This window comes from Capra hircus, chromosome 23 (genome assembly GCF_001704415.2).
Source record: "Capra hircus breed San Clemente chromosome 23, ASM170441v1, whole genome shotgun sequence".
In the NCBI taxonomy this organism is placed as follows: domain Eukaryota; kingdom Metazoa; phylum Chordata; class Mammalia; order Artiodactyla; family Bovidae; genus Capra; species Capra hircus.
In genome coordinates, this window is record NC_030830.1 from 34,116,283 (window position 1) to 34,188,371 (window position 72,089).

The following is a 72,089-nucleotide window of genomic DNA, read 5'->3' on the forward strand; positions in this document are numbered from 1 at the left end:
CCATCCTGACAAGTCCTGCCTGGTAGGGATGTGGCCAAGGATGCCTTTGTGCATCTGGAGGTCAGGGAGAGGGTGTGGAGGGGCAGGTTTTAGTGGTGGGGGCCTAGAGCTCTAATTCAGAGGTTCTCTAACCTGGCTGTACATTAGAATTGTATGGCTGACTTTAAAAAATGCCAACGCTTGGGCTCCTCCCCCAATCAATGAGTAAGAGGGTACCCGGGTCAGGGCCCAGGCATCAGAGCTTTTTAAAAGGCCCCAGGTGATTGTAACAGGCCACCAGGACAGTGTCACTGTCCAGATGTAGGATGGAGATAGGTTTGTTTGCCTTGCTCAGAAATGGAATACAGGCAACCCTGTAGGAAGGTGCCCCTCCCTCACTGATCTTAGATTCCTTAAAGGAATGTCTCCTAACATCAGGGAGAGGGAGAAGAGAGTTGCCAAAATGTTCCTTTGTCATTATTTTTTCCTTTGCTCATTGTTCCTCCTCTGCCCTGGCAGTGCCTCTTCTCGCTTTACCTGAGGCACCCTGGGGCCCCGGAGCAGCTGTGCTGACAGCTGGCAGGAAATTTCTCAGTCTCTGGAGACTACAGAGGAGACAAGGCTGATGGAACCTCTGTCCCTGATTAATTACCAGGTATCAGGAGGCCCCTCTCCACCCAGAGGTGGCTCCTAGGCCTCACTCAGTGTACAAACAACTTTTTCCTTCAGGCCACATGTCCTGCCTTGTGCCCAAGACCCTCAGACCAGTGGCTGGCAGACAGCATGTCTGTAAGACTGACTAATATCCTGCATTTGGTTTTTAGTCAACAGACAAGTCCTGGTTCTCCCACTTGTTAGACTCTGCCACCCTGGGGTAACGTCTCTTTTCTCCTTCTGCAGTAGCTTCCCTGGGCGATTTGCCTTCTCTCATCACTCTGAACGTGTTCCCAGGATGCAGACTCATTTTACTAGCAGCCTACAGTGAATGTGCTGCAAGAACCGTTGTGGAGTGAATTTGAAAGCCAAGGGGGAGTTTTGTCTGCATTTGTTGTCGGGGTGCAAATGGCAGCGTCTCAGCACCTGGGGCCTCCGCTAGAGTTCAGTCACTTCTCCCGCCTGTGCCAGGGAGGAGGGAGGCTTTAGTTCTGAGGCACTGCCACTGATTCTGGGCAGAATCCAAAGAAATCCGAGAAACTTCTTTCTCGGTTTGGATTTCCAGATTCTGAATGGTCTTTATCTCTGCATCCATCCATTTGCTCATTCATTCAGCATGTACACTGAGTGTCTACCCCCTGTGTACCCGCCCAGTGCTATGAGCTGGGCCTGCAGAGGCGAGTGGGTTGGATACTCAAGGAGTTTGCAGTTGAGCCAGAGCTATGACACGGCAAAACTAGCACAAACGACCTGTGTGCAGTTTGGTTATCTTACGTCTTGAATGGAAGTCAGCCCTAATGGAAACCAGACCAGTGGTTTTTCAAACTGGGTTCTTTGGAGTCTCTGTAGTCATTGTAGAAGACGAGGGGCTACAGAGTCAGTGGGCTCTGGTCCTCCTCTCCCTCTTCAACTCTGATGGGTTCTCTTTTATCTACTTTATATACGAGAGTTTTGTGTAAGGTCTATGATGGTTAAGGTTACGTGTTAGATTGGCTGGACCAAACACCTGATACTTGGTCAGATGTTCTGCCTGTTTCTGTGAGGGCATTTTTTTGGAGGAGATTAATAAGTAAATTAGTAGGCTTTGAGTAAGGCAAATTGTCCTCTGTAGCATGGGTGAGCCTCATCCAGTCAGTTCAGTTCAATTCAGTTCATTTCAGTCACTCAGTTGTGTCCGACTCTTTGCGACCCCATGAATCGCAGCACGCCAGGCTTCCCTGTCCATCACCAACTCCTGGAGTTCACTCAGACTCACGTCCATTGACTCGGTGATGCCATCCAGCCATCTCATCCTCTGTCGTCCCCTTCTCCTCCTGCCCCCAATCCCTCCCAGCATCAGAGTCTTTTCCAGTGAGTCAACACTTCACATCAGGTGGCCAAAGTATTGGAGTTTCAGCTTTACCATCAGTCTTTCCAAAGAACACCCAGGACTGATCTCCTTTAGGATGGACTGGTTGGATCTCCTTGCAGTTCAAGGGGCTCTCAAGAGTCTTCTCCAACACCACAGTTCAAAAGCATCAATTCTTTGGTGCTCAGCTTTCTTCACAGTCCAACTCTCACATCCATACACGACCACAGGAAAAACCATAGCCTTGACTAGATGGACCTTTGTTGACAAAGTAATGTCTCTGCTTTTGAATATGCTTTCTAGGTTGGTCATAACTTTCCTTCCAAGGAGTAAGTGTCTTTTAATTTCATGGCTGCAATCACCATCTGCAGTGACTTTGGAGCCCCCCAAAGTAAAATCTGACACTGTTTCCACTGTTTCTCCATCTATTTCCCATGAAGTGATGGGACCAGATGCCATGATCTTCATTTTCTGAATGTTGAGCTTTAAGCCAACTTTTTCACTCTCCTCTTTCACTTTCCTCAAGAGGCTTTTGAGTTCCTCTTCACTTTCTGCCATAAAGGTGGTATCATCTGCATATCTGAGGTTATTGATATTTCTCCCAGCAATCTTGATTCCAGCTTGTGCTTCTTCCAGTCCAGCGTTTCTCATGATGTACTCTGCATATAAGTTAAATAAGGAGGGTGACAATATACAGCCTTGACGTACTCCTTTTCCTATTTGGAACCAGTCTGTTGTTCCATGTCCAGTTCTAACTGTTGCTTCCTGACCTGCATACAGGTTTCTCAAGAGGCAGGTCAGGTGGTCTGGTATTCCCATCTCTTTCAGAATTTTCCACAGTTTATTGTGATCCACACAGTCAAAGGCTTTGGCATAGTCAATAAAGCAGAAAGAGATGTTTTTCTGGAACTCTCTTGCTTTTTCCATGATCCAATGGGTGTTGGCAATTTGATCTCTGGTTCCTCTGCCTTTTCTAAAACCAGCTTGAACATCTGGAAGTTTGTGGTTCACTTATTGCTGAAGCCTGGCTTGGAGAATTTTGAGCATTACTTTACTAGTGTGTGAGATGAGTGCAATTGTGCAGTAGTTTGAGCATTCTTTGGCATTGCCTTTCTTTGGGATTGGAATGAAAACTGACCTTTTCCAGTCCTGTGGCCACTGCTGAGTTTTCCAAATTTGCTGGCATATTGAGTGCACAACATCATCTTCTGGGATTTGAAACAGCTCAACTGGAATTCCATCTCCTCACTAGCTTTGTTTGCAGTGATGCTGTCTAAGGCCCACTTGACTTCACATTCCAGGATGTCTGACTCTAGGTGAGTGATCATACCATCATAATTATCTGGGTTGTGAAGATCTGTTTTGTACAGTTCTTCTGTGTATTCTTGCCACCTCTTCTTTATATGTTCTGCTTCTGTTAGGTCAATACCATTTCTGTCCTTTATCGAGCCCATCTTTGCATGAAATGTTCCCTTAGTATCTCTAATTTTCTTAAAGAGATCTCTAGTCTTTCCCATTCTGTTGTTTTCCTCTATTTCTTTGCATTGATCTCTGAGGAAGGCTTTCTTATCTCTCCTTGCTATTCTTTGGAACTCTGCATTCAGATGCTTATAGCTTTCCTTTTCTCCTTTGCTTTTTGCTTCTCTTCTTTTCATAGCTATTTGTAAGGCCTCCCAGACAGCCATTTTGCTTTTTTGCATTTCTTTTGCATGGGGATGGTCTTGATCCCTGTCTCCTGTACAATGTCACAAACCTCATTCCATAGTTCATCAGGCAGTCTGTCTATCAGATCTAGGCCCTTAAATCTATTTCTCACTTCCACTGTATAATCATAAGGAATTTGATTTAGGTCATACCTGAATGGTCTAGTGGTTTTCCCTGCTTTCTTCAATTTAAGTCTGAATTTGGCAATAAGGGGTTCATGATCTGAGCCACAGTCAGCTCCCGGTCTTGTTTTTGCTGACTGTATAGAGCTTCTCCATCTTTGGCTGCAAAGAATATAATCAATTTGATTTTGGTGTTGACCATCTGGTGATATCCATGTGTAGAGTCTTCTCTTGTGTTGTTGGGAGAGGGTGTTTGCTATGACCAGTGTGTTCTCTTGGCAAAACTCTATTAGCCTTTGCCCTGCTTTATTCTGTACTCCAAGGCCAAATTTGCCTGTTACCCCAGGTGTTTCTTGACTTCCTACTTTTGCATTCCAGTCCCCTATAATGAAAAGGACATCTTTTTTGGGTGTTAGTTCTAAAAGGTAATGTAGGTCTTCATAGAACCATTCAACTTCAGCTTCTTCAGCATTACTGGTTGGGACATAGGCTTGGATAACTGTGATATTGAATGGTTTGCCTTGGAAACGAACAGAGATCATTCTGTTTTTGAGATTGCATCCAAGTACTGCATTTTGGACTCTTTTGTTGACCATGGTGGCTACTCCACTTCTTCTAAGGGATTCCTGCCCACAGTAGTAGATATAATGGTCATCTGAGTTAAATTCACCCATTCCAGTCCATTTTGGTTTGCTGATTCCTAGAATGTTGATGTTCACTCTTGCCATCTCCTGTTTGACCACTTCCAATTTGCCTTGATTCATGGACCTAACATTCCAGGTTCCTATGCAATATTGCTCTTTATAGCATCGGACCTTGCTTCTATCACCAGTCACATCCACAGCTGGGTATTGTTTTTGCTTTGGCTCCATCCCTTCATTCTTTCTGGAGTTATTTCTCCACTGATCTCCAGTAGCATATTGGACACCTACCGACCTGGGGAGTTCCTCTTTCAGTATCTTATCATTTTGCCTTTTCATACTGTTCGTGGGGTTCTCAAGGCAAGAATACTGAAGTGGTTTGCCATTCCCTTCTCCAGTGGATCACATTCTGTCAGACCTCTCCACCATGACCCGCCCATCTTGGGGGGCCTGGCATGTCATGGCTTAGTTTCATTGAGTTAGACAAGGCTGTGGTCCGTGTGAGTAGATTGACTAGTAGTCTGTGATTTGGTTTCAGTGTGTCTGTCCTCTGATGCCCTCTCGCAACACCTACCGTCTTACTTGGGTTTCTCTTACTTTGGACGTGGGGTATCTCTTCACGGCTGCTCCAGCAAAGTGCAGCTGCTGCTCCTTACCTTGAACGAGGGGTATCTCCTCACGGTCGCCCCTCATAACCTTGAATGTGGAGTAGCTCCTCTCGGCCCTCCTGCACCCTCCTCAGCCCTCCTGACTCATCCAGTCAGTTGAAGGCAAAGTTGATCTTCCCTGAACACCAGAGTGGGAAGGAATTCAGCCAGTAGAAGGCCTTTAGACTGAAACTTAATCTCCATCCTGAGGGCCTACCCTGCAGATGTTGAAAATGCCAACTTCCATAATCATGTGAGCCAATTCCTTAAAACAAATCTTTCTTTCTCTCTCTTTCTTCCTCTACTTTGTGATGCCAGCTATCCTTGCCTGGCTGTAACCCACTGCCCTGCCTCAGTTCTGGCCTTCTCCCTGGTTCAAGGTGTCTGCCTGGTTTGGGGCTTGGTAGTCTGGGTTGTGACCTAATAGCTACTGCAATTTAAATGTCCAGCGATTTACTATTTTCAAAGTGTGTTGCAAACATTATCTCATTTAAGCTTTACAATACCTTTTTACAGATGACGATGCTGAGGTTAGGATGCCTTCAATGGCTCGCCCAAGGTCGTTGTACTCTTTACAATGGGTAAAGAGCAGACACAGGAGTTAAATGTCTGCACTCAAAACCCCAGGTACTTCCCTCTATACCATGCTGTCAGCCATTTAGTCTGTTACACCAGAGAACACTAGGCATTTAATATTTTTCCAGCAACAGGGAACTGGAGACTGGAGTGGAGTCATTCAGACTTGTTCCCTGATTTCCAGAGCGAGCAGGTGGAAGACCCTTGCGGTGGTGAAAGGTGACCTCAGGCGAACTGCAGCAGCTGCTTGTCAAGCCGGCACTCTCTGGAGTTGGCCGCATTTTCTGGCTCTCACTGGTAGAATGTCCGTGATTCATGGCAATGTGGGGACTTTACGAGCCTGTGATAAAACAGTAATCATCAGCTGTGAGGTTGACACGAGATTATGGAGCGGTGCAGTTGAATTGAGTTACTACACTTTCCTGGGGGTTGTTCATGTGACGGCGGTGTTGATCTAAGAGGTGTCTGTGGGCGTAGGGCTCGGGATGGACTCTCGCCAAGATGCCTTTCCCGGGATGGGGTGCAGGTAGGCCAGGGCTGACCGGCTCCTCCCTCTGACCCTCTGACTCTGCGCTTGTGGCTTCAGGAGCCCTGTGTGTTGTTGTGTGTGATTGTGCAGAGAGGGAGCCTCGAGGGCAGAACGTTGAGTAGCTGTACTCCTCCATTCGCGGAGATGCTGCCTTCCTCTCCCAGGCCACATCCAGCGTGTTGGCAAATCCTTCAAGCTGCTCCCAGACTCGGTGGGTCACTTCTTAGCAGCCACTCTGCCATCGCTGATCAGGGGCGCTTCATCGCTCTTTGCTTTATCACCTCCCAGTCCTCTCCACTTACTCCTCACCCACAGTCTATTCTCTACACATTAGCGGGAGGGATCCTATTAAAATTTAAATCTCTTTTCTGCTCAAAATCCTGCCATGGCCCCCCATTTCCCTCAGCGGGAAAGCCAGAGTCATCACAGCAGCCTGTGGGGACCTGCGTGAGAAGGTGCTCACCACCTCCTAACCCTCCCCTCCCAGGGCTCGTCCCTTCCACTCTCTGCCCTGAAATCAGCAGTCTCCTTGCCATCCTCAAACATATCAAGCCCACTCCCATCCCCAGGGCTTTGCACAGTCTGTTCCCCTTGCTTGAGAGCTCTTCCCCCAGGTTTCCACATGGCTTGTCCCACACCACTGTACTCCATGGGGCTGACCCTGTCTACTTCATTTAAAATTGAGATCCCCTCTCTGTTCCACCCCATCTCCCTTAGACTGTCGAAATTTCTCTTTTCCCATGGTAGTTTTCAGCCTCTAACCCACTAGAAAATGTATTTAGTATAATGTATTAATTATTGTCTATCTCCCTCCAAGAAAGCAGGGATCATTCTTACTTGACTACTGATATATATCAAGTGTACAGTAGGTGCTCGATTAATGTTTGTGGAGTGAATAAACAGGGGCTGCGTTTTTCTTGTCAGATCAGGGACTCTTCAAGGGCTGCAACTGTATTTTCTCCTTTAGACTGGAGACCCACCCCGCCCCCCGCCCCCCAAGGCAGACACAGTGCCTTCACCACGCAGGAGCCTCTTACTCCATTATACTTACTTTTCTTGACTCTGCCCTGGATCTAAGACTTTGCAAACCACAGTCAGAGAGTGGGGTAAAGGGAGGCAAAGCTCCCTGCAGGCCTGGGGTGTGAAGGTCCAGCCATGAACACTGCGTCTCTGGTCCCTTCTCCTGTTGAGACGATGCTCCCCACCAGCCTGTGGGCCCAAAGTGCTAGGGGTGTGGCTCCTGAGTCCCTCACCTCTTGAGGGACCTCTCTTGACCTCCAGGTGGGCCAGTTCCAAAGCCTGGAGCCTGCTTAGTTTCTTTCCTCTGGTTTTATGTAGTCCTATGGAGCATCCAGCACATTCTCAGGGAAGTCTTCCACCCCAGCCAGTGGCTGGGGACTGCAGTTGCTGTCCACACCGTCCACCCTGCCCTACTTCCTCCCCAGCCTTGCCTGGGTCCTTCCTTCCCGTCTGTTCATCAAAAGGTCATTGCCTCCCGGAGCCAATTCCCAAATATTGCCTGAAAATCACTTGATTTGGGAATTGATATCCCTCAGCTGCCTTGTCCTTGCCAGTCCGTGGTGTCAAACCCATCAGAACCCAAGGAGGCCACTTGGCGTGGTGGAAGAAGAACACTGAAGGGGTGACTGTGGAAATGCGTCTCCCAGATGTCTGACTATGATACTCATGCTTGACCCACAGCTCCTGCCTGAAACCACTGGCTCCCAGCCAGTGTCTGAGCATGGCAAACCCGCTCCAGAGAGGGGGACCCTCTGATGGGCCACTTTGGCTCAAGGACTCCGGCAGTCTGGCTGGATCCTTTCCTAGCCTGAGAGACTCCCACACAGCCTTCTCTCCTGGCCACTCTGCTTCCCTCCCGGATCAGACCTGTACCCGGGTTGGGTCTGGCAGCTCTCCCAGCCTTCCCCAGCACCCTCTGCATGCTTCCCCTCACAGGTACTGCCCTTTTTTAATCACGTGCACATCTAGTCCCATCTTGTAGTCTGCTTCTTGGAGGACCCAGTCTAACACTCTTGCCTTGGGGCCTGGCAGACCTGGCCTCAAATATTGACTTCTCAGGGCTGGAGCTTCTGCACTGATAAATTGAAGCAAATGCCCATGCTGTTGCCCCAGCGCCTCCCACTAATGGGTGTTTTAGAGGAGCTCTTCCACTCAATGGCTTCTTTTTTTTTTTTTTTAATCCTAAAAAGGGAAATTGCTTGCTTAATTTAATTTGTTTAATATTCCTGTTAAAAAATGAGGTTCAATTAAGATACCCAGGAAAACCATAATGTTCATTTAACAGAAGAATGGAATTTGACTTCCATGACTGCATTTTTTTTCTTTTTTCTGTTTTTTTTTTTAAACACAAATCCAGCTAAATGAATTACTGAGCTTTATTAGATGCTTTAATTATAGGTTGTTCATGAAAATATTACTGAAATTAAACTCAAGTGTGTTCACCTAGGAAAAAGCTTTATATGTTGCTTTAAAATAACCAGATTTCCAGACTTAATCGATAATGGTCAGTTGAAAAACAGCTGAGAAATTAGCTCCTTAGTTGTGATAGAGAAACAGGCTCTCTATATAAGGCTGGTCTCTCTGAGGCTTGTGGGGAGTAAATGCCAACCTTGTAAGACAAAGGCTTCACATATGTGGACCAAATTGTATGCATACATGGGCAGGCCCTGCCCAGAGGCCCAAACCTCCAGGGTGAGTGAACCCTGCCAACATCTCCAAAAACCCTCCATGCATAAGGGCACAAATGCAATCTCAACACATTTGTTCTGTAAACATTTGTCCCGACTTCTAGATTATCTAAGTGAAAATTCAGAATCTCTCCAGGCACTTATGCATCCTAACCTTCCTGCCTCTCCTCTCCTTGAAGACACGTTGACATACCACATATGCAAGAGCTGGCTTTGATGAGGCCATCCAGGCCCTTACAGGACTTTCCTCCGTGTTCAGGAATGCTCACTTCCCAAGGGATTGGTGAGCGTTTGCTCCAGAACCTTTTCCTTCCTGCTTCTCTCTGGGAGCCCCTTTCAAAGTGGCAACTCATACAGCCCAACAGCTATTTAGAAACAAAGGTTTGACTCCAAGATGAGGCATCTTGGGGGATGAATTAAGCACCATACACAACGGGGTCTCCCCTCTGAAGCCAGCTTGACTCACTCACTATGAACTGGTGTCTCTTCCACTCTAACTAGCCACTCTAACTCTGCCCTCTGTCCCTTTCTGTCCTTTCAAATTGGGCCTCAAGTACGACTTGTTAACTTCTAAGGAAATCTACCTTGGGTGGGGTTGCCTGGGTGGCTGTTACAGAAGATGCTTATAGTAGGAAGTTTTCAAGCCAGCAGGTCTGGAGTTCCTGTGCCCCTACTTACTGTCTGACCTTGAGAAGGTAATTAACCTCTCTGGACCCTAGTGTCCTTAGCTCTAAAGTGGGGATGATAATAACTCTCCATTTCTCTGAGTCTCTCATCTCATAAATCTGCCCTGCACTTTTCTTTCCTAAAACTATTCTTCCTTGACCCAACACTCTGTCCTCTTTCTTTCCTTTCCCTCTTTTCCCTAAAGGCTTAATCCGCCTTCTTGTGCCCATGCCCTCACTTCCCACTCCCTCCTCGTCAGCCAGTGTTCTAGTAACAAGCAACAAAACACACTCTAGATAGTTTAAGCTGAAAAGAAATAAATGAAGGAGTCCTGTGGATCTTCCAGAAGCTTGGGGAAGGTTAGGGAAGACCTGGATGCTGAACATGGGGAGCAGTGCCCACAGTCCAGCATTGTCTATGCTGGAGTCTCTGCTAGCCCCAGGTGCTATGCCCCAAAGATTGACCCCCAAAGACATCCTCAGCTAAAAATGGATTCCACATGGCCTCTGTTTCCACCCCTCATTCCCTCCTCCATCCAGCGGCTCTCTGGTCTGGCTGATGCTAGAGCCCACATCAAGGGCGGTACCCCAGCTGCAAGGGAGGCTGGGAAAGAGAGGCTTCTGACTTGCACCTGAGAAGCTGACCATGCATAGGAAGAGCGCTCAGAGGATGCTGGCATCAAGACAAGCATTCTGCATATGTTCCCCCACTGGAGGCCCTCGGGTCTCCTCCATTGCTCCCCTGAAGAGCTCTGCGGAGGTTCCAAGCTGGGCATCTCCTCTCTGCCCATCCATGTCTACTGCCCACCCTCTGCCAGAGGCTGACCTGGAGGACCTGCATCACACTGCTGCCTCACTCACCTACAGTTGGGTTTTCCTAATAGGGAGCCTCGGTTGGAGATGGGAAGGGGAAGTGAGGTCAGGGATTATCTTCCCTGCTCCCTACCTGCGGGGTCTCAGCAGGTTTGCTTTGTCCCTCTGCCCACTTCACAAGCCTGTCAGACAGCGCTCTCCTCTCAGTTCTCCCTGTCTCCAGGCTTGTTAACCTCCCCTTCTTCTTGGTTCCTCTGCTCAGGGCGGTGACCACTCATGCTATTTGCTGTTATCCCACCCAGGGCACTACATCCTCCTCGAGGCTCTCCCGACATCATGGCCACTGGTCTCGAAACCCTTTATTAAATCCTCCTGAAGTTTCCAAACTTAAGAGTGCCATCTCGCTCCTGCCAAGACCCTGAAAGAGTGCCACAGTAATCTCCATTTTGCCAGGGCCAGTGGACCCCTTCCTGTCTTGATCTTTGACCTCTTGGCTGCCTTTGACATTGGGGCAACTTCTTCCTCGATAGCCTCTGACCCCTTGGATTTCAACTTTCTGGCTGTGTCTGTTTAGTTTCCCTCTGGGTGTCTCCTCTTCCGTCTACCTCCAGAGCATGGCTGTTCCTCAGGGATTCTGTTTATGGATTTTCCCTCTTTCCTCTTGACTTGTTCTCCATAGCTGAGATCATCCACCTCTCCCTCCCTTTTTTTAACCTCATCTCTTTACATCTCCCGATGTCATACCTCCAGCCTTTTGCCTGAGTTTGATTCCAGGTACCTACTGGAAGCACCCATCTGGGTGTCACTTTAAGTATCATCAACTCAACAAAAGCAGAAGTGATTCATCACCCCCTCTCACTAGTACCCACTTTTCTCCCTGTGTTCCAAGTCTTAGTTGAAGGCAACACCACCTGTTCAGTCACCCAAGTCAGCAGCCGGCAGGCTCTTCCTTCTTGCTCCCTGGGATTTTCCATGTCTTTCCCTTCTTAAGTGTTTCTTGAGCCAGTCCTCTCTTCCCCAACCCTACTATTCGTGCCATGATCTGAGACCTCATCATATCTCGGGTGATAGATAGTAGCTTCCTTCCCAGCCTCTTAGGTTTCGATCTTGACCAGTGAAAGCCACTGCCCCCCTTTTAGCCAAGGTTATGTTTCTAAAATGTGAACGAACTATGTTAGATTCTGCTGGAAGCCCTTCAGTCTTCTGTGGGATTGAACCCAAGCTCCTTTGCCAGGCCCACAAAACTTTCCATGGCTTCATCCCTGCCTACCTCTTCAACCTCAGCTCCTGCCTCACTCCCTGTCTCTGTGGCCATGCTCTTAATAAATTGATTGACTTATACTTTCAAACACAAAATGTCCTGTTCCACGTGTCCGTGACCTTGCTATGTGATGGTCTCCTACCCAGAGAGCTGTTCCCCCTTTTAATCATTTCCTTAGCCTTCAAGTCTGTGTCCTTTCCTCCCGGGCTGATGTTTTAAGTGTGGGGATCATGCATTCCATCTTTGCATTTATCATTCATATTGATTTTTTTTTCCTTTGTGTCTTATCACTCCCACTAGACTATAATCTTCCTAATGGCAAGGATTGTCCCTTAATCATTTCTAGCACTTTGTGTCTGGCACATAAATGTGTATTGATCTGAATTGAGTAGAAAGTATTGGATCAGCTGGGTGGCAGAGTCTCTGAAAGCCCTGATATCCTGAAGTTTTGGGGGATAGGGTCTACAAGGAGACCTTTCTGTTTATACTTAAAGGTGGATTTCCTGGAGGGCGTCCTGGGAAACATACAAGCCCAAAGCCCCTCCCTTCTGATGGAGAACTCTTAGGGCTGTGGACGGCAGCAAACACTTCTTAAAAAAGAATCAAGTTCTTACCACTGGCCTGGAAATTCTCTCCAGCCAGAGTTAGAACCACTGGCACTGCCCATTTTCTTGTACTCTGCCTTTCCAGGAATGCTCTGGATCTTAGTTCTTCTCCTTTGAAATTTTACATGTTTTCCAGCTGGAGGAGGCCATCAAGCATTAAGACCCAGAGGGTTTAGGAGTCAGACCGGCCCAGCTTGAAATCGTCTTACCAGCGTTGTGACCTTGGCGGTTCATTGAGTCCCTGAACTGTTTCCTCATCTCTCAGATGGGGGAGATAATTATAATACCCAGATCATGGGGTGGTTGTTAGGATTAGTTGAGACTAAGTGAGAAGGACGTCATGCACTTAGCTCACTGCCTGGCGCAGAGGCTCTCACGTAGGCTTCATCCAAATCTTGCCTCCTCTGAGAAATCGCCGGTGACTCAGAACCAGCCCACAATAGTTTTCCTCCTCTGAAGCGTGTGATGAGTCCCAAACACTCATCCTGGCATTTAACCATTCACCACTTCTGAGTATTCATCACCCCCCGACGTGCAAACCAAGTCTATCTGTGTTGTCTGTCTTCTCTCCCCCAGTAGGTTTTAAGCCACCGGAGGACAAAGATCATGAAGAAAATAGACACCCCTAGAGAAACTTTGGGTTCAGTTCCCAACCACCACAATAAAGCGTATATTGCAATAAAGCGAGTCATGCCAATTTTTTGGTTTCCCAATGTATATCAAAGTTATGATTATACTATACCATAGTCTATTGAGTGTGCAATAACATCATGTCTAAAAAAACGATGTACAGACCTTAATTTAAAAACACTTCATTGCTAAAAAATTTTAACCTTCATCTGACAATGCAGGGTTGCTACGGATATTCAATTTGTACAAAACAGAACATCAGCTAGAGCTTAACAAATTGAAGTACAATAAAACGAGGTTTGCCTGTACTTTATTGAGACAGTGCATGTACTAAGACATTGCATGTCCCTTTCTCTCCTTTAATCAAACATCTTTAAGTGCCCACTCAAGGCTGCAGTGGGGAGGGCTGCTTATTGAGGACATCTGAGTGTCTTGAACTGGGTGGGGGAGGGAGGTGTAGAGGGGAGGAGGAGGGACACCCTAGAGAGTCCATTTGTGGGAATGTTAATTCATCCTCTTTTGTTAACACTGGGTACACAGGGTGGCCTCCTACTCCTGGCATCTGAAATGTAATGCCCTCATAGAGCCCAGCTCCCAGAGAGGAGGTGCCAGCAGCTAACAATTTATCCCAGAATGCTGCTGAGAGAACACTGGCAGTTTAATGAGTCGGGATCCAGGGAGCTAAAGAGAGCTAAGTCCCCACTGGAGAAAAACAGGACCTGGGGTGACCTCCACCAACATCTGTCTGTGTGTGTTTCTGCCATACTAGGTCCCAACTTGAGCTAGATGGGGACACGGAATAAGCCTCCCTCACTGGAACAGGCGTTCCCCCACCTCTGCCTGGGCTGGTAAAATCTGAGCCCCAAGGAAGGCCTCTGTCTGTTCCAACAGGAGAGGTGGGAGGGGAGGTCAACGCTTGCCCATGTGGCCATGTGGACTTGTTCTCCTGCTGTCCCTGGGCCAGAGACAGAGCCCTCCTGTTCTTCCTGAGGCCCCTTTCTGGTTTGGACCCAGGGGGACAGGGTGGAACTTGGAAACTCAGCCTCCCCCACACCCACCCATAGCTTAGGCGGTGGGTCATCACAGCCCCCACTTTCCCTGATAGTCACAGCTGCGTTTGTCACGCTGGTGGCGGACAGAGCCTCCCACGCACCTTAACTGGATGTGAAAAGTTAATTCAGGTATAAACGTGAAGGCTTAATGAGAGGAGAGCTCTGCAGATTAATTATGCCTCTTTCTTTTTTTTTTTTTTTTTTTTTTTTGCCAAGGCAACAGCACGCTCCCCTGCAGCCAGCCACCATTGCCCGTTGGCCCTAGCTACTCTCCCGTGCCTTCCTTGGGAGAAGGCCAGCATGTGTCCTCCATGCTTAAGTGGTGACAGTGACTGAGGACTGGGGCAGAATAAGTGGGTATTAATTATGGTGTTTGGGAGATGGAAACTGCAGGGTAGATGTACATGGAGGTGGGCATGAACTGTACTCTTGCAGTCAAATTATCAGGCCCCTCCCCCTAGCTCTGCAAACCTTCCAGCCTTCTTTGGCTTTCTTTGACCTCACCTGTGTGCCGAGTGGATTTAAAGAGCTCTAATCCTATCCTCAAGATGCTGAAGGGACTTTGGGACTTGTTAATATCACCATTGGCTTCTATGATGGCTCAGAGGTCAAGAATCCACCTGCCAACGCAGGAGACGTGGGTTGGATCCCTGGGTCAGATCTCTGGGTCAGGAAGCTCCCCTGGAGAAGGAAACGGCCACCCACTCCAGTATTCTTGCCTGGGAAATCCCATGAACAGAGGAGCCGGGCAGGCTATAGTCCATGGGGTTGCTAAACAGTCAGACTTGGATGAATGTAAACAAGAACACAGTATCTTCGTCATCATTACCATTCGTTTACTGAGCATATCCTATGGCAAGGCGCTGTACCAAGCACACGATGGATTCTTTAATTTCATCTTGTTAGTAATCCTAGTAATGGGTGTTCTCGTCCCCATCCCCATTTTACAGATGGGGAATTAGAGGTCTAAAGAAATATAAGTAAACTGTCCATGGCTACACCACTAGATATCAGCAAAATGGGCTTTGATTATATTCCTTCTGATTCTGAGCTGTTAGGCGGCCCAGTCTATTAGCTTCCTTTAGAGAGGCACCAACCTAGAGATGGAAATAGCCAGCCTCACATCTTAGGCAGGAGTGCGTCATTCTGCAGACGGCATGTGATGCTTGGAAGTTCTAAGCAGGAAGATTGCAGCGGGCTGGGGTGGGCAGCAGGCATGTCCTGCTTTGAGGTAGTTTATTAAAAATCTTGAAGCTGGCTTCCTTCTTTCCCCACCTCCAGGATGGGCAAGGTTTCCCTCTCACCTTCTCCACCATGAGCCCATCCAAGGAATCCACATTTCTTCTGTGACAGAAGAAGGTGGCCCAGCCAGTTCCCAGGACCTGCAGAAGGAGTCCGCAACCAATAGGCTCTTTCCCACCCAGGTGGGGCGCCCCATCACAGGTGGCAAGCCTGTCATGCCAAGACTGAGCAGAAATGACCTCCAGGCCCTCTGGCCCCCTCCCAGAGCAGGTAGAACAGAGAGAAGGCCTACAAATCTGACTGGCTCTGCAGGTTGTGTCTGAGGTACCGAGCTTCTCTATCTGTTACAACAGGAATTCTGCAGGGGCTGTCAAATCAAGGGACTGTTCTCCCCGAAACTGCAATGTGTGCTCCACTTTCATCCACAGAGCATCCGGGGATGGCGACTGCTGGCCAGACATCGCATGGAAGTTTCGAGGGCAGCTACCACCATCACCAAAGGGACCTTTCCAACTGGAGAACCACAGACTGCACGGGGAGGTGTGTGAGGAGGGCAGCTGGTGGGGGGCAGGGGCCCAGAGATGTTCAGAGACAAACTCAAGGTCACAGAGTAAGTCAGCAGAAGCAACACCCCAAATCTGCATTTCTGGGCTCCCAGGGCAGGCCTTGCTCCACAGAGTTCCTGCTCACCTCTGCCCTTGGCCTCCCTGGGTGTGACTGCAGCGCAAAGAGCCCTGAGCAGGACGGAGGGGCAGAGGGACTACTCTGAGGTGGTGAATGTGTCCTGTGCTGGCCACTGAGGTTTGCCACCTGCTCGTTAGGTGCCGGGCACTAGGGGAAGTGAATGCTCCCTTTTAATCCACAGGACCATTTCGTGGGCAGATGACTGACATTATCTCCATTTTAGAGATGTGGAAAGTGAGGCTTCAAAGGATGGGTTGACTTGCTTAAAAGCACCTAGCTAGTAAGCGGCGGCGAAGGCAATGACACCCCACTCCAGTACTCTTGTCTGGAAAATCCCATGGATGGAGGAGCCTGGTAGGCTGCAGTCCATGGGGTTGCAAAGAGTCAGACACGACCGAGCGACTTCACTTTCACTTTTCACTTTCATGCATTGGAGAAGGAAATGGCAACCCACTCCAGTGTTCTTGCCTGGAGAATCCCAGGGACTGGGGAGCCTGGTGGGCTGCCGTCTATGGGGTGGCACAGAGTCAGACACAACTGAAGCGACTTAGCAGCAGCAGCAGCAGTACATGGCAGGACCTACAACTGGGAGTGTGATGAGCAGAGGGCACCTGTGGGAAGAGGTGGCTCCAGCTTCATCTGAAAATATTTCTGGGGCAGCTACCATGTTCCAGGAGCTTTCCATGTAGCTCAGTGGAAAAGAAGTTGCCTGCTAATGCAGGAGATGTGGGTTCGATCCCTGGGTTGGGAAGGTCCCCTGGAGTAGGAAATGGCAACCCACTCCAGTATTCTTGCCTGGAAAATTCCACGGACAGAGGAGTCTGGCGGGCTATAGTCCTAGGTGTCATGAACAGCTGGACATGACTGAGCACACGCACCACCACTGTGTGCCAGGCAGCCCACCGATGCACCAGGGGCACAGCGGTGAGCAAGACAGACGGGATCGCAGCCTCACGGAACCCACAGTTAATGAAGCGGGTGAGTGTGCCGCATGCATTTTGTCTAGCTCCAGGTTCCCACGGCGCTGTCTGGTTTTGCACTCGGCTGCAAGACAGCCCGGCCTGAGGCATTACTGGAATCAGCAACACAAGACCTCACTCCAGACCAAGGGAACCTGGCCTCTGGGAAGAAGTCTGGGTGGCTCTGTGTTCCACAAACTCTCCGGATGATCGTATCTGACCTCAGGTGGAGGACCACCACTGGACAGCAAGCATGACTACACTTGAGCAAAGCCAGTCAAGAACATGTGTCTTAAAGGAAGGAACTGTGGGAGTGTGGTGGCCACCAAGAGTCCACCTTTGGAAGGGCAGGGCCCCTTGGGGCGGAGGAGTGTAGGGCAGAAAGGACTGGCGGGGAGACCCCAGACACACGTCCTCAAAGCTGACCCAGATGACAACAGCAGTACCTGAACGTAGATTAATATGAATGATGTCAAGGTTCCTGGCTGTCATCTGCCTGGGAAGATTTTATTTATTTATTCCAATTTCTAAAGAGGGGCCTTTTGCTAGAGTGCCTTGAGATTTAGGCGTAAAATTTAAAGCACTAATTAAAATACATAAAACATGGCATGGAGCAATTAGAGTGGCAGGAAGAGGCATAGAGAAGCCTCATCAGTCCTGAGTGCTTGCGAGTGGGAAGAGCCCAATTTCCTAGGTAGTCAGTGCCTTGCCCCAGACGCTGAAGGTCAGGAGTGAAGGGGTTATGGGTGAAGAGAGATCAAGAGATGAGAAAGATTTCTGGATGCCTTTCCAGGCCCCTGAGACCAGCTGGCGCTACCTGAAGAGAGGTTCCAAGCTCTTCACCTGTGTCTTTGTGATAAAAGCCCCCTGCTTAAGCTAACTCGGTGGGTTTCTGATCCTTACAGTGAGTTTCTCTTTAAAATACTTGCCCCTACTTCCCTGTCAAGTTTTTAGGATCAAATCAGATCATGTATTTGAAAGGGCTGAGTGACCTGGAAGGAACTGTAGCAATTAGGAAATATCTGGAAAACAGTTCTAAGCTTAAATATAATCAATGGATTGCTGCAAGGAGAACTCAGAGGCAGGAGGACTTACTGTGGGGAGAGTTTAATTAAGGGAGCTCTACAGAGGCAGTGGTTATGCACAGAGATCTGTGGAAGTCGTGTGATACAGATGGCAAGAGAGAGAAGGAAGACCTCCAGGCAGGGGAAACAGCATAAGCAGCCGTGTGAAGAACTGTGGGGTCAGGGGATGGCAAGCGGGCTACTGGGGCTGCCTTCTAGCAGGGGTTGATTGGGGAATTCCAGTGAGTGGATGCTTTCTGTATATACTGGGCACTAGGAAGTGGGAGACCTGGGTTCAATCCCTGGGTTGGGAAGATCCCCTGGAGGAGGCATGGCAACCCACTCCAGTATTCTTGCCTGGAGAATCCCCATGGACAGAGGAGCCCGGCAGCCTGCAGTTGATGGGGTTACAAAGAGCTGGACACGACTGAGCAACTGAGCAAAGCACACAGGAGGACTTTGGAGGTTAAAGCAAAAGGAACCTGATGGATTGGTGGAGGCGGGAAGGGAAATATTAATTAAGAAGTCAGTGTAGTTTCAGGGAGGGCTTCCCAGGTGGCTTCCTGGCCTGGGAAGATCCCCTGGAGAAGGAAATGGCACCCCACTCCGTTATTCTTGCTTGGGAAATTCCAAGGACAGAGGAGCCTGGAGGGCTACCGTCCATGGGGTCGCACAAGAGTCGAGCATGACTTAGCACTCTGTCATTCCAGGGAGTCTGGAAAAGCATTCTGAAAGAGAGATTCCATGAATGAGGAGAGGCAAAATTAGGTCACCGGCTGGAAGTGGGGCACTCGCTCATTCGTTCAACAAGCTCTGGTGAGTGCCTACTGTGCCGACATGTTCCAAGCAGACGTGGTTCGGGGAAGTGAAACAGGTGTGGCTCCTGCCCTCCCGCAGCCTGCAGTCTGGTTAGGGGGACGGACATTAATGCAGCAATGATGCTGATCATTAAGTGATTGCGAGTGGTGAGAAGAACCTGCCGCAGGGCTTGCCCAAATCGGGGAAAGGATGGAGGTGCATTAGGCAAGGCGTCCCAGAGGAAGTGAGTCTTTCCCTAAGATGCAAAGTTGGAGTAGTTTTCTAAGTGAAGAGTAAGTTGAGACACCCTCCAGGTTGTGAGAACAGAGGCCTAGAAGTGGCTGGAACACAGAGAGAGCTAGGGCTGGGGGCTGCCTTCGTGAGGGAAGGGTCTGGGAAGGTGGTGGGGCCTTCAGGGATTTGCTGCCAAAAATGGCAGAAGGGAGGAGGTAGGACTCAAGGGGGAACGGATGCTTAATGCAGACGCTGTTGCAATAATCTAAATGGGGAAAAGCCCCCAAAATGGTTTTATCTTTGAAGGAGGATGGGAAATAAAGAAAGAAATAAAGAAGGAGGATGGGAAATAAAGAAAGAAAGCATTTTTAAGCTACCACAGGCCAGATAGTTAGGTCATTTTCCTTATCTTCACAAGAGCCCCATGATCTAAGACTCATTTCCCAGATGAGAAAGCTGAGGTTTGGGACAGGTAGGGGCTTACCTGAGATCACACAGACATGGGGTGGCAGAGCTAAATTGGTCCCAGGACTTTAGGGTAGATCCTCCCATGCTATCTTGTACTTCATGTGTAGGCTTCCTGGGAAGTGAATTTGGGAGAAGAAAATAAAATTGGGCGTTGACTCTGAGTTTCTAATCATGGAACGTGCAAAGTGTTAGTCATTCAGTTGTGTCTGACTCTTGGCGACCCCAAGGACTGTAGCCTGCCAGCTCCTCTGACCATGGAATTCTCCAGGCAAGCTACTGGAGTGGGTAGCCATTCCTTTCTCCAGGGGATCTTCCCAACCCAGGGATCAAACTGGCGTCTCCTGCATTGCACACAGATTCTTTACCATCTGAGCCACCAGGGAAGTCCCTCTAATCATGGGGACACCAACTAAAGAGATCAGCTTTGGAGACAGGTTGAAATCTAGACTGCCAGAGAGGATGAGGGGTCCGGGCTAGATATGAAGGTGAGAAGGCACCCTTGCAGACCCCCAGGCGCATGCTGCTGCTGCTGCTAAGTTGCTTCAGTCGTGTCCGACTCTGTGTGACCCCAGAGATGGCAGCCCACCAGGCTCCCCCGTCCCTGGGATTCTCCAGGCAAGAACACTGGAGTGGGTTGCCATTGCCTTCTCCGCCAGGCACATGGGTCTCCCATTAACATGGATCTCTGGGGGCCTTCTCCCTCACTTCTCTTCCCTTCCCCATGGACATGCTTATCTGACTGGTCCACCTTTTGCTGATCTTCTAATTAACAAAAGAGCCAATTGTTTGATTTTTTTTTCCAAATTCATATTTTAGGAAAGGAAGCAAGATGATTTTGCATAGGTTTGTCTGATTGCTGGATTAATAGGCACCTTCCAACTTCTTAATCCTTATTTAATTTCTAGATCAACCTGGTTCAGCTCAACAAAGCCTACACCCAGGAAATTCAGGAGAAAAGCTGCATTTTCAGGAGTTAAGCCCTGGCATTGTACTCATTCTTCAATGTGACCAGATTGTGCCTCAGTCTGTAATGAGAGGGACAGGCTGACAAAGAAGTGAGCTACCAGGTACAAACCCAAAGAGCAGAGTCTGAATGTTGGAAATAATGCCTCAGAGAGACGGAAAGGGGCTGGGGCTTGGGAATGGAGCCAGGATGAGAGTGAGTGGATTAAGCGCTCCGAGACCTGGGAGCCTCAGGTTGAAGCAGAGACTCACATCATATCCAGGGTCCAGGCAGGAAAAAGAGGTCACATTCAAATTGGGTAATTTCAAGAGAGTTTAACAAAGGGTCCATTTAGAGGTGAGGACAGGATGCAGAGAAACCAGAGGGGGCTAGTATCCGGGGTTATCCCCACTCCTAGATCTGAAGGGGCAGCAGGAGGTCAGACTCACCAGCACCCAGAGGCAGAGTGAGATGTGTGGAGGACCACTGCCTGACAGGCGCTGTGACCCCACCCAGTGGGGCCTGAGAGATGAGCACCCCGGTCTCCCACCCTGATCTCTTGCTGATGTTATTCACTGACCAAAGCCCATGGGAAGCCCAGGAGCAGGGAGCCCCTTGAGGAGTTCCCCGTAGAGCATCTCCTGGGGTGCAGACAGGGGAGGCAGGGCTGAGAAAGAGAGGGGCAACAGGAGATGCCCAGCATGGCTCTCCGCGGTCACCTTCTTGTCCTCTCTTGCTGGATACTTGGCTGTGGGCAGCGGAGAACGAGCAATGGGTGGGAGGCGTGGGAGCCAAGCTTTAGCCTCAGCCTTCGCTGTCTGAGCCTGGCCTCCCTCTTTCTCAGCCTTTCCTGGCCGTGCCTCCATGCCCTTTCCTTCTCTCCTTGCCTTCATCAAAGCTTACTTGTCTCTCGGGGCTCATTAAGTAAGCGGAACTAGTCTGACAGACTGAACCTGGTTTGAACATGTTTTCCCTTCATGTTCATCCAGAGAAGAAGCAACGCACAGACTGTGACCTGCCTCAGACCTCAGAGGAGTTTGGACGCAGCTCCTCTGAGGATGGGAAAAATCAACCTATTTCAGGTATATCAGGCCTGCCTCGCCTTGGCTCTCATCTTGTCCAGGCTCTGAGGAGCTGTTGGAGCAGGGCAGCCTTTGTACATGCTCCTCTCACACTCTTAACTCATTCAGTTTGGTGGATTCTGGTTCTTCCTGCCCCTTTCTTCCAGGAAGCCTTCCTTGATTACCCCACCTGCATCGTTTGCCTCCGCTCTGCAGGCCCTCATCATTCACAGGTTCAGGTTATTCCCGGATGTGGCTCTGGCAGCATGTGTTACAGATTTCCCAGACTGTGATCACTCCCAAGGAGAGGCTTTTTGGAATCTCCCCTAGTTCTCCCTCTAGTATCTGTACCACCTCAGCCAATGTCTCTGGGACACGTGTGTGGTAAGGGGGCAGGCAGGGTGCCCTTAGAATCATCTACGCAGACTCCAGAGAAATGTTGGTGAGAAGTAACTCATAATATGGGCTCTTCACGTGGCTTAGTGGTAAAGAATCCACCTGCACTGCACGAGACGTGAGTCCGATCCCTGGGTTGGGAAGATGCCCTGGAGAAGGAAATGGCAACCCACTCCAGTGTTCTTGCCTGGGGAACTCCGTGGACAGAGGAGCCTGGTGGGCTATAGTTCATAGTGTCTCAAAAGAGTAGGACACAACTTAGCAACTAAAGAACAAAGACATGTAGCATATTCAGGGTCCCATGGTTCCGGGAACAGAGAGAGACCACTGAACCAGGGTCCTGTTCAGATTTTAGAAGCTAAGACTGTTAGACTTGGAAAGAAACAAGGAAATCACCTAGCCCCATGATTTGCACTAATTTTTAGCTACAGAATCTTTTATTTTGCACAAGCATAATCTTTTATTTCCTACAAATAGATCGCAGATAAAGAGCAGCTGCTTTGATTGAAGAGATGTGGGGGTTGGGGCTCCAGTCATACAGCCTCAGATGGTCCCAAAGCCCTGGAGAACCAAGGGCTCCATGTGGCACAGGCCGAAGCCCCCAGCTTGTCCAGCCCCGGTGTGAACACAGAGGCAACAGAGAGGGTGCCTCACCCGAGCAGGTTACTGGCAAAGCAGTGACGGGCATTTCCAGGCTGGCAACATTCCTCCCCCGACCCTTGCTTCCTCTGAATGTCCCCACAAGTCACCACCCTGGGGTCAAGATCATCTCCCTTGGTCATCTTTGGCTGGCCCTCTCCCCTGCCCGTCAGACGTGCTCCAGGAAGCCAGGCATGCAGGGTGCAGAGCACAGCCTATGAAGCTGGGCCAGGCCAGTGGACGGTGCCAGACACCCAGCATCTCTTTACTTACTCCAGCCCTCTAAACCCCAATTGCCAAGCCATCCAGTTGCCAGCTGGCCCGGGGCTTTGAGGGTCACAGAGGACCCAGGCCAGTTCCTCTCCTGTCCTCTGATGGGCCCTTTCCTTGCTCCCTCCTCCTGGGAGCTTTGTGGTGGCCTCTCTGCTCGGGTCCCTCTGCCCTCCCACTGCTCCTGTGTGCAGTCCCATTAGCATGCGGGGCCCATGCTGGCTGGCTCCTCATATTATTTGCACAGGTTAAGTATTCCTGATAAGGCTTCTCAAATCAGAGGGCTGAAATGAACTTAATTAGAACTCGAAATACTCCAGGTAGAGATAAAAGGCAGTGCATCCAGGTCTCTGAAGTAACAAACTGGGGGTGGGGAGAGGAGCATGGAGGAGCAGGTGAGGGAACCTGGTCCCACGCCAGGATGAAACACTTTCCTGTGCAGAAATGGGGGAGATGGGGCCATCTGAGCTCTTCATCTCACAACCGCCCTCTCTCACCCCGCTTAAACTCTGACCCTCTCCCCACAACGTGGATGTAGAGTCCACACTTGGGACACAAGCAGCCCAGCTGTGAGGGGAGGGGCTGGGCTGTGGGGCATGAGGGGGAAAGAGAATTCCATCTGTAAAATGAGGGTAAATATCAAAGAATAGGCTGGGGTTTATATGAGTCATATGTGTGAAGAGCAGAGAACTGCCTGGTACGTGATAGGCGTTCAATAATAAATGCACAGGTATTATTATTAGTGAACTGTGCCTCGTCCTGTTTAATCTGTGTGTGTGTGCGTGTGTGTGTGTGGTGGGGAGAGGATGTTCATTTCCACATGTGCCGCTGCACAAAACGATGTGTCTGCAGGTGACCACACCAGACCTCAGAATCCATGTGGAGTGCTCTCGTGGAAAATGCCTCTCGTCACCTCACCGTCCCCCTGGACGACCACCTTGACCTTTGCGATCTTGTCAAATCAGAGGACAAGAAGGGCTTTGTGGGCAGATGGCAGATGCCAGCCTCAGCTCACTGGAGTTGGCACATCAGGGGTGCAGCTTGTGGAACCTGAAGGAGGAGGCCCTCTGCTGCCTGGAGGGACAGGGAGAGGATTGTGGGCCCCGCGGGACCCTGTGCCAGACTCAGCATAAGTGACCCTGTGGGACCAAACCTCCTGGCCTCTTGGCATCAGCATCCCTGGGCCAGGCCTACTGTGAACCACTAGGGGGACTGAGTCTGGAGATGTTGGCAAGGGGGCCTCCAGCTGCTTGGTGACCTGCAGAAGCACGTAGAATTTAGAGCTCATAGGCATTAGAGAGCCATTTCCATCATAGGAGAAAACTGTGGCTCAGAGAGGGAGAGTTATTTCCCCAAAATCTCAGAGCTCGAGTTGAACCCAGATCTCCCAATTCCATTCTTTGGGCAAGAACAACCTCTTCCAACTTTCCAATAAAAATGGATTCCTCAGTAAGGAAAATGACCCTAACCTTTGTTTAGGGCTTTACAGTTTATAACACCTACCTAATCTGTAATGGGGATGTTCTTTCACAGATATGAAATCAATGCATTTTAATTTCCTCACTAAATTGCATTCTCACGCAGCCTTCCTCCGTCAAGGCTGAGCCGTGAGTCTGTCAGCCCCATGAAGGAGAGGGTGAGTTTACTCTGAACAAAGACTCCATGGTCTCCAGGGCTCTGGAGAACCCAGTGGGATTTGTGGCTCATGCAGTGTGACCCTGGCAGGTGACTTCTCTACACTGGGCCCTTTTCATCGGCACCAGGGGCTGTTCCAAGGCCTCCTTAGAGCAGCTGTGAGGTCAACAGTGTCTGTGCTGAGTATGTGCCTCACACCTGTTGGCAAGCCTGGAGGACACAGTCACAGAGCTTCACCCAGGGGACATCCATCAGACAGCATGGGGACCCCCTTCATTCCTGTCCTAGGGATCTTCAGGGGGCAAGGGAGCTGAAGATAAGTGGGTGGGCAATGAGACCCTCAGCTGATCTTTCTCCAGGCTGAGCTCCCCAAGGAGAAAGGCGTGCTGGGTGAGGGAAGGAGACACAGAGTAGAGGGGAGTCTGATCCTCTTTTCCTCTGGGGCTTGAGAAGGTCATCACCTCCCAGGCTGCTCCTGCCCCGGTGGCTATACTGAGGTCAGCTGGGTGACGGAGGGCAGGATTTCAGATCTCTGCACACCCCTGAGCTCCTGGGTGCCGGAATAGGAGCCCAGATGCTTCTGCTTATCCTGAAGTTATGTGAGTCTGATGGGGGAGTTTCTTAGAGGGTTCAGGGAAGACTGCGGGGTAGGACCTCAGAGGATCCTCAGCACCAACAAGAGACAAGATGGGACCAGTTCTATACAGAGTTCTAGGGCGGCCCAGCCCTGCTGGAGGGGAGAAAGAGTGGGAAGTTTAGCAGCCTTGACCATCGGCAGAGCAATCCTGCTGAACACACGGTAGAACGCACCACCCCATCTTGCTGGGCACCAAATTGCGCATGAACAGACTGGCTTGAGGCCAGAGGTGCCCTTTTCTCCCAATGTCATGCAGGCCACTGCCCATCCACGTAGTTGCCATCCTGGCGGGCACGTAGAAAACAGAGAGGTCAGCACTTTGTCCACCAGAAACTGCGTGGTTCCTTTAAAAGGCTGTTGAAATTGTTGAGTCGGGGGACTTCCCTGGTGGTGTCATAGCTAAGACTCTGCGCTCCCAATGCAGAGGGCGTGGGTTCAATCCCTGGTCAGGGAACTAGATCCCACATGCTGCAGCTAAGAGTTCGCATGTTGCAACAAAGACCCAGCACAGCCAAATAAATGAATTAAGTTAAATTAATAAATATTTAAAATAAATAAATTATTGACTCAAACCTAGATTACCGTATTGGGCTAAACTTAGCTTCTCCCTTTCCCCATCACCCACAGGATGGGAGCACTCTCTCCAACTGGCTGATAGGAAATAAAGAAAAGGGCTTTCTCACACATCTGAGCACACCGTGAGCACATCTGTGACCTTGCCACACTCATACATTTTTGGCTGATATCTCGTAAGTGCTGGAGAATGGCCACCACGGGGGGTCAGCGTAGCAAGGCCATATGGTCTGGAGGCCATGGTAGCGTGCCCAGAATCATCTTTATTGTCACCATTTCTACTGCCAGAGGCTCCTCCTGCTGGCAGGTCCCTCGGTGCTGTGTTCTCAGCTGGGCTGAGTGTGGAGAGTAACTGAAGGTTGATACAGCACAACCGGGAGAAACAGCTCAGGCTTTGGAACCACTCAGTCCAGACCTGGGTTGAAATCCCAGCCCCACTATTTACCAGCTGTGCAACCCTGGGGAAGCAACTTGTCCTCTCTCAACTCTAAAATGATAATAATAGCACTGAGTTTGCAGTCCGGATGTGAGAATTAGAGGTGTAGGTAGAGCATAAACCCTATACCCTGGACAAAATAGGTGCTCAGTAAAATAGTAGCAAATTTGTGGGCGAACAAATGGGCTAACTTGATGGTTTTGAATTGTGCTGGAGAAGACTCTTGAGAGCCCCTTGGACTGCAAAGAGATCAAACCAGACACTCGTAAAGGAAATCAACACTGAATATTCAATGGAAGGACTGATGCTGAAGCTGAAGCTTTGGTACTTCACCTGATGCAAAGAGCCGTTTCATTGGTTAAGACCCTGATGCTGGGGTAAGACTGAAAGCAGACAGAGAAGAGGGAGGCAGAGGATGAGATTGTTAGATAGCATCGCCGACTCAATGAACATGAATTTGAGCAAACTCCGGGAGATGGTGAAGGACAGGGAAGTCTGGTGTGCTGCAGTCCTTCGGGTCACAAAGAGTCAGACACGACTTGGTGATTGAACAACAGCAAACTTGCTGAGACAAGCACACGTGCGTGGACTCCACACTGAAAGGCAGCTGCTGAGACAAGCACACATGCGTGGACTCCGCACTGAAAGGCAGCACGCATGTTTGTGCGCTCATTCGCTCTGCCATGTCCGACTCTTTGCAGCTCCCACCAGGCTCCTTTGTCCATGGGAGTTTTCAGGCAAGAAAACTGGAGCAGGTTGCCATTGCCTCCTCCAGGGGGTCTTTCTGACCCAGGGATTGAACCCGCATCTCTTGTGTCTCCTGCACTGGCTCATTCATCACCACTCCACTGCATGGCACTCAAGGCTGAAGCCAAATGGCCTTGCGTTCCTGACTTGGTCACTCCCTTGCTATATAGCAGTGGAAATTTTATTTAGCCTCCCTAGATCTCGGATCTTTCATGGGTACAGTGAGAAGGAGGAGAAGGATGTCCGTTAAATGGTGCTACTGTGGATGAAATGAGTTCATGTAAACAAGCTTCGGACAGCAGCAGTACCTGGCATGAGTTAAGTGCTGCGTAAAAGCTTGCCATTATGATAATGCCAGTGTGCTAAGGGATGCCATTCCACCCCATTTCTGTGCCCAGCACCGCCGCGGGCTTTGGGGAGGATATATGAGAAGCATAAGACATGGCAGCTGGCCTCAAGGAGCTTGTTGAAGAGGCTGGATGATGCGAAGATGATGGGCAAGAGTGGTGGGAATGTAAACAAGGGCCCAGGGGAATTCAGACAGCAGATGCCGTAGGGAGCAGAGGAGCCAGTGGAGGGAGGCTTCAGGGGAGAGGACGCCTACCTGAAGGATGCACAGGGCATGTTAGTCAGTCTGCGCATGCCTGGTGTCTCATCACTACCACCATGAGGGCAACCGTTAAGACAGTGACAGTGTAACAGACAAGGGCTGCCTGGGAGTCCAGACACCGGGGGCCTTTTCCTTGGCTTCATCTTTTGAAGAACAGAAGACTTGGGGCAATCACTTGCCTCTCTGAGGCTCAGTTTCCTTAAATGTAAAACAGTAATAGGGCCTTCCCTGGAGGACCATGGAGAAGGCAATGGCAACCCACTCCAGTAGTCTTGCCTGGAGAATCCCATGGACAGAGGAGCCTGGTGGGCTACAGTCCATGGGGTTGCAAAAGAGTCAGACATAACTGAGCAAACAACAACTGGAGGAGCAACCTAGACAGCACATTAAAAAGCAGAGACATCACTTTGTCAACAAAGGTCCGTCTAGTCAAGGCTATGGTTTTTTCATTAGTCATGTATGGATGTCAGAGAGGGACAATAAAGAAAGCTGAGCACTGAAGAATTGATGCTTTTGAACTGTGGTATTGGAGAAGATTCTTGAGAGTCCCTTGAACTGCAAGGAGATCCAACAAGTCTATCCTAAAGGAAATCAGTCCTGAATATTCATTGGAAGGATTGATGCTGAAGCTGAAATTCCAATACTTTGGCCACCTGATGAGAAGAACTGACTCATTTGAAAAGACCCTGATGCTGGGAAAGATTGAAGGCAGGAGGAGAAGGGGATGACAGAGGATGAGATCGTTGGATGGCATCATTGACTCTCTGAATATGAGTTTGAGCAAGCTCTGGGAGTTGGTGATGGACAGGGAAGCCTGGCGTACTGCAGTCCATGGGGTCACAAAGAGTCAAACACGACTGAGTGAGCAACTGAACTGAACTGGGGGTCCAGTGGCTAAGACTCTGTGTTTTAACTGCAGTGGGCATGGGTTGAGTCCCTGGTCAGGATAATAAAATCATGCATGCCATTCAATGAGGTCAAAAAGAGAGAGAATAATGGTACCTATCCTTTCAACTTCACAGGATTGGAGCTGAGCTAAAATAAACCAATAAGGATGAACTCAAGGTGTTGCTACACTCAGTATGGTTTAGCCAATGTACTGTATTAAGAGCTAATTGGGAGAACTCAGTGTAGATACTCTAAAGGAGAAATTGGGGAGGGGACAGTCATACCATCACACAGGCTGAGAAGTCTCCTATGCATTTGAGTTTTAATTTTTCCATACCCTTGACATTAACCATGAGTCAAGTAGCTGGAATTTGTGTCTTTTCTCTACCTCAGCTGTCTGCTCCCCACCCCCACCCCACCTGCCCAATGTCAGGGCTGGTGACAACAGGAACACCAAGCTCCAAGCTTCCTAGGGGAAAAAGATTCTAGAATCCAACCAAGCTTGTTTGTTGTGTGTTAACCTTTCTTCTCTGGCCTATGAGATGCTGGCCAGGGGGTCCCATCTGCTATCCACCCCTCCGCCCACATGCCCATCCACCTCTGCTCATCACCTCCACCCCAGTTTCTACTCTGCTCATCCCTCAACCCAGAAATCAAACTTAATCACCTTCTATCCAGTGTCTGCACTGAGATAAATAGTTGTGGAATGCTCCTGAGGAGGGAAAAAAAATTTCCAGCATTTAAAATATTGAGCCGCTCAGAAATAATTATTCATGAGGCTTTTGTGCATGCATTAGAGTTTCCCCTCGAGGCTGAGGGCCGCCTGCTGGAACGAACTTAGCCACTACTTGGCCTTTCTTTCCCCATTTTCATTTTGCTCTCTCTTTTTTCTTCCCTGCGTTTGCAGTTCCTTAAAATATTCAGATTGAAACATTAAAAATGCTCATCAACAGGACATGGATAGGGTTATGCTGAGCTCATCAACAGGACGAGCCCGCTGGTGGGAGGAAGGACTTGAGATGGACTGTAGTGAAGAATGCGTGCAGGAGAGGTGGTGGGTGTGCGGTTTGAGGAGACGGAGCTCTTAGGGAGCCCCAGTCTGAGGGGAGACGCAGCCCAGCCAGGCCCTGATAAACACTGGGGAATTCACCTGAAGAAAAGGACATGGTCCTTGCCCCTGAAGAACACCTATCTTATTTAGGAGACAGATACGTGAAAGTTTTTCGGTTTGCTATGATAAACGCTGGAGCCAAGATGAATCCACAGTTCTGGGGAGAGCCCTGGAACATTCTCTGCAGGAGCTGGCCTGCCTCTCCTCTCAGCTCATGCACCTCGCATCTCTGTTTTGCTGTGGGATCTTGAAAAAAGATAGGAACAGAAAGAACCTTGGTGTTGAACGTAGCATATGTTAACCTCTGTTATGACGTTTTTTACACTATGACGTTTTTATGACTTGTTCAGTAACAACTCTGAGACATGTCCTATACAGTCTCCCAAAGCTCCCTAGTGGGATCAGCCCCCCACAGTAGTTGCCCACAGTAGTAACTCACTCCCTATATGAGCTTTCTTCACTTTCTTATTTCCTCGTTTCTTTGTGGGTCCTTTCTGAGGTTATTTCCCCAATGGACTACTCGTCCCCACATCATCGTCTCACAGTCTGTTTCTGGAGAACTCAATCCAAGACCCTTGAGGTGAATGTCTCTCCTTTGACCAGCTAGAGAAAAGATCATACAACCAAGAGATGAGGGTACCGACCTGGGAAAGACAAGAAGATGCATCATATTGTCACTATTTTTTCAGCACCTGATATGATACCACGTACAGGAAGGGTGGGCAGATGCTCAGAAAGTATTCCATTGATTGAACTAACTCAAGTGCATTCTGTCCTCAACTTGATGTGTGACTTTGAGCACATCACTTTACCTCTCCGAGTCACTGTCACCATCTTCAGGGAATGGATGACAACATTGCCTATTTTAGAAGAAGGAATGAGACAATAGCTGTGAAGAAGCCTTGTGATTCTAATGCCCTCTAAATTGTAAGAGGTGGGAGATTAGAGAACTGCCTCTTAGCCTTGGGGCTCCTTTTCAAAGCACCCAACTAGGAACATTTTAGTGGCTAAAAAACAGCATCAATTTTCTCATTGAAATTCTTTTATTCAACAAAGTGAATAATCTTAGTGAAAGGAATATGCATTATGTTTTCTGTAGGATTCATTAAAGTTGTTTTCATTTTGACTTAAAAACACGCAGTGTCTGACTATTTAGTCTGAAATGGCTCTGTGCAAAAAAGAAAGGCTGTTCTTCACCAATCTTCATTAGATAGCCAAGAAAATGGGCGAAGAAAGGCTGTGTCTTTCGCGGGGCCACAGGCTGCTTAGAGAAATTCATGAATTCTGCAGAGCCTTCGTGGGCATGGGCTCCAGCCACGCCCTGTGCTGGGTGTGGGTGTGCTGAGGCCCTGCTGTCATGGAACTGTCAGTCTCCTGGGGCATGGGATGAAAGGAATAGTCACACTAAGGGTTTAACAATAAGTCTTATGATAGAAAACATATGTTTCTCCAAGAATTACAGCAGTGGAGCTGGTGCAAGTGGATGATGGAGGAAGTACCCAGAAGAAAGTGCTACCTGAGCTGAAGTCTGAGACATTATCTGAGAAAAAAAATCAAGGCGAGATTCCTAGAGGAGAGAGCATAAGCAAAGGTCCTGTGGCCCGAGGTGGCACATAGTGGGCTTGGTGAAGTGAAAGGAGATCCTTGAGGCCACAGTGCGGAGAGTGAGAGGTGGAGTGAAGAGGAATGGGGCTGCAAAGGTGGGCAGGGAGAGGCCACTGAGTCCTTAAAGGCTATAGGCATTACAACCAAGAGGGGAATCCAAGTTCTACTCATTTTTTCTTCGTAGTACCCCACACTGTATTATGAAAAACAAGCATGCAGATAAGATGCATAGTGGACCCCGTATAACTACCATCTTGATTCTACACTAGCATTTTGCTCTATTTGTTTTTTTCACATATCTGTTCATCTCTTATCCATATTTTTTGTATAACTGTTAATATTTTATTATATATGCCTTAGTTCTTTCTAATGAAAAAAATAAAACCTCACAGATAAAATTCTACCTGAGCCCTATCCACAATCTCCTAGTTTAGCCAGTGGGGAACCCCAGCGTGAGATTAGAGAGTGGGAGGAGAGAAAGGATGGTATTGCCTTATTCATCTCTTGATCCATCTTATATTTTCTGCCATTCAAAGTGGCAGACACCAGCCATAAACACTTCAGCCTGTGCCGGGAGCCAGCGCGAGAAACTCTGCCCTTGGCAAAGGTCATGAGGAAGGAGGCTTGGCATTATGCAAAGGCGAGATCAAGCCTCAGGAAACCCCCTGTTCCCGAGCATCTACCCCCAAAATCAGAGTCTGTTTTATGCTCTCACCTACACTTCTGACTTTATGAGGGGCTCTCCCCCATCACCATTTCTCTTGGAGAAGGAGTTAAGTCGCAGCTCCAGTTAATAAAGATTCCTGGGCGTGACAAGAGTGTTGCAACTTACAAACTCCTCTGAAGGTTCTCTAGCCTGCCTGAGCAGGTTCGTCTAGCTACATGTGATTGTTTACAGCCTCCCAACCATGAGAGGTATGAGATGCTTTAAACTTTCTATATACAGACTCTTTTGAGAAGTTAGAAAATTATTAGTATAGTATAGTAGATTGATTAGAAATTATATTGGTGAAGGGTTTTTCATTTGTTGAGCCAATATTTGCTGCTAAATCTCCATATTCCTTGCCCCTATAATGAATATAACTAGCATATAGGAGAAATAAGTATTAACCTTTAAGATTAATCTTGTTAACCTTAGGTTAAGTAAATTCCTTTCTTGATTGTAACCCACTACACCCTCACCCTATAGGAATGCAACTTTATTTGGAAGGTGGCACTTGGTTTAAGAAAAAGTCACCCCTGGAAAAAACAAGTGTTCTGGTTGACTGACCATTATCAGAAAGGGCCATAAAATGTCAGCAGGCCTCATGGCCAAAAGATGATGTAAAACCCATAAGACCTTTGTATAATTTTATATGAAGCACCTGATTGTGACAAGGGTCAGGTCTGCTGACCCCGCGTGACTCTGTATTCATCCCTATGTATAACAAAATGTATATAAGCAAACCTGAAAAATAAAGAAATGGGATCAGTTTCTGGAAAGACTGATTCCCCCGTGTCGTTCTTTCCCCTTCTGGCTGAATTCCCATCTGGTACGTGGGTACTCACCAAGCCTGCTAATTTTGCCTAGGCTTCTAAGATCAGACTGGGGAGGCCTCAGTGCCTCCTCTCCTTCGGGAGAATGGAAAGACACCTGTGGCCTACGTAGGTGGTGATTGGTATTCCACATAAACCAACTTATTCAGCCTCCTTTTCTCCATTAATCTTCCCACTACACTATTCCTTTCTAGTCTCTCTTTATACTTCTAGTTAAATAAGTTCTTTCCTAGGACGCCTACTCCGTCTCCCCTTCGAATTACCCTGGATCCACCGGGGCTGGACCCCGGCAAGCCTGCATATCGTAAACAGCTGAGTAACCCAAATTCTCACCAAGATACGAAACATTCCATCACTCTAGAAAGTTCCTTTGTTCTCCTTCAGTCAATCCCTGCCTCAAACTCCCAGGCAACCGCTGTTCTGATATTTCACACCATACATTAACTTTGCCTCTTCTAGAACTTCGTGTAAGTGGAGCCAGTCAATATATCCCCTTTTTAACAGTGTTTCTTTCACTCCACATGTTTTTGAGATGCATCCATATTGCTGCATGAATCAATAGTTGATTCCTTTCTGTTGAATACCATCCAGAGGATGTGAATTTCACAATTTGGTTATCTACTCTGTTGTTAATAAAATGTGGGTTGTTTTCAGTTTTGAGTGATTATGAATGATGGTGCTATGAATGTTTTCATACAAGTCTTTTTGAGGATGTGTGTTTTCGTTTCTCTTGGGTAAATTCTCAAGAAAGGAGTTGTTGGGTCATAGGCTTTGATGTCAGTTTCATTTTACGAGAAACTTGTGGACCTTTCCCAAAGTAGCTGTACTATGGTGCATTCCCGCCCCGAGCGCCAGTGAGTTCCAGTTGCTCCACTTCTCATCAGCACTTCGTGTTGTTAGTCTCTTTCACGTTTTAATTGGTGGGTGTGTGATGATGGTTCGTTATGGCTTTCATTCATATTTCTCTCATGGGTAACGATGCTGAGTCCTTTTTTCCTTGTGACTTTTGGTGAACTATTAAACTCCTTTGCCTTTTATTTTTTCTTAAAGTAGATTGTTTATCTCCTAATTATTGAGTCTTAGGAGTTCTTTATATACATCCTGTATCTACATCCTTTGTCAGACCTAACGATAATTATTTATCCAAGAAATATTTCAGTGCCACCGCTACACACTGGGCAACGTGCTCAACTAGACGGCATGGAACCTGCCTCGTGGAAAGCCACAGTCTGGGTCTCCTGACCACTAAGCCCAGTGCTGTTCCTACTACACTCAGCTTTTCCTTCAGGGGACAGCTCTGGATTCCATATGTCCCCAGGATCCTGAGCTAAGCAGGATGACCTGGTTTTGAAACCCAGCCTGGCCGTTTACTTGTTGTGTGACTGGGGGCAAGTCACCTAATTTCTCTTAGTCTCAGTTTATACTCATCTATAAAAACAGAATTTCAGAAACCCCTACCCCTTGGATTACTGTGAAGTTTAAGGAGGCGAAAGTACCAGGTGTTAAGTAAGCCTGCAGCCATCTTGGCCTCCGTTCTCCCCTTTCCTTGGTGACAAGACACTGTCCTAGCTCTCTGTGGCAGCAAGGTGTGTTCTGTCCTTGCAGGACTCTAATGGAGAAAAGTATTTAGTTTAAAAATGAGATGTTATGGGGACTTCCCTGGGGGCCTAGTGGTTAGGATTCCGGGCTTTCACCGCCATGGCTTAGGTTCAATCCCTGGTTGGGGAGCTGAGGTCCTGCAAGCCGTGGGGGCACAGCCAAGAAGAGAGAGAAAGAGAAAGAGAGAAATGTTATGACGGTGCAAACAAAGTGATGGGGACTTACTCTCCCCCGGCTGCAGGCATAGGCCCCTGCTTTTCAGAATTGATGAGGTTTTCTGAGTCTGCTAATGGAGTGTGTTTTTAATGAGCTTCCTGATTTCTCTCCATCACCAAACAGCTGGAGGAGAAGCGCACTGGCGTGAGAGTGAGGAGACTCTGGCCTGGCTGGGTCTCTAACTGGCCGTGTGCCCCCCGGCAAGTTCTCTCACCCACCTCCTGCACACCCTTCCTTGTAACAGGAGAAGGTGGACAAAGGGATTTCTAAGGTCTCTTCCAGCCAATAATTCTGTGCTTGTGAACTTCTTTTGCCCCTGGCAGAGGCTGTACCACAGCCGGAAGACATTTAAAAACAGAATCAGCTGTCAGCAAGCATGAGCTAAGCATTTTTGTGTGTTCTCATATTTGAGGGGAGGCACAAGTGGGCTCTGAGATGTGACGTCACCACGCAGAGCCTCAATCACACCCAGATTAAACAGAAGAAAAGTGTCAAAAGGAAAGATATTAGTCCTTAGAAAAACAAAAGCAAAAACAGCCATGTGTTATTTGGATGCCTCTGTGTTTCTTCTCCTTCAACCAACTTCTTAACCATTAGAAACTGATGATTCTTTTGATTCATCCAATTGATTAGAAGGTTGGGGCTGGTTTACCTTCCCCTTTCATTTCTGCCTAATTAGAAGACATGCCTCTGTTGACGGACACCCCTTCCCTGTGAGGGTTTCTGAAAGTTTTTTTTTTTCTTCCCAAGAGTTCTATATGGGCGAGATGAAAGCCACATCTCTTCTCTAATTTACTAATTTGGTAAATCCAAAGCTTCGTGGGAAGGCTTTGTGCCAGCTGTGGTGGAGCAGGATGCAGGCTCATGGGAGCAACAGGAAATGGGCTGGCAGGGCTGGGAGGGGCCGGGCTGGGAGCCGCTTCAGTCACCAGCCACTTAGGAGGCTGCATTCTCTCGTGCTTCAGAGCTGCCAGAGCTGCCTGGGGCACATTGCTTCACCTCTCTGAGCCTCAGTTTCCTCATCTGTAAAATGGTGGCAGTGTCAGTTTGAGAGTGAAGTGGTTGGTGAGTATGAAGCAGTCAGTGTTGGACGCTGCATGTTGCAGATTCTGTGTTCCCATTAACTTTAGGACTATCATTCATCAGAGGGCAGGGAACTGTCTGGGAAGCCACAGATACAAGAAGGTCCCAGATTCCGGCCATTTGGACCTTGGCAAGGGGCCCCCTGCCTAGACACACAAGGGCAGCCTCAGAAGCCTTCTCTGTCCTTTTCTCTTGGGATGCTCTTCTGGATTTTCCCAGAGGCTCTGTCCTCCAGGGACAATGTCCCCAACATCCTTTTCCCTCTGAAGCTCCTTGTCTCCATTTATATGTAAATTGGACGTCTGAGTTCAGAGGCCACAGTTTGTTGGATCTGGCTTTTACATTTCAAGGGAGGCAGAAGAAATACCACCATGGAGAGGGATGCAATTTTCTACCCAGAATAAATCTTCCTCTTCCCAGCCCCTGACAACTTCCCATTAGAAGGTGCTAGGACCAGGGGCAGTGAATTTTCTGTCCCAAAGTGTCTCCCCAAGACTGCTCCCCAGGGGGCTCCTGTCACAGGGGCCCTTGTCATCTTCCATCAAGTCCTTTCAAGGGCCGGCACTTTCCACCTCTTTAAGCTGTTTTATACCTGCAGCCAATGCTTCCAAACAAGAGAGGCAGGGTACAGATTCGCCTGGGCACCCATTCCCGCCCATAACACTGTGCCTCTCTTCCTCCTGCAGTTTCTGCAGGCTCCAAGACCAGCTGGAGGGGTGGGTGGAAGAGGAAAGTCTGCTAATAATACGGTCTAACTTCAGGTCAGGTGTCCGGCCACTGACTATCTCACTTAATTCTCAAGAACCCTTGCAGGTGTCGTTATTAGCCCAACTCTCCAGATCAGGGAGCTAAAACTCAGAAAGGAAAACTGATTTGCCTGAGGCACGCCCTTTGTTAGCAGGGAGCTGGAGCAGGAGCCAGGCATGCTGACTCCCAAAGGCAGCCTGCCACCCTCTGCTGTGGGGGTGACCCTCATGGGAGTGACCAAACTGGGATTTGACCTTCAACCTGCGCGACTTCTAAACCCTGCTTCTTCTGAGGACAGATTCACCCTAAGTATCACACTCTTTGAGTTTTCAAGAATAAATAACATGCAGCAAAACCTAGAGAACATCATCACTCTTCTGGATGCAATTTAATGTACCTTAGAGATTCAAGGAAGCCTGTTGGGTTCACTCAGGAAGGCAGGAGCATTGCTGATATGTTGATTGCTCAGACAACAGGCAGGGCTAGTGATCAGCTGAGACTTCTGGGAAGGAGAACTGGGTAAGGGAAAGGTTCCCAGCACTGCCCCAGGTTAACTGCTTATGAAAATGGTAGTGGATTTCAGAATCAGACCTGAGCAAAACTTGTAGAAGACTTGTTTTTTTTTTCTTCCTTACACGGTTGGCCATGCCGTGTGGCAAATGGGATCCCACCAGTGACTGAACCCACAACCTCTGCATTGGAAACTTGGAATCTTAACCATTGAACCACCAAGGGAGGTGATTGTAGAGGACTTTTGGGATGTGAGGACAGTTTGATCCCAGCTTCCAGATAGGCACATAATGGCAAGTAACAACAGCTACCACTGGATTTATACTTTAGGCAGCTTTTATATACACATATACAGTTCATATAGTATCTTTTTAAAGCTTATAAACCTATCAGCTGGGTATTTCCCTGGTTTTATGGATGAGGAGATGGCCAACCAAAGAAGTTAAGTAGCCCAAGGTCACACAAACGGAAATTGCAGGACTTGAGCGGCCCAGCTCCAGAATATGCATTTTAGTCATGCTCTGTGTCCTGAAGTGTTTTCTGAGCCCCTGATGGGTGCCTGGCACGGTGCGAGGTGCCCCGCAAGCGGGGACCCAGCCGATGCTCACACCCCAGTGACGTGGGACTTGCCTGCACTTGCCGAAAGTCACACCACCAGTCAGCTCTTACTCCTGCCTTCAGGAACGTTGGCCAACAGTGATAATTAAACAAGTTCACTCATAGATATCACATCAGAGGGGAGAAAGCTGCATGACATGGGAAAGGAGGAAGCAAAGCACTAGGGGTTCAAAGGATTGGAGGTGGGGATGCTTTGCAGAATGGGGTTTGGGAGCAGGAGCTACTGGAAACAGAATGGACTTCTCGCCACTCCAGGCCTTTGAACATGTTCTTGCCATTAAAACTCTCTCCCCCTCCATTCCCACCCCACTCCCCCTGGCCAACACCAACTCGTCTCCTCCTGTCTTCTCTTAAGGGTTTCTTCCTTGGGTCCTTGATTGAAGCCCTGGGTCATGATAACTACTCTTTCCATAAGATTCCAGGCCCTGCAGATCTCCTCCACACCAGACATCACATGCGGATTGTCCTGGCTTCTTCAGTTCAGTTCAGTTCAGTTCAGTTCAGTTCAGTCACTCAGTCATGTCTGACTATTTGAAGCCCCATGGATTGCAGTACGCCAGGCTTCCCTGTCCATCACCAACTCCTGGAGCTTGCTCAAACTCATGTCCTTTGAGTTGGTGATGCCATCCAACTATCCCATCGTCTGTTATCCCTTTTTCCTCTTGCCTTCAATCTTTGCCAGCATCAGGGTCTTTTCCAATGAGTCAGTTCTTCCCATCAGGTGGCCAAAGTATTGGAGCTTCAGCACCAGTTCTTCCAATGAATATCCAGGACTGATTTTTCCTTTAGGATGGACTGGTTTGATCTCCTTGCAATCCTGGCTTCTTACTTAAGGGTTTATGAACTACCTGGGGCAGGAGGATTGCCCTGCTCCATATCCAGCTCCCAGTAGACAGTTGGTCACTCAGCACTAATTAAGAGATTGCCATGCTCCAATCTATCCCACCCTCAGCCAGCAGAATGAGCCCTGAGCCTAAAGGCCAGGGTTGTAAGAAGACTTGGGGTTGACCATGTGCGGCTGAGAGAGTGGAGCCTCCAGGGAAAATGAATGAGTCCCTGGAGCATGTGTAATAGCTGTGACTTGTCAGAAATGAAGACTCCCATGCTCACCCCAGCCTTGCTAATTCAAATCTGAGTTTTTAACAACATCTCCAATTAATGCTTTGTGCAAACATGGAAATGTGAGCAGCACTGATATCAGAGTTTCTGATAAGCAAGGTGACTGAGGCTGCTCTGGGACTTCACGGAGTTGGCTAGCTCCATAGGGGTGGCATGCAAGGGTCAAGTTCAGGAAGGGCCTCTCTGAGAATTGTATATGCTAAAGCCCAGGGATTAGTACGGCGACCCACTCCAGTATTCTTGCCTGGGAAATCCCATGGACAGAGAAGCCTGGCAGGCTGTAGTCCATGGGATCACAAGAGTTGGACATGGCTTAGTGATTAAACCACCAAACCAAGTGTCCAGGGGTGGGAAAGTTGGGACCCACACAAGTAATTAAATGTGGTCCAATGACAAAGATTGTTTGCCTCATTCTCCTCCTGTTCTTGCCTGGGTCTGGTTAGCTCTGGCCTCCCTGGGTAACCAGTCATGCACGTGGTAATCCGTAGAGTCTGAAGTCACTTTCCCAGGAGAGTCAGGGCTCAGTACACACATCTTCATCACGTGTAACCTTGGATCTGACCATGCGTAGTATTCTTTTTTTCACACACTCAGTTTTTCAAAACACTCAGCAAGACACAGTTCTCTACTTTAGGCCCTCTCCACTTACAGTATAATTAATTACTTAAATTGAGTTCATTAGTGGTACTATACTTAATTTTTTTAATCAAATGAATTATTAGTTTATTAATAAAAGATAAAGCTTAACAGCTCTTAATGAGCATTCAAAATAGGCAAATTATTTTATTCTGTAACACAATACCAATATTTATCCATGAAATGGGAAGATTGTCCCAAAGAGAAGCTCTGTTCTTTTGACTTAGTTCTCTTTACTACTAGCAAATATGAACTAATTAATTATGTGGCATAAAAAAGAAAGGGAGGAGGAAATGGAAACTTAAGTCCTGCAAATATATTTTGTCTCCTCTGGGCTCCCTTCTGTTCTCCACAACCAGGGGAGACGAGGAATCATCCAAGAAAGTTGCCATTGGCTCCGTGGCTCCCTGAACTGATCAAATAAAGTGTCCATCCCTCTTTTTCCAGATGTTTCTTCATAGGCATTGCTAGTGGAGCCTCTTGCAGAACCAGAAGAAGTGTGGGGTGAGGGGTGGGGCGAGCAGCTACAAGCTGAATAAGAAAAGCATCCTTGAAAATGCTGTGACTTTTATTACACATAGAATATAAAAGGCTTGTAAATACAAATATTTTATTCTGCAATTTGAACATTAAATTTCATTGCCATACTCCATGTGTTTTGTTATGCAGGCTGGCATCTGCTAGGAATAAGATTCTGGAATTGCCTTTCCAGCTGGTGTAATTCTGAGAGGTTCTGGAATAGAATTTTGGAGCATCTCCTCACACCAAAAGGCTAATAGATGTGTGTGCGTACTATGTGTGTGTGATGTGTGTGTGTGTTATATATACACATGTAGTGTATACAGATATCTGTGCATGCGTATGCACTCACTCTGTCCTTTAACTACTTGTTAAAATGCCTTCTAAGAGCTGTTGAAGGTGCTGAGTATTCGGCAATGCACCAGAACAGACAAAATCTCTGTCTTGGTGAAGCTTAGCTTCCCATGGGAGAGAAAGATCATATGCAAACAAAGAAATGTTCACCAATAAAGAAATCCAAAGCAAGGTGAGAGATGAGGGTGGTCAGGGTGCTCCCTGGGATAAGGGTGCCCAGGAAGGGCCTCTCTGAGGGAATAATACCTAAGCAGACACCAGAGTGAGGGGACGTGCCGGGATGTGTGGGGTTCCAGAGGGCTAGTGGTCCAAGGGGAGGGCCTGGCACAGGCAAAGGTGAGGACGTTCCTGGAGTGTGTGCGGGACACCAAAGGGGCCGGTGTGGAGAACAGCGAGGGAGAGGAAATCCTGAGTGCTGGATAATAAGCTCCTTAAAGCAGGGGGCGCGGAAGCACTGTCCGTAGAGAAGGAGGACTCCATAGCTTACCTGGCCCAGGCCCTGTTACCTGGTCAAGTTAAGAAGAACTAGGATTTTTCACTTAGGTCTCCCAACCACCAATCTGCCGCTCCCAGCCCCCAACCCCTGTTCTTCTGGTTCACTCGATTTTCCCAGTAGAGGCCTGAGTGGAAAACAACATAGGGCTGCTCCCTATTTAAGTGTTGACTGATCGAGCCTCTCACTCCCTGACTCAGCCCTCTGGTATTTCCCAATCCTTCTCTCTTCATCTCTGACCTTCCAGAAAATGGCTGACCAATCCCTGTGTCCCACAGACTGAGGATGGAACTGCGGTACGGTTCAGCATCTGTACCTCTCACTCGTTATGTCTATAACTGCTTCAGGAGATTTCATGAAGGTCTCACCAGGGAGGGCGCGGGAGAGGCCACGGGACCAGCCTCAGGGAGGGCAGGATTTATAGTGGGAAAGTCTGAGACCCAGGAGCAGCTGGGCGTTTTCCTAGAAGGCAGTGATGGGCAGACTCTGACTTGTGATAAAGAATCTCACATGCCAAGGTGGGGATCCCAGCTCACCTCAACTCAGCCCTGCTCCCAGGGGGTCAAGGAAGCGTAACACCTTCTGTTTTTGGAGATCTGATGTATCTATTAGTATGAGGTTTAGTCGCACAACAGAACACCCAAATGCTGGTCTAAATAAATTAGGGCTTGCTTTTCTCTCATGTGAAAGAAACCGTGGTGCTTTTGTGATGCTCATTTGCTCAGCTGTGTCTGACTATTTGCGACCCCATGGATTGTAGCTCCTCTGTCCATGGAATTCTCCAGGCAGGAATAATGGAGTGGGGTGCCAATTCCTACTCCAGGGGATCTTCCCGACCCGGAGATTGAACTCAGCATTGGCAGGCTGATTCTTTACCACTAGCACCACTTAAAAGAAGCCGTGGGGGTCAGCAATCCAGACCAGGCAAGAGGGCTCCTTGACTGAGGGCACCACTCAAGGGTGCCATCAGTGTCTCAGTTTCCATTCATCTTTCTGTTCCTCAAGGTCACCTCATAACAAGGGGGCTGCTAGAATTCCAGCCATCATGTAGGAGTTCCGGGCAGGAAGTGGGAGGATTTGGGGAAGGCAAAGGAGCATGTATCAGCTGAGGAATCCCCCTTTTAAAATTTATTCTATTTCATTTTTTCTAGCTTTATCGAGGTATAATTGACAAAATGGTAATATAGTATTTAAAGTGTACAATGTGATGATTTGACATGCGTACGTATATGAAATGATTCCCGCAATCAAGTTAATTAGCATATCCATCACCTTTCATAATCACTTATTTTGGTGTTTTTCTTTTGTTTTTGTGAGAATGCTGATGATCTACTCTGCTAGCAAATTTTAAGTGTGGGATACAGTTTTACCAACTATAATTACCATGCTGTATACTAGATCCTCAGAACTTATTCATCATCTTATAACTGGAAGTTTGTACCCTTTCACCAACCTCTCTCCATTTCCCTACTGGCCTCCCCCCGCCCCACAACCCCAGCTCCTAGCAACACCAGTTTACTCTCTGTATCTGTGACTTAGACATTTTCTTTTTTGAGATTCTACATGTAGGTGATACCACGCAGTACTGGTCTTTCTCTGTCTGGCGTATTTCACTCAGCCTAATGTCCTTTGGTTTCATCCATGTTGTTGCAAACGGCAAAATTTCTTTCTTTTTATGGCTGAATACTATTCCATTGTATACATACACTACATTTTCTTTATCCGTTTATCTGTTAACAGACGCTTAGTTTGATTCCATAGCTCGGCTGTTGTGAATAGGCTGCAAGAAACATAGGGATGCAGATATCTCTTTAAATAGTGATTTCATTTCCTTTGGACATACACCCGGAAGTGAGACGGGTGGATCAATCGCGTGCTCTATTTGTAATTTTTGAGGGGCCTCTGACCATTTTCCATAAAGGCTGTGCCAGTGTGCCTTCCCACCAACAGTGCCCGGGGCTCCCTTTTCTCTACACAGAGGAGCTCCTCTAAAAACCTTTTCCAAAAACCCCAACAATGACTTCCCCTTCTATTTTATTAGCCATCTCCCTCTGTAAGGAAGTCTGAGAACTGTCAGTTTGTCTGTTTCTTTGCTTAAGTGGCATATTTCCATTCTAAGTAAACTATGATTCTGATAGAGGGGGCACAGAATACTTGGTATAAACCGCTGTCCCTTATGCAAAGGCACAAACCAGCTTGAGCTTCAGTCGTAGGTCCAGTGACTCAGGTGGAGGATGGCAGAGAACAGGGGGTCTCTTGAGGTCTGGGCTATTTGGATAGAAGAAGGAACACCTGCTCTTAGGACTCTTACCTTCCAGATAGAACTAGCATCAGAAGGACTCACAGAGGGTAGGAACAAGGGATGTAGAGGGGCGTCCTTCTTGGAGTCATTTCGGGGTGGCCTTCCCTCAGTCTTGGATTTCCGTAACATCTCCAAATTAGCGCTCTGATCCCTAAAGTTTTCCTGCTTCCTTCCTTTATGAACTGTGGAGGATAACATGGTTCATAAGGCCACAGAGAAAAATAACAAAGGAAATTAATACAAAGCTCCTAACAAAATACTCTGCACATGGTAAGTATCTAAATACAGTAGCAGCTTATTATTATTGCTATTGTTATTATTTTGGGTAAGCCAGGGTCTAGTTCAGGCTTCCCTGGTGGCTCAGACGGTAAAGAATCTGCCTGCAATGCGGGAGGTACGGGTTCTATTCCTGAGTCGGTAAGATCCCCTGGAGAAGAACATGGCAACCCATTCCGGTATTTTTGCCTGGGAAGTCCCGTGGATAGAGGAGCCTGGTGGGCTATAGTTCATAGGGTGGCAAAGAGTCAGACACAACTGAGCGACTTAGCACGCACACAGGGTCTAGTCCATGTCTATGCATGTACTCCCGTGCTCCATAAACACGTGAGTGTGCTTGTGTGTGTGCACACAGCTGCCTGTGGAGGAGACGGCAGGAAAGCCAGAATGAGAGACCCTGGTGGGCTGTGGGGCTGACTGTGTCTGTGACTTTGACTCCTGGCATACATGCCCTGCTCTGTCACTCCGCAGGCTGGAACAGGGCATGGCTGGATAGGGACTGGCTGGCCTCTCACAGCACTGAGTTTCCATGGGAGGTGCTTTAACACTAAAAATTCTGCAGTCCAATTTTGAAGGCAGCAGGCAGAAAGAAGCTGGTTGCCTAGCAACCAGCCATTAACAGGAAATTAGTCTTTCATCTCTGAATGTCCTGTCCCATTTCCATCCCATCTCTCCCTGTTCTGCCAAACAGAAACACACACACACACATAGGCACACGTACAGACATACGGACACACACACAGAGCGATATAACAGAGTGCCACCAGGAACTTTAGAGAGAGGACTGACATTGCTGGGCTCACCACCAGCTTAAGCAGAAAGGTCAGAGAACCCTCAGCCACTCTTGTTCACAACCCTCCTTCAGAGGCTTCCTCCCTCTGCCCATCCTCTCCATTCATAGATGAGTCCTGTTAATCTGCTAGTGGTAAAGAACTCTCTTGCCAGTGCAGGAGATGCAAGAGACATGGGTTCAATCCCTGGTTTGGGAAGATCCCCTGGAGAAGGAAATGGCAACCCATTCCAGTATTCTTGCCTGGAGAACCCCATGGACAGAGGAGCCTGGCAGGCTACAGTCCATAGGGTTGCAAAGAGTTGCAAATGAGTGAGCACGCATTCATGTTTATTTGCTGGGCCCTGATGTCTGTTTTTGTATATGCGCCTTCTGTCTACTGGTCAGACTGAGAGTTTCACGAGTCTGGGAACTTCCTTTGAGTGGTGCTAGCCAGCCTCTCAAATCTAACCCTAACCTGCTCTCGCTAATCTTACTCAAACTCTGTCCTGAACCCCAACCTCAAACTTGATTTTTAGCCCAGTTTTCTGGCTGCAGTACTGAGTTGGGGTGCATCTGTGGTCTCAACACCTCTCTGGGTATATGAGGCTTCGATGACCAGCCTGGGGAAAGAGAGGAGGAAAGAACAGGCCTGCTCATCACAGGCCCAAGTGACAGCAAGTGCAGACCAGTGTCTGGGGCCTCAGGCCAAGGACTACTTCTGTCTCAACCCTATCCCAATAGAAAAGGATGAAGCTATCCTCTTAGGTCATCTAGTAGCTCTCTCCTCTGAAACATGCCTTTCCCTGGATCCATTCTTCCCTGGTTGAATTTACTGGGTGATGCTTGGAGTCCTCACAGATGTAAAGATACATAGAGGGAAAGCCCTATACACAAGGTCATCATCCCCAGTCTGAGCAATGTTTCGAGAAAGCTGGCCTTGAATCTTGAGGATGGTTCTCAAACTGTCCCTCCCCTCCACAGTCCAGTGACACAGACAACCGATATTCAATCAGTAATGTCAGTTGAACCAAGCATTGTGATAGACTCTACTGTGATTCCCCAACTCCTGACCCCAGAAGGAGTTCATGGCTCTGGGAAAGCAGTGGGCATGTAACTAGTCGACCCGAGTTGTTATGTGCCCAGTAGAGGCGTAAGAAGTGCTACTGAGACCCAGGAAAGGAGTGGTTCCATCTGTAGTTGTTGGGTGGGAGTAAAGAGAATGGAGCAGGTGAGTGAATGGAGAAGCAGGTGACATTTCGACTTGGCTTTGAAATATGAATGGAAGCTTGCCAGAGGGGAATGTTTGGGAGAGAGTGAGCGAGAGGGCACGCCAAGCAGAGGAAACAGCCTGGACAAAGGGGTGAGTATTTGTAAATAGTAATTTTTCAGAATCCAGGGAAGAGACTTGCTATGTTTTAGAAACCAACATTTAAAGAAAAAACACTGATGACATGGAGGAGGTCTGGGCCTCAGCTCTTCCCCGTGACTGGCTGTGTACCCTTAGACCAGTTATGTCACAAGTTATATCACTTTGGTTTTCTTTTTTTAAGTATATTTATTATTTGCCCACACCAGGTCTTAATTGCAGCATGTAGGATCTAGTTACCTGACCAGCGATCGAACTTGGACCCCCTGTATTGGGAGCGTGGAGTCTTAGCCACTGGCCACCAGGGAAGATCCGGGACTTTGGCTTTCTCATCTGTAAAGGAAGGGGTTTGAGTGACCTCTGAGGTTCTTTCTAACTCTGATGACCTATGGTGCGTGTGTAGTGATCCTCTGATCATAGGGAGAGAAGGAGGCTCAGGTGGGTGTGTGCAGGGGCTGGCAGAGAGCTGGACTGCAGGCTAGGAGGCCTTCCTCCTCATGTGTTCCTTCTTCCCTCTCCACCCCTCTGGGACTGACTACACTACTTCCCCGGGGTCACCAGGCAGTGTAGACCACTCTGAGAGTTGCAGTGACCTTTGCAGAAAATTGCTCATTTCAGATTTAATTGTATTTAAAATCAACATGGGAGGCTTTTGAGCGGGGACTGGCAGGTGTCCTGGAGTAGAAAGACTGGCTGAGAAGTGTCTTGGAGACCCCCTCTGCCTGAGGACCACGCTGAGCTGAGACAGTAGAAGCAAGACAGGGCAGTTATGCTTTGTTTCTCTCAAGAACTGGCCTTAAGAAGCATTATTTACACTTAGGAGAGGAAGGCGATGAGCTGGGTGGAGGAAGGGCTTGTCCCGAATCTCCAGGGCCTAGGTGTGTGTGTGCTAAGTCACTTTGGTCGTGTCCGACTCTTTGTGACTCCATGAGCCATAGTCCCCCAGACCCTTCTGTCCATGGGATTCTCTAGGCAGGAACACTGGAGTGGGTTGCCATGCTCTCCTCCAGGGGATCTTCCCGACTAGGGATCGAACCCACATCTCTTATGTCTCCTGCATTGGCAGGCGGGTTCTTTACAACTAGGGCCACCTGGGAAGCCCAGTCTTTCCTAAATCAGCCCAGCTTATGTATCAACAGAGCAGGGTCCTGCCTGGATGCCTTCTCTTGACTACAGGAATGTCCCAGGAAGAGGAGAAAGGCCATATCATTAACACTGGAGGGGGTTAGCCTGACAGACTCTTGGGAGGCCACTATAAAGGAAAGACAGTGAGGGACCTTAAAGAGAGATGAGAGACCCCCAAGATGGACCGATGCTGTGTTCAGACCATTCGCCCTGAGACCTCTGGGCAGCCCTCCCACCACCAGGCAATGGCCTCATGGAACCCACTGACCCTGCCTCAGCCTGCCACGACCATGACTTTCCACGCCCTTCAAGGCCTCAGGGACAGGGACATTCCTGGCCTGACAGGAGCAGGGAAGGGAGTGCTTGGCCTGCGGCCCCGTCCCCCAGGGTGGTCACTGACTCTGTGTCCAAGACTTTAACTCTTCAAAGCCTTTCCTTTAATGGGGAAGAAGTGTAATTTATTTGTCGAATCAAAGGCTTCTTAGCTGTGCAGCGGCTGCTAAGCCCAGCACCCTTGCCTTGGGCAGAGCAGGGGCTTGATGACTTGCCATGAGTGGGCTTGTGCATATTTAATTTAATTTGTATTTATGGAGCCCTGGGTTGGCTGCCTATGCAGGCCTGTGTGCTTGACTGCTCTCTTTTGGGGCATTTCTGTCTGCAGGCAGACAGGCGTGTGTGTGTGTGTGTGTGTGTGTGTGTGTGTGTGTGTGTGTGTGTGTGTGTGTGTGTGTGTGTGTTTGGCATATACCCATGCACTGACGGACTCCAGCCTGTGTTCACCCACCTTGTATGCACACCTGGCTGGATGGTTCTGGGCAGTGTGCACCTGTGTCAGGATGCAAAGGGGATGCAAGGGTGGGATGAGAGCCTTTGGAGACCTGTGTGTGTGAGGGTGTCCTGCAGAGCGCCCAAACTACACCAGGATCTCAGAGAAGCTGTTGAAGCCTGGGGCCTCAGGGCACAGAGGGCAAGAAAGGCCCAGGTCCATTGCAATCCAGCTTCCTCAGTCTTGGGGAACTTCAGGAGACCAGGGCCTCTCTCTGCCCTCCATCCATCAAAGGATTTCCCATTGCAGCCCCTCAGGTCCCGACCATAAACCACACCAGCACTTCTGGCCTCCTTTCCCCATTTGAGCAGTGACTTACAGCTGGTTGGGGATAGAGGGGAGAGAGGTGGGTGTGGGGGCTTCCTGGGCACCTGGGCAGAGGAGAGGCTGAAGCAAATGGGGGCCTTCCGCCAAGAGGAGGGTAGACAGAAGCAGTTGGAGCCCCTGCGGTATCTCCCCACCTGATCCGAAGATAGATCTTAACTGGAGAGTCTGGGGCCGTGGAGTGCGGAGAGGAGGTGGGCTGAAGGGCCAGGGGTAGAGGGATGAGTCTCATCACCCAGAAGGGAGTTGCATTCTCACTTTCCATGGGGCGCTTGAAGAGAAGAGTAAGGTTTTTCTGCTTGAACCCGGCTGGTGACCCGGCACTTGTTTGAAGGAAGGTAGTAATATGTTTGAAAGAATGTACTGGGTGGACTTGAGGGAGGGGCTACTTCATCTCAGGACAGCAGAGGCAGAAGATTAATCCCTGTAAAAGGCGGGGTAGCGTAGGGGGAACTCGAGGGTTCTCCCGTCTCTTCTGCCTCCCTCCTCCTTCCCTCCTCCCCCAACCCTCCCCACCCCCCCACCCCCCAGCCCCCACCCCCCACCCCCCACCCCCAGCATCCTCTTCCCTGGTTTCTCCACCCAGGCTTTCCTCTGCTTATCTGGCCAGCCTCTCTTCTGCGGTCTCCCAGGGATGCTAACCGCCCCGAGGGACACTGTCTTGCTCCTCTCTCTGTGATCCACCAAAAGTTCTGCTGTTTCCCTTCCCTGGGAAGGGCAGGGAGGCGCTCCATGCTGTGTGCACGTTCCCTCCTAACTCCTCCTTTCAGGGAACCAGCCAGCTTTCAGGATTGTTGAGGAGCAGCTTATAATTAACATTCCGGGCTGGTCTATGTGCAGGTTCCGCAGGACTTGGAGAACTGGGGGTCACGCGGCTCACGGTCCTTCCCTCTCTCCCTGTTTCGCGCGGGTTCATACGTGTGAATCTTTTCTGCCTCTTGTCTCATCGCTCTGTTGTTTATCTCCCTCCTCCTCTCCCGTCTCTTGGCCCCGGGCTCTGTGTCTCCTTCCTGCTCCTCTGGATCCCAGCTGCCTCTCGGGCTTTCACTGTTTCGTGTGTTTTTTTTTCCACTTCCTGTTTCTCCTCCTGTCCTCTGCCTGCCTCTCTCTCTGAGAGCTCTGATCTTGCTTTCAGTCCTCCTCTCTTTAGGTCTCTCCCTCTGCAGGCCTGTCTCTATGGCTCTCCTTCTGCACACACCTCACCCCCCTCTCTTTCTGACTGTAAATGTTCCAATAAATGAAAAAGGCCAAGCCCCATGTGCCTGGCAGTAGAAAGTAACTTTGCAACCCCAGGAGTGTGGCAGAGATTGTGTACAACAAAAGATTCACAATTACTGCCTTTCAGTACTGCTCTAAAAAAAAAAAAAAAAAGAGGAATTCCAGGCAGGAGAGGAAAAGGGGCCTTCCTGAAGCGGCTGGGCCAAAGGACAGGCAGGCAGCAGTGTGTGTGAAAGGGCTCTGACTGTTTTCTCAGCCCCAAGTTGGTCTACAGGTTATTTCACCTCTTTGGTCATCTGAATCCACATCCAAAACCTTCTCTCCATCTAGGTCCCCTATGCACATTTTTTAAGACTTTTTTTTAATGTGGATCATTTTTAAAGACTTTATTGAATTTGTTACAATGTTGTTTCTATTTTTACATTTTGGGTTTTGGCCCAGAGGCATGCTGGATCTTAGCTCCGAGACCAAGGATCAAACCCTCACCCCTGGCACGGGAAGGCGAAGCCTTAACCACTGGACCATCAGGGAAGTCCATCCCCTCCCCACCCCTGCCATGCATGTTTATGCTTATGCCCAGCAGGCTCCCCCACCACACACACACACACACACACACACACACACGCACGCACACACCTGGACCATCACAATTCCCACAGCTTCCCCCACCACATCTTTGTTGTGGACAGGTGTCACAGAGACCATCTCACAGGTTCCAAATCCCCTTCTTTTTTATTTTATTTTTTAATATTATGGGCTACCCTGGTGGCCTAGCGATAGAGAACCCACTTGCAATGCAAGAGACGCACGAGATGCAGTTTCGATCCCTGGGTTGGGCAGATCCCCTGGAGGAGGGCATGGCAACCCACTCCAGCTCTTGCCTGGAGAATCCCATGGACAGAGGAGCCTGGTGGGCTACAGTCCATAGGGTCGAAAAGAGTCAGACACGACTGAAGTGATTGAGGACGTGCACACACATAATTCATTAACAATGTGTTAATATCAGGTGTACAACAAAGTGATTCAATTATACATGTAACTATTTTTTCAAGTTCTTTTCCCATTTAGGTTATTATGGAACACTAAAGTGGAGAGTGAAAAAGTTGGCTTAAATCTTAACATTCAGAAAACGAAGATCATGGCATCCGGTCCCATCACTTCATGGGAAATAGATGGGGAAACAGTGGAAACAGTGTCAGACTTTATTTTTTTGGGCTCAAAAATCACTGCAGATGGTGACTGCAACCATGAAATTAAAAGACACTTACTCCTTGGAAGAAAAGTTATGACCAACCTAGACAGCATATTCAAAAGCAGAGACATTACTTTGCCGACTAAGGTCCATCTAGTCAAGGCTATGGTTTTTCCAGTAATCATGTATGGATGTGAGAGTTGGACTGTGAGAGTCGGACTTGATGCTTTTGAACTGTGGTGTTGGAGAAGACTCTTGAGAGTCCCTTGGACTGCAAGGAGATCCAACCAGTCCATTCTGAAGGAGATCAGCCCTGGGATTTCTTTGGAAGGAATGATGTTAAGCTGAAACTCCAGTACTTTGGCCACCTCATGCAAAGAGTTGACTCACTGGAAAAGACTTTGATGCTGGGAGGGATTGGGGGCAGGAAGAAAAGGGGACGACCGAGGATGAGATGGCTGGATGGCATCAAGGACTCGACGGACGTGAGTCTGAGTGAACTCCAGGAGTTGGTGATGGACAGAGAGGCCTGGCATGCTGCGATTCATGGGGTCACAAAGAGTCGGACATGACTGAGTGACTGAACTGAAGTGAACTGAAGCAGAGTTCCCTGTGCTAAACAGTAAGTGCTTGTTGCATTTTAAATGCAGCAATGTATACATGTCAATCCCAAACACCTGAACGATCCCTCCCCACTACCATCCCCTCCTGGTAGCCGTAAGTTCCTTTCCTAAATCTGTGAGTCTGTTTCTGTATTCAATTTCCCTTCTCATCTCAGTGGAAACCTGGTGCCCAGGGACTAGCCTAAACTGGACTCTACCCATTTCTATTCCTTCCTGCTTTTGCTTCTCCAGTGGGGACAGGATAGGAAGAGTGTTTCTGAAAGTAAAATGTCACCTTTTGTGTTTACAGGGACCACCTCTGTGAGGTATGGGGAAAGCTGTATGGATTTTACAAGTCCGGGGTCCAAATCCAGTCCCCACTCCCCCACCTTGTGATTCTGGGCAAATTATTTCATCGCTCAGATTTCATCTCTCAGTTTCTTCACCTGTGAGATGTGGGCTTAATCGCATCTATCTTGCAGATAACAACAACAACAACAATATCTGTCTTGAGGGTAACATGTATTTTGAGGATCCACTTATTAGGAACAAGGGCAGTTGGCGATCTGCCAGGACACAAGCTCAGCTAGGGGATGTTCAGAACAACAAGTAAAATAACTTGCACGCCAGTCTCACAGTATCACTCCTGAGTTCATCCAGGAGGACCAGGTGGATTTCAGCTCATCCTGACGGCCTGCTGCTGCTAAGTCACTTCAGTCGTGTCCGACTCTGTGCGACCCCATAGACGGCAGCCCACCAGGCTCCTCCGTCCATGGGATTTTCCAGGCAAGAGTACTGGAGTGGGGTGCCATTGACTTCTCCGATCCTAAAAGCCTAGTTATATCCATTTCTGAATGAAAGGCAGAATTTGGGCAGTGTGCATTGCAGGTGTTGGCAGTGCCTCAGTGCCTCTGGGTTCCATCAGCCCTTACCACTACCCTGCCCAAATGCCAAGTGTCAGCACCGATCTCTGGGCCCAAGGGCCTGTCTGGAGTCTGCTGGGACAGGATAGAGGTGCTGGGAATTAAAGCCCTTGGAGCAGTCCTCAATGGCTGCATGAAGCTGGCAGATAAATTCCTCAGCTCCCTCACCCTCTGGGTGGAAACTCTGAGGCTCGGTGCTACCCTATGACCCAAGGTCCCCATGCAACTGAGCTCCAGCTCCCTCAGTGTTAATCAACTTGACAACACATCTCATCTTGTTTCCTTGCCTTCTCTGCATTCCCTACCAGCACTTTCTTCATCTTCCAAGGAAGCTACATGTGCCCACATCCTTGCCTTGGGTGTCTATTTCTGCAGGAAACCAAACCAAACCAAGATGGCACAGTATCCCGCTAAGCCTTTGGGGTCAGAGCCTTTGGCTCTCAGTTCAATGTTGATTTAACTTAGCTGAGAATTCTTGCCTCTTTGCCAGTTTTTGTTTTTGTTTTTTTAATTTGACTGGAGTATAGTTGCTTTACCATGTTGTGTTAATTTCTACCAGACAACAAAGGGAGTCAGCTAGATGTTCACGTATGTCTCCTGTGTTTGGATCTCCTTCCCATCTAGGTTACCAGAGCACTGAGTAGAGTTCCCTGTGCTGTACAATAGGTTCTCATTCTTTGCCAATTTGATCTTAGTTTTCCCATCCATGAAATGGGGATACTGAAGATTTCTTTCCTACACATGTGTGGATCAAATAAGAGGATGCAAAGTGAAAAAAAAAAAGGTAAGCGATATAATGATGCAAAGAGTTACCCTCGTTATTTAGATTTCTTCTTATCCACTTAATCTCAGCATCAAAGGCTGTTTAGGGGCAGGGTCTCTGGGCCATCCACAGAGTCAGGTCCAGCCCCTTTTCATCCTGGGGGTACCTCCTGCACTGTGAACTCTCATGTCTTCCCCCTGCCTCCCTGACATTGAAGTGTTTAAAGGCCTTCTTGTTACTGGCTCTGGAATTCTCCACGAGGGGCTTCTCACACTGTTTTCCTGGACATTTGACGTCCAGTTTATATTTGACCTTTTCCTGTGATTAATTATTAATAATAAAATGTAAATATATGAATAGATTATATATACATCACAGGTGCCTTCCCCTTGGCATGTATGACCTCGTTTTCTTGCTAGTTAGCCATGCAGAGGGTATTTTTTCCCTTCTTTCTAGAAACTAGTCTTTTTGATCCTCAGCACACATTTTCCCAGGCTTTCAGGGAGGCTTTTCTGTATTTTTTTCAATAGTGTACAGGTTTCTTAGGCTTAAAAAAATTCTTTTTAACTTTCTTTCTAACCATTTCTTTCAATTTCCCCCCTTTAACACCTGGTCTCATTTCTTGTTGTTCTATGAGAAATGATTGGTGGCATGATGGGTATTTTGGGCTTTCTCATAGGGGGCTGAACTTCAAAGTATTGAGGTCTGAAGGAGCCAGAGCTTCACCCACAAATGCTTTGTTCCCAGTCCCTGCCTTCTCTCCAGAAGAACCCTGCCCGCTTCCCGCCACTGAGCACAGCAAGCCTGGGCATGCATGTGAGAGGTGCCCCTGAGCTCCATCACCAGTAGGGACTGGCTTTGATATGCCACTTTATCACTTGTTCTAGCTGCCTGCACTCTGCGCACCTTGCCCTTAATTAATTATACCCTGTGTGCAAGGAGCCATCTCCCTCCCAGTGACAGCCTTCAAGCCCCACCAGATGTGGAAGCAAAACCCTTTCATCTTTCCTGATGGCTCCCCTCTTTCTGCATCATTTTTTTTCCTTCCTGCCATCCCTGGCTCCTCAGCAGGTTGGCCTGTGCTCTTGGCCCAAAGCCATCCTATGGTGCCCAGACTCTGCAATGAAATCAAGCTCCAAGAAGCAGGTTGTAGGGCCCCTCAGGTGAGACAGGGAGCGGAGGCAGTGGTGGGGGGCTGGTCTTAGGAGGCCCCAGAAGCTGGTGCTCAAAAATGGTTGGAGGATATTTCTGGGGGAGGTGGGAGCAGGTGTCTGGGTTACGGGGAGCGTGGTTGCTGGAGATCAGAGATGGGCTTTCGGTAGGGTTCTGGTGAACTATGGGAAATTTGTGCTCATGGCATCAGGATCTGCTATTGCATCACAGATCGAGAGAGGCTTTACAAACAGAGGCGCAGAAATCAGTAGGCTCTGCACACCACTACACAGATAGCAACACTGCCGTGATGAGGCTCAGTGAGCACAAGCGATTGGTTCCACACTGTGGCAGCCACAGTGCAGACACCATAACTCCAGCTGTGAAGGGCTCTGCAAACGGGGTGGGGGCGGGGCGCTGCGGACAATGCACGTGACAGTGACCGACTCTGGACATCCAGAGATAATGGCATCGACACTGAGGGACTCAGCAAACAGAAGAACCCCAGAGGCATGCCCTCGGTTGACACCACAAACAGCGAAAGGACCTGCCTCTCCTGATGCCGCTGAGCTCTGCAAATAAAACCAGACTCCCAAATGAAAAACAGTGCCATGCTCTCCAAATGGTGACACCCGGGGTGACAAGCTCTGCAAACAGCTCCGAGCTCTGCAAATAATGACGCACGGTGCCAAGCTTCCCAAGCAGCCAGTGCAGCTGCACCCAGAGCGCGGGCAGCAGAGTGGAGGTCACGGCTGGTCATGCCGGACCCAGGCCCTGGGCACACCCTCCTCCTGCCCCCTTCCCCAGCACTCTGTGCCTCTGCTCTCGCGCTCGCCACTTTAATTTGAGCTCACTCCTTTAATCTGAACATCTTCCCTGTGGCTCTCACTTCCTCTTCTCTGTCCGTCCCTTTTCTTTCTGTGCTCACCCTCTTGAATGAAGAACCACAGCCCCATGCTTTCTAGAACCCATCCTCTCAGTGGTGACTTCTTCGCAGAAAGTGGCTCCCCCGCTTTCTGATGCCCTCCCCCTCCCCCGGCCCATGTCTCTGTGACTGAGCTGCTCCTCACACTTCAGTCCCTACACCTGGCTTGTGGAACATATCTCCACCCACCTGGAAGAGGGATAAGGAGGAGACAGAGACCCGCAGAGCCTGCTAAGCCCCACAGGCACTTCCGCTTCACGCTTTACTGTAACCCTGTGAGGAGCGGGATACAAGGACACAGAAGCACAGAGGGAATTCACTTTCCAGGGTCAGGCAGCTCCCATGCTGTAACTCAGCACTGGAGTTTTTAACTTATTAGTATTTATTTTGACTGTGCTGGCTCTTCATGGCAGTGTGCAGGCTTCTCTAGTTGTGGCCCACTGGCTTAATCGCAGCATGTGGGATCTTAGTTCCCTGACCAGGGATCGAACCTGGGCCCCCTGCATTGGGAGCCTGGAATGTTATCTACTAGACCACCAGGAAGTCCCCCAGCATTGGAATTTGCATCTGTCTGACTCTAAAGCTGATGAGTCACTCGTACAGGCCACTTAGCAAAGTGGTCAGGAGTGCAGAATCCGGGTAAGAACTGTTGGAATCCTGGCTCTGTGCCCTGGGGGAAACATATTTAAACTCCCTGTTCCTCAGTTTCCTCATCTGGAAAATGGGGATAATAATCACCCTCACATCTGAGTGTTTTGGTTCGAGAGGATTACATGAGGTAGTATGCTAAAGTGCCTTGCAGAGTTTTTCTGGAAACCACGCTTGGCCTCTCAGCCCTGCTCTGGTCTCCCGATCTTTCCTCTTGGCCCCCGGCCCCATCCACACGGCCTCCTGGGTCTTCCTCAAACACGTCAGTGCATCCCCCTCTCTTAGGGATCATGGTACATGCCTCGGGACTCCCTGGAGGGGAACGGATGTGGGCTGAAATATGCAGACTTAAAGCTGCCCAGGAGAAAGCCATACCCCACCGCAAGCACCAGTGGACAGTGGTCACACTCTCTCCCAGCCCAGCCGGTCCCCTTCAGCTCGCCTGCCTGCGACACTGTTCTCCCTGCCTGCCGCTGCCAGAGAAGGCTTGGGCTAGAGGAGAGAAAAGAGGGCAGGCACAAGCGGAGGGGAGATGAAACCAGCATGCATGGCGCCTTCAGGGCAACGCTGAGCACGGACGCGGGCTCTGAGGCTTCCCTTTCTGGAGGCCGCCTCCAGCACATGGGGCTGCAGGCTGGTTTGGCCAACAGCCTCTGCAGCTGCTCTCCAAATTTCAGCACTCCACATGTGAATGAATGAAGCCTCGAAGCCCTGGGTGCCATGTTCTGGGCAACAGAGTAAAGATGCGGCTGACCCTTTTGGACATTTACATCATTGAAAGACTGGGCTCTCCTCCTGGCCAGGAGTTGAGATCCTGGGTCTCTAAGGAGTAATCTTCATAGAGTCCTGTGTGAGAAATGCTGGGCAGTCAGCAGAACTGCAGCACAGTCCCCAGCCTTTCTGCCTTCTGTACTTCCTGACCCCTCGGTCAGGGTTGGTGGGGGCCTGCACATCTCATCAGCAGACCCAGCCTCCTCCTGGCTTTGGAGGCTGTGGCCCAACCCATGCACCCTGCTCGCCCCCTCCAGGCAGGGGGAGCAGCTCCTCCACTTGCTCAGGGTTTTCAGAGCTTGTTGGAGGGAATCAAAGCTTTCCTGTAGAAACTAATGGGGACAGATTTCAGACTCTGAAAGAATCTTTTAAGCAAATGAATAAGCAAAGACCAAGATGTGGGAACAAGCAAGGAGAAGCAAAGAGATGAACATCAAAGCTTCAGGAGGACCACGTGGGGATGAGGAGGAGAAGGGATGCCCCAGCCTCAGGAGTAGCCCTCCTGGCCACTGAGCACTCTGGTTAAGGGCATGATGACGTCACCCACGAGGAAGCCGGTTCATTTGTTCTCTCACCCTCCACCCCTACATTCATCCATCCATTCAGTAAACAGGCCTTGGGCACATGCTCCAGCGCCAAGGTCAGCAGCACTGAGCTGTGAGAACAAGACATGAAGCTCTCCAGGGGAACTGATTTCACAAGATCCCATGTTTCCTTCCAAGTCTGTTTCTGAATATCCATCTCAGACTGCACAGGGTCAGAGCTGCTGCCCAGGGCATGGACATCAGTGAGCATACAGGGCAGTGTGTAAGTGACGAGGGCCAGTAACAAAGCCTGCATGCAGCTCACCTCACAGAGCCTTGGGTGAGCTTTGCAAAGTCATGAGGTAGGGGGTCCTGTAGCTGTTGTTGTGTACACACCCCTGGAAAGACTAGGCAGGGCCAGGCCATCGGACAGTTATGATCAGGGTTCTGGAAGCCGAAGTGGACAAAGTCCAGGAGACATCCTTAACCTGTTCCACCCCAAACACCACACATACACACACATCCGCACACACAAGCTCACATACATTTATTTTTTTTTGTTTCATAAACATTTTTAAAATTTTTGTTCTATATTGGAGTATGATTGATTAACAATGTTGTGTTAATTTCAGGCATACAACACAGTGATTCAGTTTCACACACACACAGACACACACATTCTCTCCCCTCCCTTCTCTCTGGTCCTGGTTCTCCTCTCCTGCAGACACTGTCTTGAAACAGGCCCCTTTTCTGATTGGCTGTGCTACCAACAGGAGCCACAGGGATGACAACGTGGGTAGGAGATGAACTGCCTGGAGTCAGGCGTCCCTAAATCCTACACCTGGGCCTACAGCTCTGTGTCCTTGGCTACTATTCTTGACCCTCAGTACTTGCTCTGATACATGAGGGTGACGCATGCACTTACTTCACAGCGTTTTCACAAGATTTAAAGGAGGTGAAGGAGATCACGGGCTTTTCCAGTGGCTCAGTGGTAAAGAACCTACTTGCAATGCAGGAGACGAAAGAGATGCAAGTTTGATTCCTGGGTCAGGGAAATGCCCCTCGAGGAGGGCGTGGCAACCCACTCCAATATTCTTGCTTAGGAAATCCCACGGACAGAGGAGCCTGGCAGGCTATATAGTCCATGGGTTGCAAAGAGTTGGACATGATTGCAGCGTCTGAGCATGCATGCAAATGAGATCATGCCTATAAAATAGACACAGATCTTTCTCTGGGGCCAGCACCTCCCTCCCTGCCATCAGTCTCACCTGCCCCAGACTCCAGGGAACTGTGAAGTGTAATCTCTGGTTGCTGCAACAGAGTTACGAGAAATTAGCAGCTGTGATGCTCCTTGGGTGGCCAGAGTCCAGCTGGCATCAGTGGCACAAGCTTCAAGTGTAGGGCCAGCTCACAGCAGTAGTGTCCAAATTTGGACCACCTTAGCAGCATCAGTGTGGGAGTTATTCTTGAGTGCGTAGTCCCAGCCCTGGTTTTTAGGCCCTTTAGAGCAGCGATGAGTAATCAAAGATGTTTTTGAGTAAATTCTTTTCCTATTTAAATCAGCCAGAGTTCGTTTCTGTTGCTTGCATCTCAGAGCCCAGCCTGACAGAGTGTAAAGTACTTGGCTCAGTGCCCAGAACACATAGCAAGTGCTCAGTAAACATGAGCAAGTGGGGATAACATGCATGAAATGGAAAGGGGCAGGCGCCCAGGCGGCGGGCTGAGGGTGTTGTCACTTGCTCAGCTGCCAGCCCGGGCAGGGTCAGGTTTATTGCCATAGCTCGCATGCCAAGGGGCGGGGGAGTGGCTGGAGCAGCAGGAGGGGCGTGGGATGATGCTCCTGTTAAGTGACCCCACATGAGAGACACACAGGTTCCTGTAGGAGCCCAAGCGCCAGTGATTCCCTGTACTCTCCAGGTAAACAAGTTTGTATCTATTGCTTGAAACTGTCATCTCAATCTCATTCAAACAAATCCCAGCTCACTGGCCTTCAGGAAAAATGCAGGAGCAGGAGGAGGTCCATGAAGGCAGAGAAACTCACTGAAAAACCATCTCACTCAGCCATTAAAAAGAATACATTTGAATCAGTTCTAATGAGATGGATGAAACTGGAGCCGATTATACAGAGTGAAGTAAGCCAGAAAGAAAAACACCAATACAGTATACTAACACATATATATGGAATTTAGAAAGATGGCAATGATGACCCTGTATGCGAGACAGCAAAAGAGATACAGATGTGTAGAGCAGGCTTTTGGACTCTGAGGGAGAGGGAGAGGGTGGGATGATTTGGGAGAATGGCACTGAAACATGTATACTATCATGTAAGAAATGAATGGCCAGTCTATGTCCCATGCAGGATACAGGATGCTTGGGGCTGGTGCACGGGGATGACCCAGAGAGATGTTATGGGGAGGGAGGCGGGAGAGGGGTTCATGTTTGGGAATGCATGTACACTCGTGGTGGATTCATGTCAATGTATGGCAAAACCAATACAGCATTGTAAAGTAAAATAAAGTAAAAATAAAAAAAAAAAAAAAGAAAGAAAAACCATCTCACAGAGTCTGCAGGGTCAGACTGCCCTTATCTCTGCTCCCTTTCTCCCTGGCTGCATGGACCTTTCCCTAAATCTCCCTGTCTCCCCAGTGAGATACACATCACCGCCACCAGGAGCCCACTTATAGTCTTTTGGCTTGGGGACTGCACAGAGGCAGCTGAAGGTATAAGTGGGGCTTCCCTGGATCCCAGCTGGGTCCAGTTGGAGGAAGAAGCACATTTTCTTTCCTCTTCAGGGATTGTTCGAAGCCAAGGGTCATGTCCTGAGTACTCTTCTTGTCCCAGGCCCCTCCCCAGTGCACTCTGCAGGACCATGAGAGTGGGCAGTGGACAACTCCGCACAACAGAAACTCAATTCATCAGTGAGTTGCAAGAAAGGAGAAGGCTGTGAAGACTTAGAGATTTGAAAGACTGTCTAGCTTTTGTTGCTTGCATCCCCATGATACCCTTTAAAATGGCCCTCTGTCCTCCATTATTCTTGCAAATTAGGAAGCTGGACTCAGACTTGAGTAGATTCAGGCTTTCCTCTCTCACTGTCTCTTTGTCCCTTTTTCTTTCCAGGTCAGCCTCACAATGAGGACTATGGGTGATTTCCTAATTGGCTGCCCCCCCAAAATATAAACATATCTCAGTGAGAGAGCATCAACCTTTTGCTCCTAAGAAGCCACAGTCCAGGTTCATATCCTCCAAGAATGTATAACTTGGCCATGAGCTTGGCTACATGACTTGGGCTCAGCTCCGTGTCACCCGGGTACCCCAGTTCTGGTGTTGAGGGGCATCTGTAACCTTCACTGGCCTGACAGACATCACACAGCTTACCTGTGGCTACAGGTGGGTCTTATAGCTCCCAGCAAGGCAGCTGCCACAATTCCAGGTCCTGGTGATTTCCACACCTCCCTGTTGAGATTTCAGTTTGGGCTCACCATTCTAGAGAAGCTTGTCTTTCTCCCCTCATCCCTCAAGTGAGCTCCTTCCCTTAAAGACACATCCTTCTCCCATCCGCCCGCTCCACTCCCAACCCTGGAGGGCACTGGGAGAGGATGGGAGGGAAAGTGCAGAAAACCTTCGTGGGGCGGCAGAGCAGGGCTCCCAAGCAGGTGGGAGGGTAGAGCCAAGGGGACAGGAGCCGAGGCTCTTCAGGGCTCCTCTGCTGAAAACTCAAGGGGAATGGGGGATAGGATGTGGTGACCAAGCTGTTTATTAACCACAAGTGTGGGGACTGGGTATGTACTTAGCCTTCCCAATGAGTGAATATTTTTCACCTTGTCCTTAGACCTAAATCAAATCCAACACGGATTAGGTGATGTTCTACTTAAAGGCACCAAAAGAAACTCCATGACATATTTTCTAACGGTTTATTTGTTTGGGTCAGGATTTGATATGGTCCATACATATTGAATGGGCGATAGATATGTCTTTTAAGTCTATTCAATCATAGGTGCTGCCATCTCTGTTTTTTCCTTTTTGCAGCTTATTGATGAAATTAGGTTGCTTGCTCTGCGCAGTTTTCCGCTTTCTGGCTTTTACGGATTATCTTGACCAGGCAACCTCATGGGTGGTGCTGTATTCAACCATCAGAAGGGACAAAAGTCTTTCTTTTGTGCTGTTAGTGGCCCAGTGAGAAATGTCTGCACCCGTTCATTCACAGGGGTTGCAAAATGGTGCTATTTTACTATTCTTTCTTCATTGATTAGCTGGATGCTTTATTTCCTAGCAGCACTACATCTTCAAGGAGAAACTTCCCCAGATCTACTCTCTGGCCTCAATGGAACAATGTGTACAGGAAACCTCCATTACCCTCCCCCGACCCCATCCAACCCAGCACACTCAGCCTTCCAACCCAGGTGCTGGCTTAAGAAAGAACCCAGGACAGGAAAAAGGCTCAAGTTCATCCAGAGTGTCCACTGAGCATGAGCGGCCATCCTCATGCCAATCTGTCTGGAAGGAATCTTTGGCTTAGATCTTGCTCTCAGGGATCCTTCAGTCTAAAGCACAAACACCAATTTTTGAAAACAGTAGGGCACCTTCTTATCTCCATGGTAGATCACCCTTAGGGGAGTCTGTCTCTGTCCTTAGGGTGGGGAAATCATCCTTACATCCAACCCTTCTTCACTCATTTCACTAAATACCAGGAATATGAAATCATGTAAGTAGCTGCATTTGAAGGTAATCGAAAAGAAGGGAGGGCTTCCCTGGCAGCTCAGATGGTGAAGAATCTGCCTGCGGTGCAGGAGACCTTGTTCAGTCCCTGGGTTGGGAAGATCCCCTGGAGAAAGAAATGGCAACCCAGTCCAGTATTCTTGCCTGGAGAATCCCACGGACAGAGGAGCCTGGTGGGCTACAGTCCACGGAATCACAAAGAATGTAATACCACTGAGTAACCAAGTACACACACAAAAGGAAATGATGCTAACATCATGCCATCAAAAAGCAAATTACTAGTTCGTTCTCTATATCTGTGAGTCTGTTTTTTTTTTTTTTTTTGTTATATTCACTAGTTTGTTTTCCACATATAAGTGATAACATACAATATTTGTCTTTTGCTGTTTGACTTACTTCACTAAGCATTATACTCTCCAAGTTCATCCATGTTGCTACAAATGGCAAAACTTCATTCTTTTTATGGCTGAATAGTATTCCACTATGTGTGTGTGTGTGTGTGTGTGTGTGTGTGCGCATGCATGCATGCATGCTAAATCGCTTCAGTCATGTCCCACTCTTTGCTTCCCTATGGACTGTGGCCCAACAGGCTCCTCTGTCCACAGGGATTCTCCAGGCAGGAATACTAGAGTGTGCAGTGGCCATGTCCTCCTCCAGGGGATCTTCCTGACCCAGGGAAGGAACCTGCATCAGCAGATGGGTTCTTTACCATTAGTGCCCCCCTGAGAAGCCCCCATTTGTGTATACCTCACCTTTTTAATCCATTCATCTGGGAACGGGAAGGGGCAAGATAAGGGTCGAAGCTTAAAAAATATAAACTACTATGCATAAATAAGTAAGCTACAAGAATACGGCACATGGAATATAGCCAATATTTTATATCTATAGAGTCTAACCTTTCAGTATTGTGAATCTCGAGGCTGTATACCTTAAACATATTGTTCATCTATTATACCTCCTTGTAATCCAGGAGACCCAGTTTGGATCCTTGGGTTGGGAAGATCCCCTGGAGAAAGAAATGGCAACCCACTCCAGTATTCTTGCCTGGAGAATCTCATGGGCAAAGTAGCCTGGCAGGCTACAGTCCATGGAGTTGCAAAGAGCTGGACATGACTGAGTGACTAGCACATTGTGAATCACAAGGTTGTATACTTTAAACATATATAATATTGTTCATCAACTATACCTCAATACAATAAAAGGGGGGAAAGCAAATTACTTTAAAAACATCCCTTTGAAAGCCCCAGGTCTTTTTGGAATGCTTTGACCTGCATTTCTCCATCCCCTCCCCTTGTCCTTCAGTTCAGTCCAGTCGCTCAGTCGTGTCCGACTCTCTGCAACCCCATGAATCGCAGCACACCAGGCCTCCCTGTCCATCACCAACTCCCAGAGTTCACTCAGACTCATGTCCATCGAGTCCGTGATGCCATCCAGCCATCTCATCCTCTGTCGTTCCCTTCTCCTCCTGCCCACAATCCCTCCCAGCATCAGAGTCTTTTCTAATAAGTCAGCTCTTCGCATGAGGTGGCCAAAGTACTGGAGTTTCAGCTTCAGCATCATTCCTTCCAAAGAAATCCCAGGGCTGATCTCCTTCAGAATGGACTGGTTGGATCTCCTTGCAGTCCAAGGGACTCTCAAGAGTCTTCTCCAACAATCACAGTTCAAAAGCATTAATTCTTCGGCGCTCAGCCTTCTTCACAGTCCAACTCTCATATCCATACATGACCACAGGAAAAACCATAGCCTTGACTAGATGCACCTTAGTTGGCAAAGTAATGTCTCTGCTTTTGAATATACTATCTAGGTTGGTCATAACTTTTCTTCCAAGGAGTAAGCGTTTTTTAATTTCATGGCTGCAGTCACCATCTGCAGTGATTTTGGAGCTCCCCAAAATAAAGTCTGACACTGTTTCCACTGTTGCCCCATCTATTTGCCATGAAGTGATGGGACCAGATGCCATGATCTTCGTTTTCTGAATGTTGAGCTTTAAGCCAACTTTTTCACTCTCCTCTTTCACTCTCCTCAAGAGGCTTTTTAGCTCCTCTTCACTTTCTGCCATAAGGGTGATGTCATCTGCATATCTGAGGTTATTGATATTTCTCCCACCAATCTTGATTCTAGCTTGTGATTCTTCCAGTCCAGCGTTTCTCATGATGTACTCTGCATAGAAGTTAAATAAGGAGGGTGACAATATACAGCCTTGACGTACTCCTTTTCCTATTTGGAACCAGTCTGTTGTTCCATGTCCAGTTCTAACTGTTGCTTCCTAACCTGCATACAGATTTCTCAAGAGGCAGGTCAGGTGGTCTGGTATTCCCATCTCTTTCAGAATTTTCCACAGTTTATTGTGATCCACACAGTCAAAGGCTTTGGCATAGTCAATAAAGCAGAAAGAGATGTTTTTCTGGAACTCTCTTGCTTTTTCCATGATCCAATGGATGTTGGCAATTTGATCTCTGGTTCCTCTGCCTTTTCGAAAACCAGCTTGAACATCAGGGAGTTCATGGTTCACGTATTGCTGAAGCCTGGCTTGGAGAATTTTGAGCATTACTTTACTAGCATGTGAGATGAGTGCAATTGTGCAGTAGTTTGAGCATTCTTTGGCATTGCCTTTCTTTGGGATTGGAATGAAAACTGACCTTTTCCAGTCCTGTGGCCACTGCTGAGTTTTCCAAATTTGCTGGCATATTGAGTGCAGCACTTTCACAGCATCATCTTTCAGGATTTGAAACAGCTCAACTGGAATTTCATCACCTCTACTAGCTTTGTTCGTAGTGATGCTTTCTAAGGCCCACTTGACTTCACATTCCAGGATGTCTGGCTCTAGATTAGTGATCACATCATCATGATTATCTGGGTCATGAAGATCTTTTTTGTACAGTTCTTCTACGTATTCTTGCCACCTCTTCTTAATATGTTCTGCTTCTGTTAGGTCCATACCATTTCTGTCTTTTATCGAGCCCATCTTTGCATGAAATGTTCCCTTGGTATCTAGTTTTCTTGAAGAGATCTCTAGTCTTTCCCATTCTGTTGTTTTCCTCTATTTCTTTGCATTGATCCCTGAGGAAGGCTTTCTTATCTCTTCTTGCTATTCTCTGGAACTCTGCATTCTGATGATGTTCAGTTGCCCAGTCATGTCCAACTCTTTGCGACCCCATGGCTGCAAGCCTGTCTGTTCCTCACCATCTGCTGAAGTTTGCCCAAGTTCATGTCCATTACATCAATGATGCCATCCAGCCATCTCATCCTCTGACCCTCTTCTCCTTCTGTCCTCAATCTTTCCCAGCATCAGGGACTTTTCCAATGAGTCAGCTGTTCGTAACAGACAACCAAAATACTGGCATTTCAGCTTCAGTATCAGTCCTTCCCATGAGTATTCAGGGTTGATTTACCTTAAGATTGACTGGTTTGATCTCCTTGCTGTCCAAGGGACTTTCAGGAGTCTTCTTCAGTACCACAGTTCGAAGGCATCAATTCTTCTGCAGTCTGCCTTCTTTATGGTCCAGCTCTCATGACCGTACGTGACCACTGGGAAGACCAAGCCTTGACTATACAGAACTTTATCGGCAGAGTAATGTCTTTGCTTTTCAACACACTGTCTAGCTTCATCATAACTTTGCTTCTAAGAAGCAAACACCTTCTGATTTCATGTCTGCAGTCACCATCCGCAGTGATTTGAGAGCCCAAGAAAAGGAAATCTTCCACCTTTTCCCCTTCTATTTGCCATGAAGTAATGGGGCCAGATGCTATGATCTTAGTTTTCTTAATATTTAGTTTTAAGCTGGCTCTTTCAGTCTCCTCCTTCACCCTCATCAAGAGGCTCTTTAGTTCCTCTTCAATTTCTGCCATTAGAGTGCTATCATCTGCATATCTAAGGTTGTTGATGTTTCTCCCAGCTATTTTGATTCCAGCCTGTAACTCATCCAGCCCAGCGTTTGTCATGATGGGCTCAACATATAGATTAAACAAACAGGGTGACAGCAGACAGCCCTGTCGTACTCCTTTCTCAATCTTGAACCAATCAGTTGTTCCATAGAGGGTTCTAACTGTTGTTTCTTGACACGCATACAGGTTTCTCCAGAGACAGGTAAGATGGTCTGATATTCTCTTCTCTTTAAGAGCTTTTCACAGTTTATTATGATCCACACAGTCAAAGGCTTTGGCATAGTCGATGAAACAGAGGTAGATGTTTTTCTGGAATTCCCTAGCTTTCTCTACGATCCAGCAGATGTTGGCAATTTGATCTCTGGTTCCTCTTTCTTTTCTGAACCCCGCTTGGACATCTGGAAGTTCTCGGTTCACATAATACTGAAGCCTGGCATGCAAGATTTTAAGCATGACCTTACCAGTGTGGGAGATGAGTGCAACTGTCCAGTGGTTAGCACATTCTGTAGTACTACCCTTCTTGGGAACCGGGATGAGGATTGACCTTTTCCAGTCCTGCGGCCACTGCTGGGTCTTCCAGATTTGCTGACATGTTGAATGTGATACCTCGATGCCATCATCCTTTAGGGTTTTGAATAGTTGCTCTGGAATTCCGTCACATCCACTAGCTTTATTAACAGCAGTGCTTCCTTAGGCCCTCTTGACTTTGCTCTCCAGGATGTCTGGCTCTGGGTGGCTGACCATACCATCAGAGCAATCAGGTTCATTTGGATCTTTTTTGTACAGCACTGTGTATTCTTTCCATCTTTTCTTGATCTCTTCTGTATATACTAGGTCTCTACAGTTTATGTCCTTTATTGTGCTCATCTTTGGGCAAAATGTTCCCTTGATTTCTCCAGTTTTCCTGAAGAGGTCTCTAGTCTTTCCCTTTCTATTGTTTTCTTCTAGTTTTATACACCATTCACTGAAGAAGACCTTCTTGAAGTCCATTTCCCCCCCTAGGGCCTCTCCCTTCACACCCATCAGGAGAATCTCTCCAACAAAGAGCCTTTGCCTGCAGGGGAATTACTCTTTTCCAGCTGCTGGGATAAAGTGGCTGTAGTCAGCTGGGGTTTTAAATAACTTTGTATTTCTCTGTTTTGACAATTATTTAAAACCTGAAGCTCAGATGCCTGCCAAACTTGCCTAAGGTTTCAAAGGTAATGAGGCCCGAAGTTGTGTTTCAAATATAGATTTTTTTAAGCTGCAGAACTCAAAGGTGTGTCCCTGACCTCCACGCTTATCCACCCATCACAGGAGCTGGCACCTCACTGCAGGACGAGGCAGATGTATAGCCCATCCAGGAACCCTGAGAGAAAGACAAATTTATCTAAAGGGAATCAGAAGCTCTTATTTCAGCTGTTAAGTAGGACTTTGGGAAGAGCCTTTTTGCAGGCTACTTGGGGCACAGTGTGGTGCAGTTTAACAGTCAAGAGTGAGCAATCCAAACACAAGGCTTCAGTTCCAATCCACTTCCACCAACTACTTATGACTGTGCTCTTGGGCACAGGTACTGTCTGTGCCTCGGTGCCCTCACTGAGGAACAGGGATAAATAATAAAAGTGCCTACCCCGTAGGGTTGCTCTGTGTTTAAAAGCTTTCCGCATTAGCATTGCCCGGATGTTTGCTAGAAATGGAGATTCTCAGGGTCCTCCCTGACCCACCGAGTCAGGCATAGGCAAGCTCAACAGTGGTCTGTTGAACATGCCCTCTAAGCAACAGGAATGTGCCTTCAAGTCTGAGAGTCAAAGGCTTAACACCTGTGAAACACTTAGAGTAACAGCTGGGCCATAGGAAGCGGTAAAATAAATGTTACCAGCTTACTCTCACGTAATCATCGTTATCAGCCAGGGCGTTCCTTACCCTTCCCCCCAGGGCTTTGGGAGAAGTTTGGCCCAGCTCTGGAGGAGAAAAGGCTGAGCACACCCTTCACACTCAGTAAGCGTCCTGGTCCCTGCGGACTGGTCTGTTTTGTTTTGTCCAATGGAAACATTCCAGCCCCCAGAACAGTGCTCAGACAGAGCCTGAACTTCACAATTATTTACTGCGTGAACGTGCTGCGCCCCCCTTCTCACTCTGTCTCACCTGTTAGTCTGGTCTTGAGAAGAGGCAAGGACAGCACTAATGAGTGAAGTGAAGTCGCTCAGTCGTGTCCGACTCTTTGCGACCCCATAGACTGTAGCCTACCAGGCTTCTCTGTCCATGGGACTTTCCAGGCAAGGATACTGGAGTGGGTTGCCGTTTCCTTCTCCAGACGAATGCAACAAAGTGATGCCACTACACACCCATCAGAAGGACCATCACCAATATTCAACAAGTGACGTCTTTTAAAGATTCTTTATAATGTGAAATCTGAAACTATATTAATGAATTTTCATAGTCTCTTACATTAAAATCCAGTTCTCTCTCTCTCGCACATTTTACCAGGGTTGATCTTTGGGTTTCTTTTTCTAACTTTTTATTTTATATTGGTTGATTAACAATGTTATGATAGGTTCAGGTGTACCGCAAAGGGATCCAGTTATACATATATACGCTTTTGATGAGTACACTTTTGATGTACACTTTTGATGAGTACACTTCTCTGCATGATGATTTCAACCAAAAGTTTAACAACATAAACAATCATGGGATGTCAGGTGATCTGTGTCTTTTATTGTTCCTGAAGGGACAGCCCTGTGGAGGGGTAAGGTAGTCCAGAATCCGATGCCTGGACCCTGAGCTTAAGCATTAGTATCCTCATCAGTAGATGACAAGGGACTCCAGACTCAAGGAAATTGTCAAAAGTTTGTATGTGGTGGCTGGCACAGCCAGTGCCCTCTCTTTGGCTCCCTGTGTGAAGGTAACCCAGGGCTGGGCCATGGGCGTGCAGGTGTGTGCAGAGGGGCCCACGCACAGTGGAACTCCAGGACTGTGTGGACTGCTATTGCTAGCATTCTCCGAGCCAGAGAGACATCTCTGCACTTCCGCATTACCTCCCAACGTCATGCTCATTCTCTCCAATCACACGCTCTCATTCTTTCTAGAAAATGATTACGCCTAATGAACACACAGAAATAAACCTCTTCATTAACCAGAGAAAAAAATGTACCACCGGAGCGGAACTTGCACCAGACCGCAGCAGCAGCACATGCTGGACTGATTATCCCTGTCTCTGCAGACGGACACGTTCAGCCCAGTGGTTGCGTGGTGGGGTCGGGTCAAGGGGGGCCGCCTTGTTGAGGGCAGCATTTCCACAGGTGTTCGTCAGAATGCTAGTCCCTTGAGATGTTAACCGGGCCGGTGGTGCGACAATCCCATGCTCAGATGTGTTTAGGGAGCTTCTGGGTGTAATGTCAGAAGGTGCGTGTTTTTGCTGCAGGACTTCTCAGAGCCTTTACTGTGCCAGTGGGCGTATTCAATCACCAAAATGAGGATCAAGTAGGTGGCCTTTCTCTAACTTATTGGATTTCTCAGCCCTTTTTTGATGAGAAGGGCACCTTGAGAAAAGTGTTCCCTGGTGCTCATAATGAAAAACACTGACACAGAGACCCAACCTTAGTCTAATCAGAGGAACTAGCTTGCAGATCCAGCTTAGCTATCATTCAGCAGGACACCTTGAGAAAAATCCCCTTTTTCTTGGAGCCTCAGTTAATTCGAAGGAAAGGCCTCAAAAACCAAGGATATGGATTGGCTACAGAGAGGAGTGTGTGTTCTAACCATTATCTTACCACATTTTACCTTTTCTGCATTTAATACTGTGGCATTAAGCAATGCAGCTTGATTGTTTATGCATGGAGCAAATGCTACTGATAATTAACCCAATAGTTATTACTCTCATTTCTTGCTAAAAGAATCCTTTTTCCCAAGTGGCGCTGAGCCCCGTAATAGGTTGAATCCCATTCTTTTCTATTTAAAAGTTGTCATATGAAGGTGTGATGATTGGAGCTGTGGCAGCCGTCTTTTGAGCATAAGACAACAAGGATGGAAACCAAAAAGCTGAGGAGGCAGAGGTCGGAGGGAAAAAACCTATATCTTTTATGTCTTCATTAAACTGCTGAACTAATATTTAAACTACTTACCTCTAATTTCAGGGCCTTCCCTGGTGGCTCAGACAGTAAAGAGTCTACCTGCAGAGTGGGAGACCCAGGTTCAATCCTTGGGTCCAGAAGATCCCCTGGAGAAAGACATGGCTAACCCACTGCAGTATTCTTGCCTGGAAAATCCCATGGATGGAGGAGCCTTTCAGGCTACTGTTCATGGGGTCTCAAAGAGTCGGACACGACTGAGTGACCTCACTTTCACCTTCACCTCTAATTTCTTGTCAAATAAACAATAAGTGCCTTCATAGTTTAAGTTACCACTAATTTAACTTGCATTTACTTGTACTCAGACATAAATTTACTGATAATATTTGTTTTATCTTTTATGATTCTATTTTCTCATTTGTAAGGGATCCTCAGTTGTGAGCTGCAACCATGGTTCATTTGTTAGTGAAGATGAGATAGGAGGCTCTGGTATAATAACAGATAAAACCCTGAAATCTCAGTGACTTCACCCAGTAGTATCTATTCCTCATTCTATCATAGTCCATATGAGGTAGGTAACCCCACCCCAACCAGTAGCTATGTTTTCTGAAACATATTGTATACTAGTCAGGTTAAGCCAAGTTGCGATGACAATACCTGAAATTTCAGTGGCTTAGTACATAAAGGTTTATTTTCAGCTCATGTTAAGTCTGCTCTTGGGCCACTGACTCTCCAGAGAAGTTCTCTTCCAAGTGGCGATGCAGGGATCCAGGCTGTGTCTTATAGATACAGACTCCAGGAGAGGTGATTTCCTGGCTGCTGAAGACAGAAAGGAGAGTACTGAGGGTCATGAACCAACCCTTAAATAGTTTGGCCTGGAAGTGACATCACTTTTCTTTATAGTCCATTGACCAGAACCACTCGTATATCCCAACTTAACTTCAAGGGAAGCTGGGAGACATGGGGAGGATGCATCTGGTGTTTGGGAAGCGTTAATTTTCTTTGGCATACTTTAATAATGGCTTGTTTAATAATATTGCCTCTGACTGAGAGCCTGAAATACACTGAAGGAAGCTGAGAGCAGGGAAAGGTAGAGAGTAAAATTTCCCTGACTCTGCTGAATTCAGCTTCCAGAGGCCAGGCCAGGCACTGGGTTCAAGGTAGCACAAGGAAAGAGGCAGCTTAGTACCCAGACGTCTGGTTCTAGTCTCTGTGTTCCTATGAGCCTTGAGCAAGCCATTTTCTACGGGCTTGCCTAATCTGAAAAATCAAGCTTTTGACCCTGTTCTAGTCACTATGGCTGTGTGCCAAGTCACTTCAGTCATGTCCGACTTTTTGCGACCCTATGGACTGCAGCCAGCCAGGCTCCTCTGTCCATCGGGATTCTTCAGGCGAGAGTACTAAAGTGGGTTGCCATGTCCTTCTCCAGGGGACCTTCCCAACCCTGGGACTGAACCCAGGTCTCATCTCTCCTGCACTGGCACCACTTGGGAAGCCCCATGGCTGGGTAATATTGTCCTAAAACAAGAAACTCTCGCTCATGGTTTTCCTGGGTCAGAAGTGCAGGAGTGGCTGGCTGGGTGGTTCTGCCTCAGGCTCTCTTATCTCAGTCGTTGAGAGGTTTCATAGGGTTGCGGCTCCACTTCCACAGTGGCTCACATGGCTGGCTACCTGTAGCTGGCTGCTGGCCCAAGGTTGCAATCCCTGTCCACCGGGCCTCTCCATGGGCCTGCTGGGGCATCCCCATGGCCTGGGACTGGCTCCCTCCCCAGCCCAAACCATCCCAGCTACCAAGATGGAAGCTTCGTGCCTTCAAAGACCTGGCTTGAGAAGTCATACGTCAATACTCTGTTGCAGGAAGAAGGACCCCTTCCAGGGCCCGAAACTGGGCTCTTTTCTAACACTCAGAAGTGAATTGTACGAGGGGCACACGTGCTGACAAAGCAAGAGATTTTATTGAGAAAGGGCACCCGGGTGGAGAGCAGTAGAGTAAGGGAACTCAGGAGAAATGCTCTGCCGCGTGGCTCGCAGTCTTGGGTTTTATGGTGATGGGATTAGTTTCCGGGTGGTCTTTGGCCAATCATTCTAATTCAGAGTCTTTCCTGGTGGCGTGCACATCACTCAGCCAAGATGGATGCTAGCGAGAGAGATTCTGGGAAGTGGACGGACACGCGGTGTCTCCTTTAGACCTTTCCCGAATTCTTCCGGTCGGTGGTGGCTTCAGTTCAGTTCAGCCCAGCCGCTCAGCCGTAGTTCCCTATTCCTTATCAGGATCTCCTGTCATGAAACGACTCTTACAAGCGGTTACTATGGTGCCTGGCCAGGGTGAGCGGTTTCAACCAGCGTGCTTCCCCTAGCAACTCCACTGCACTCTGTGTGTCGCACAGGCCCACCTGTCTCGGCATCAGAGGGGGCCTCACTAGGGTTGGACACTGGGAGGTGAAGTCATGGAGGACCAGCAGGAAGGCTGGCTTCCCAAGCCCCGTCTCTAAATTCTGACATCTTTAGTCTGTGATGCAACGATACCCCTCCCTCCAAGCAAAGTACAGATCCTCCTAAGATTTCTTAAAGTGCTCCTGGTCCTCTGGAAGTGAAAGCGAAAGTTGCTCAGTCATGTCCAGTTGCTGGACAGTCCATGGAATTCTCCAGGCCAGAATACTAGAGTGGGTAGCCCTTCCCTTCCCCAGGGGATCTTCCCAACCAAGGGATCGAACCCAGGTCTCCCGCATTGCAGGCAGATTCTTTACCAGCTGAGCCACAAGGGAAGCCCAACCTGGTTCTCTGGGATGAGATATTTTCTAGAACAAGAACCCTCAGAGTAAATTCATTTTCTACTTAATTCTTTCAAGAACTCTGAAACAGATGCTGTATTTATCATACCCATTTCACAGATTGGGACCCTGAGGCCCAGAGAGGTTGAACTTGCCTAAGGTCATGGTTGGTACATGCTGAGCCAGATTTCACACACAGAGCCTATGTTATCAGTACCTGCTGGAGCCAGGCTGAGCTGCAGAGGTGAGGATAGTGCTCCTGCCTCTCCTGCCCACCTCCCCAGCCTTGAGCCCTAGTGTTTTCTCTGCAGCCTGGAAGTAGGGTGCTAATGTGCCCCTACTGGGGAAGCTCTTGGCAGTGTCCAGGCAGCTGCTCTCCCCCTCTCCCCCCAGTGCCCACTTCTCCCTGCAGGGCTTCCACCCCATCTGGAAGGACTTGCACCCCAGGAACTTGCTGGAAACTGAAATCCCCTCTGTCCTTTTACTATTTCTCATGCATATTGAGCTGATGGTGTTAGTGCCAGAACAAAGCAGCGAGTCCCTGCTAAAGGGAGTGATAACGGCGTCTAAGTCAGAACGAGGAGTGATACTGTTGTGA